Source organism: Bufo bufo, chromosome 1, assembly GCF_905171765.1.
Source record: "Bufo bufo chromosome 1, aBufBuf1.1, whole genome shotgun sequence".
In the NCBI taxonomy this organism is placed as follows: Eukaryota; Metazoa; Chordata; class Amphibia; order Anura; family Bufonidae; genus Bufo; species Bufo bufo.
In genome coordinates, this window is record NC_053389.1 from 711977805 (window position 1) to 712049893 (window position 72089).

General features: G+C 41.9%; 1 protein-coding gene across 1 annotated transcript; it reads left to right on the forward strand.

Moving 5' to 3' along the window:
- Positions 1-16608: 16608 nt before the first annotated feature.
- Positions 16609-55956, forward strand: ALDH1A3 (aldehyde dehydrogenase 1 family member A3). Its single transcript, XM_040414249.1, has 13 exons — positions 16609-16760; positions 25166-25270; positions 30506-30646; positions 37424-37553; positions 39374-39435; positions 39541-39669; positions 39899-40012; positions 41323-41425; positions 42358-42542; positions 44659-44823; positions 49291-49448; positions 52970-53044; positions 54419-55956. Exons 1-13 carry the CDS (start codon positions 16665-16667, stop codon positions 54489-54491), a joined length of 1536 nt encoding a protein of 511 aa, XP_040270183.1. The 5' UTR covers positions 16609-16664; the 3' UTR covers positions 54492-55956.
- The last annotated feature ends 16133 nt before the right edge of the window (positions 55957-72089 follow it).

A 72089-nucleotide genomic window follows, 5' to 3' on the forward strand; every position in this document is an offset into this window, starting at 1 on the left:
TGTTCAAAGGCCTTGGCCAGCTCTGGATGGCTTCCACTTTGTTTATTTGAGGTTTTATAACTCCTCGCCCAATCATGTACCCCAAGTACTTTGCCTCTTCTTGCCCAATGGCACATTTTTTTGGATTCGCTGTTAACCCTGCTTCCCTAATAGAATTCAGGACGGCTTCTACCCTGGGTAGATGACTTTCCCAATCCGTGCTATGGATTATCACATCATCTAAATAGGCAGCTGCGTATCTACGATGTGGTCTTAAAATTTTGTCCATCATCCTCTGAAATGTGGCCGGGGCCCCATGCAAACCAAAGGGAAGGACTACATACTGAAAATGGCCATCAGGGACACTAAAAGCAGTTTTTTCTTTGGCCCCCTCAGTCAACGGTACTTGCCAGTAACCTTTTGTAAGATCTAATGTGGTAAAGAACCTAGCATTACCAAGCCTATCAATCAGCTCATCCACTCGAGGCATTGGGTAAGCATCAAACTTTGAGACAGTGTTCAGTTTCCTGAAGTCATTACAGAAACGTATGGTGCCATCAGGTTTGGGAACCAAGACTATAGGACTAGACCAGTCACTATGGGACTCCTCTATAACCCCTAACTGAAGCATTGTTTGGACTTCTTGGGAGACAGCTTTACGTCTAGCCTCAGGTATTCTATAAGGCTTTTGGTTGACTCTGACCCCTGGTTCGGTTACAATATCATGTTCAATTATATCTGTTCGACCAGGTAGCTCAGAAAATACATCTTTATTTTTTATTACAAACTCCTTTGCCTCTTGGGTTTGAGATCCTGACAAAGTGTCTGCAATTTTTACCTCTGGTATCTCAAAGCTACATTCCTTTTTCCCACTGCTGTAAGCTGCTAACACCTCTCGGTCCTTCCAGGGTTTGATTAGGTTTACATGATAAATTTGGTAGGGCTTACGTCTACCTGGTTGGTGAACCCGGTAATTCACCTCTCCGACCTTCTCAACTATTTCATAAGGTCCTTGCCATTTGGCCAAAAATTTACTTTCTACTGTGGGGACAAGGATTAATACCCTATCCCCAGGGTTGAAGTTTCTTACTTTAGCCGACCTGTTGTAAACCCGGGACTGACTCTCCTGGGCCTGCAGCAAGTGTTCTTTTACAATGGGCATTACTTTTCCAATCCTTTCCTGCATTTGGGACAAGTGTTCAATCACACTTTTGTAGGGTGTAGCCTCACTCTCCCAGGTCTCTTTGGCAATATCCAAAAGACCCCGAGGGTGCCGACCATACACTAGCTCGAACGGAGAAAATCCGGTAGATGCTTGAGGCACCTCCCGTACAGAAAACATAAGATATGGTAAAAGACAATCCCAGTCTTTCCCATCCTGTGCCACCACTTTTCTGAGCATCCCTTTTAAGGTTTTGTTGAACCTTTCAACTAATCCATCCGTTTGGGGATGATAAACTGAGGTACGCAAGTGAGTTATTTTCAACAGTTTACACAACTCTTTTGTAACCTTTGACATAAAGGGCGTCCCCTGGTCAGTGAGTACTTCTTTAGGTATGCCCACTCTAGTAAACATCTGGAACAACTCCTTGGCTATCACTTTTGCAGAGGTTTTCCTTAGAGGTATTGCTTCAGGATAGCGGGTAGCATAATCAAGGACAACCAAAATGTATTGGTGACCTCTGGCAGACTTAACAAGAGGTCCCACCAAATCCATTGCAATCCTCTCAAAGGGAGTTTCAATAATCGGGAGTGGTACTAACGGACTCCTAAAGGTCGCTACCGGGTTGTGTAATTGACACTCTGGGCATGAATCACAGTATTCTTTTATCTCTTTATGTACCCCGGGCCAATAAAACCTCTGCAAAATCCGGTCTTTGGTTTTTTCATAGGCCAAGTGCCCTCCTAGCACATGTGAATGGGCTAGATCCATCACCTTTTGGCGATGCGATTTTGGGACCACAAGTTGCTCCACAACCTGCCCATTTTGCTCATCAACTCTATATAAGAGTTCATTCTCTATAGAAAAATGGGGAAATATTTTCTCTACCCCAGTATCTTGAGGTACCCCATTGACTACTTTCACACTTTGCCATGCGTGGGTTAATGTTGGGTCCCTGAGTTGAGCTGTCCCAAAGTTATCATTGGAGACTGGCAAGTCAGGGAGACCAATTTCCGGGACATCATCAGTATCACCTGCAAGCACTGCTAAGGGAAAATTCTCGGTTTCACTCTGGGTCACCCCTACTGCTTGCACATTTTCAGTCTCAGCCAGGGGAATGGGATCTACAGCAGACCCACTTAAACACTTATCAAGCATATTCCACATTTTCCAAAACAGAGGAAAATCACACCCCACAATGACAGTATGCAACAGACTGTTTACAACCCCCACTTCATGGGTTACTTTCCCGCACGGGGTTTCAAAAGAGACTATAGCAGTGGGGTACTCTTTTGTATCCCCATGTATGCAGATGACCCCCATCTGTCTCTTTTGCAGCTTCCTAGTGTCCACCAGGCTGCCATGCACAAGAGTCACTAGACTACCAGAGTCCAACAGAGCTTGAACTGAGTGTCCTTCAATCACCAAGCTGCAAGTTTGTCGCTCCATATCTGGGGTCGGCAAGGCAGAGTAGGCAGGTCCCGCAAACAATGACCTCCTCCGCCCACTGTCACACTCCATAGGCTCAGCCAAAGGACAGTTGGCAGCCACGTGGCCCAGTCCTTGACATCGCCAGCAAACAATGTTTTTGAACGCCCAAGGCTGTCTAGGGCTAACTGGCTTAAGAGGTCTGGCTAATAGGTCGGTCTCAGTTCCTACTTTACGGCCCTCCCTCGCCCCCTTTAGATTAGGAACAGTCTTACCGCGATCAGTAGACTTCTGGCTCCCTGGGGCCGGCCAAGTAGGAGAGAGGTCTTGGAGATACTCCTCGGTGTTCAGATACCGCTCCACTAGGGCGACGAGCTGATCCACATCCCTGGGGTCCGCTTGTCCCACACAGCGCTGTATCCGAACTGGTAGAGCACAAACAAACCGGTCCAGGACCACTCTTTCCACCACCTGAGTGGCTGTAGATACCTCTGGCTGTAGCCATTTTTTAGCCAGGTGAAAAAGATCATACATTTGCGACCTCGCTGGTTTATCCAATTGGAAAGTCCAGTTGTGCACTCGCTGGGCTCTGACCGCAGATGTTACACCCAAGCGAGCGAGAATTTCTGCTTTCAGTTTTGGGTACTGTCTGGCATCCTGCTCACTCAAATTATAGTAGGCTTTCTGTGGCTCCCCACTCAGGAAAGGAGCAAGGGTGTCTACCCACTGTTCGGCTGGGAGTTTCTCTCTTTCAGCGGCTCTTTCAAAAATGGTGAGGTAGGTCTCCACATCATCCCCTGCTACCATTTTTTGAAGGGAAGCTTTCACTCTCCTCCCCACAGAGATGGATTCCTCCTGGACATGGGGCCTTTCAGCCAGCACCGCTATCTGCTCCACCAGACTTTTATTAAGCGATTGCTGTTCTCTGAAACCAGCTTGCGTAGTCTCTATGAACAACCGATTGGTTTCCTGCTGGTTAGCATTCGCCTTTTGGAGCTGTATGTTAGCCTGGATCAGCTGTTTCAGCACTTCCTCCATATCTGCACTGTTTGTTTTTTTCAGAACAGCAGACTTAACCCAGGACATAAAACTTGCTGGATTTTTGTGCCCGCATCCTCCACCATATGTAGCGGGATTAGCTCACAGGACCGCCGTCTCCTGGGATAGACGGGCGCTATAGGCACATAAAACACAGTCCAGTCCAAGCAAGTATGGTGCAACTGGCCTCAGCCAGTTTTATTGATTTTTGCAGAAAAAGAATTAAACAAAACAGTTCAAAACAAATGAAATACCTGGCCGTCTGGCCACTACTTCTAAACAGGCAGTAGTCCCTAACTACATGAAACTGAGCCTTGTGCCCAGCTCCATCAACAAAACACACTGTTGTTTTTCACTCACCCAGCAGGGTTCTTCCCAGGAGCAGAGAGATCAGCTAGTGAGCTGTTTGCCCTTTTATAGCACACTCAGGTTCCAGGGTGATTAGCCACAGTTACACTGAATACCTGGAGTGGCTAATTGGAGCAGGGACCCACCCAACTCTCCCTGCTCCAAGCAGCCAGGCCCTTCTAACCAGGTTTTTAACAAAACCCTTGCAAAGAGAAAACCTAGTTTTCCTTGCTGTCAATTCCCTGGCTGCTTTTTAGAACGTATAGGACAGGAACCTAGGTGAAATGTAGACTCCTTCCACCACTTTCCCCCTGGTCCTGTCACAATATATATATATATATATATATATATATATATATATATATATATAAACAATATAGGCCAGCACGTCCTACAAAACGAAGTAAATACACCAAGGCTGTAATACAAAAGCAAATGCAACAAGACAAGACCCTGCAAACATTGAATATATGCATTTTAAATATCTTTACTGCTATATTAACTTTACACATGGAAGTGTATGAGCCCTTCTGGTCATCTGGGCTTCTAACTTAATCAGAAATAGGCAAGTTTGTCAGAAAGGTTTTCACACAGGAGCCTAAACAGAGAATATGGACTGAAGACCCTTGAGAGACCAGCAGCAGAGACCAGGACAAGGTAAAAGTCATAATTTTGGAGGCCACCATTTGCAAACCTCAGGGACAGGGAAGGCTGTTTCGGAGAGGGTGGAGCAGATGTACACAAATGTCCGCCCCCACAACCATGGTCCCAGGATTAATGCTGAAGGGTTTTTAACGGAGAGTATATAAATAAATTAAGACAAATGAAGAGCTCTATTATTTCAGCTTTGTTTATGCATTATCCCTGAGAACACTGTTAACTCTCCTGTTAACCATGTAAAAGTATCATGTGAACTGTTATATAAAAGCAGGCAATCTAGTTATTTAATCTGCTCTGCCAGGAGGTCACACAGATCTGACAGCACCAGATGCTACCTAATTCATGAAAGCAGCTGGAATTAGGAAGCAGGTGTATTTTGGAATGAAAATAAAGGAGAACAGTGACTTCCTTCCTAGCTAATTTTTATCTTGTTGATTTATACTCATGAGATCTGTTTTCTCACTTATGTCCAAAAAAATTTGGAGACAAGAAGCAGTTCCTCTGCCAATGCAGGGAGCTCTGCAGCATCACAGAGAGATGCACAAAATCTCAGACCGTTCATCTCAAGCACAATTTCATCAGTGCGATTCACACAAATGTGTGAGGGTTTTTAATCCTCAGCCTGTCAAACCTAATTCTGATACGTGTCAGCTCCAAATCTGTGTGTTGTTTTATTAAAAGGATGCCTATTTAAACATTTAGGCTGTGATTAGCCGACTGTAAAGCTTGGTTCTGCCCTCATTTGCTATATATTAATTGAAGGAATTCCCTAAACCGTGTCCCACTTCTCATTATGCACTGACATTGGCATATATCTACAAAAATGTGGCCATTATTTATTTGTTCCAATGTATCCATCTGGACATATATTTTTCTAGTAATGAATCTCCCATAGACACTAGTTTTAATGAACATCCTATAGACACTAGTTTTAATGAACATCTCTAATGCCCATACCACTTGAGGTCTCGTAGCACAAGAGCATCATGACTGCAGATGATTACATTGCCGCACAGCTCATATGTTTATACCACAACCTGCCCATAACCAGTCAGGAACAGATATACAAAGGCTTGGACTGGTCTAAAAGAGTACCAGAAGATCCCCCACTACATACAGTCAGGTCCATAAATATTGGGACATCGACACAATTCTAGCATTTTTGGCTCTATACACCACCACAATGGATTTGAAATGAAACAAACAAGATGTGCTTTAACTGTAGACTATCAGCTTTAATTTGAGGGTATTTACATCCAAATCAGGTGAGCGATGTAGGAATTACAACAGTTTGCATATGTGCCTCCCACTTGTTAAGGGACCAAAAGTAATGGGACAGAATAATAATCATAAATCAAACTTCCACTTTTTAATACTTGGTTGCAAATCCTTTGCAGTCAATTACAGCCTGAAGTCTGGAACGCATAGACATCACCAGACGCTGGGTTTCATCCCTGGTGATGCTCTGCCAGGCCTCTACTGCAACTGTCTTCAGTTCCTGCTTGTTCTTGGGGCATTTTCCCTTCAGTTTTGTCTTCAGCAAGTGAAATGCATGCTCAATCGGATTCAGGTCAGAGGATTGACTTGGCCATTGCATAACATTCCACTTCTTTCCCTTAAAAAACTCTTTGGTTGCTTTTGCAGTATGCTTTGCGTCATTGTTCATCTACACTGTGAAGCGACGTCCAATGAGTTCTGAAGCATTTGGCTGAATGTGAGCAGATAATATTGCCCGAAACACTTCAGAATTCATCCTGCTGCTTTTGTCAGCAGTCACATCATCAATAAATACAAGAGAACCAGTTCCATTGGCAGCCATACATGCCCACGCCATGACACTACCACCACCATGCTTCACTGATGAGGTGGTATGCTTAGGATCATGAGCAGTTCCTTTCCTTCTCCATACTCTTCTCTTCCCATCACTCTGGTACAAGTTGATCTTGGTCTCATCTGTCCATAGGATGTTGTTCCAGAACTGTGAAGGCTTTTTTAGATGTCGTTTGGCAAACTCTAACCTGGCCTTCTTGTTTTTGAGGCTCACCAATGGTTTACATCTTGTGGTGAACCCTCTGTATTCACTCTGGTGAAGTCTTCTCTTGATTGTTGACTTTGACACACATACACCTACCTCCTGGAGAGTGTTCTTGATCTGGCAAACTGTTGTGAAGGGTGTTTTCTTCACCAGGGAAAGAATTCTTCGGTCATCCACCACAGTTGTTTACCGTGGTCTTCCAGGTCTTTTGGTGATGCTGAGCTCACCTGTGCGTTCCTACTTTTTAAGAATGTTCCAAACAGTTGTTTTGGCCACGCCTAATGTTTTTGCTATCTCTCTGATGGGTTTGTTTTGTTTTTTCAGCCTAATGATGGCTTGCTTCACTGATAGTGACAGCTCTTTGGATCTCATCTTGAGAGTTGACAGCAACAGATTCCAAATGCAAATAGCACACTTGAAATTAACTCTGGACCTTTTATCTGCTCATTGTAATTGGGATACTGAGGGAATAACAGACACCTGGCCATGGAACAGCTGAGAAGCCAATTGTCCCATTACTTTTGGTCCCTTAACAAGTGGGAGGCACATATGCAAACTGTTGTAATTCCTACACCGTTCACCTGATTTGGATGTAAATACCCTCAAATTAAAGCTGACAGTCTGCAGTTAAAGCACATCTTGTTTGTTTCATTTCAAATTCATTGTGGTGGTCTATAGAGCTAAAATTGTTAGAATTGTGATGATGTCCCAATATTTATGGACCTGACTGTATATGCAATAAAGCCGGATTGGGGTTTGCACTCTGACGCCAATAATATGCAATGGCTGGGTCAGGTGTGAGTGATAGTCTATAGTTTTGTTTGTGACGCCAATTGCAGCGTGCGCAGGGTACTAACACAGGGCCCTTTAAGGTGTTGTAACTCACGTACCAGGTTTGGAATGCCAGAGTGGTGTAATGTCTCTGTGTGGTAATGGCAATAGTGTCAGCGGTGTCTCCTACCTGGGGACGGCTGGACTCCTGGATCCTGGCTCACTTGCAATAAAATGAGTGTGGTGCTAGTAGGACTAATAGAGGGATTTGCAGCAGTAATTGAGATCCAGACCTTATCTTCTGCACTATCTATCTTCTGCTGTCTTGGGGACTGACTTGCTGGGGAAGAATATGTCTTCTCCTGGGGTCTCTGGACGGTACTCACAGTTATTGTCTCAGGGTATGCTTCTTCCTGTAACTGGAGGTGGCTGCTTGCTTTCTTCCAGCTGAGGCTGCAAGGCTCAGGCTGGGGATGATGATCGATTGTCTCAGCCGAGACAAGATCCTGGCTTTGGATCCCTATATCTGGGAGCTCCTACAAGCACAGCTGGGGTGGCTGGCATACTAACTCAACTTCCTTCTATCCCCATGAGGCAGGACATGGGCCAGCCCATGTCTGCTCGTAGAGGGGGGAGCTGAACTAGAATGAACTATTCCAGTTCAGAAACACTAAACTGGCTAAGTTCTTGCTGAACACATTGCTGCCACCTGCTGGTGAACATAGAAATTACAGCAATATATATTTACAAGGCTTTGCACACTTGTAAGAATATTATGTGAAATTACACAAGATGACAAGGTAAATACACTTAGGGGTTGTAGCGGGGTAAAAGAGTTTCGTAACACAACTCTGGGATGTTACATATACAAAAAGGAGACCTAATGGTCCAGCAGAAGACATCCCCATTTGGAGCTGACTTAGAGTGGGCATAGACAGGTTCAGTATAGATGAAGGGTGGGCCTGAGAATAATTTCCTCTGGTGGGTATAAGGAAACTGAGAATAGATGTTTAACAAGTTGTTGTGTAGTCAAGGCCGTAAGTCAAAGTAGGGGGGACAACCATAGTGTTGCGTACAGCAACCTTGCTGATACTAGCTTACATTTGAGAATCTTTAGTTTTTTTTAACTCATCTATTTTATATGCCTTTTAACATGACCACAAAATGCTATACATTTGAAAATATATGGACATTGGTTGATAAGTTTTATAGCCATATTTAAGAAGGCTTCTGCCATCAGCCAGATAGACTTTACACACAATCACCTAAAATATATCCTTGAAATTTCCTGGAAATAAAATTTATTTTAATTTAGATTTTATGTAATAGAGCAGAATTGTGCAAAATTTCTTTTGTATATAATAAAAACTGAAAAGTTATAAGTAAATATGTATTTACTGCGGTTTCTATGAAACTCCCAAACATAGTCTAGTTCAACCAATTAACTTCTGAAGTCACATATCATAATTAGATGAATAAAGTCCTCCTATGTGCCATCAAAGTGTCACATGATGTGAGTATAAATCTATCTGTTCTGAAAGGCCCCTGAGTCTACAACATGACTAAGGCCTCGTTCACATCTCCATTTGGAGATCTGGCAGGCTTTTCCGGCACAGAGCAGCCTGCCAGATCCTCTACTTCACTGCGGATCCCCATTGACAGCAATGAGGTCTGGCAGAGATCCAGCCGATTTCTGCTGTATGGCTGGACAAAAACCATTGCAACGTTTTTTTGTCCGTCCAACAGCCAGCATTTGTGCCAGATCAGGCTGCTGGATCACCAAAACAGAGATGTGAACACAGCATAAACAAGCAACATGAAGACCAAGAAGCTCTCCAACAGGTGAGAGACTAAGTTGTGGACAAGTTCAGATCAGGGTTGGGTTATAAAATGTGAAAATGTGAACATCCCACGGTGCACTATTAAATCTATTACAACAAAAGGAAAGAATATGACAAAACTAGAAACCCAACAAGAGAAGGCAATCTACCAAAGCTCATACACCAGGCAAGGAGGGCAGTCATCAGAGATTCAGCAAAGACACCAATGATAAAACTGAAGGAGCTCCTATGATCCACAGTAGAGATGACCATAAAACTCCACAGAGTGGGACTTTATAGAAGAGTGGCCAGAAAAAAAACATTGTTTAACCCCTTAACACACAATGACATACATGTTTGTCATGAGTGCTCAGGGGATGTATGGAGCAAGCTCACACACTGAGCTTGCTCCATACATGGCAGGTGCCGGCTGTAAAATACAGCAGGCAACCGCCAGCAGTGACTAGGATCAACAGTCATTTAATCCCTCAGATGAGGCTGTCAATAGCAACCACAGCATCTGTGGAGTTAGGCACATCTGTGGCATTAGGGAGAGGGCTCTGATCAATTGCAATGACACCCTGGTACCTTCTGAAGGCCATACTGAGGTCATACTGAGCTGCCTTAAAAGCTGTGGCATGGCTTCAGAGGCAGGCAGTCAAACACCCATAAACTGCAATAGTGCTCTACTGCAGTCTATAGGACAAGTGATCAAAAGAGCACATGTTCAAGTCCCTTAGAGAAACTAAAAGTTACAGTAAAATACATTTTTTAAATAAAAAAATAAATAAAAATTAAAATCATCCCTCTTTCCCAATTTTACATACTTTAGGCTACTTTCACACTTGCGGTAGGACGGATCCGACAGGCTGTTCACCCTGTCGGATCCGTCCTTCCGCTATTCCGCCGTGCCGCCGCTCCGTCCCCATTGACTATAATAGGGACGGGGCGGAGCTCCGGCGCAGCACGGCAGTTCGCGGTGAGAGGCCGCCGGACTAAAAAGTCGGACAAGCAGGACTTTTAGTCCGGCGGCCTTTTGCCGTGCACTGCCGTGCTGCGCCGGAGCTCCGCCCCTGTCCCCATTATAGTCAATAGGGACGGAGCTGCGGTCTGGTGGCACCGCGAAATAGCGGAAGGACGGATCCGACAGGGTGAACAGCCTGTCGGATCCGTCCTGCTGCAAGTGTGAAAGTAGCCTTAGAAAAATAAACAATAAAACATAAATATAATAGGCATTGATGTGTCTGAATATGTCCAAATCATTAAAATATAAAAATATTTATTGTGTGCAGTGAGCGGTGTAACAGAAAAAAAAAAAAATTAGCTGATAATAAGCCATAATAGAAAGTATACAAATTTGGTATTGCCAAGATTGTACTGACCCTTAGAATATAGACATTATTTTATTTTTAGCCTTAGCACAGCAAATAACTTAAACACAAAACTCAAAATAAAAACATAGCAGAATTACTTTTTACATATATCTATATACAGCCCAGGAACTATTTTTCCCATTTTCCAATACAAAGTATGGTAAATTTAATGGTGCCATTAAAACATTCAACTTGTCCCACAAAAAATGTGGTTTTGTAAAAGGAGGGGGAAAAAAAGTTATGGCTCTTGGAAGGTAGGGAGCAAAAACTAAATTTGGCCATGTACTTAAAAGGTTAAACAAAAACATAGGAAAACATGTTTGGAGTTTGCCAATTAGCACGTGGCAGACTCCCTAAACACATAGATGCGGTTCTCTGGTCAGGTGAGGCTAAAATTTTGGCCACCATGGGAAACACTATGTGTGGTGCAAAGCCAACACTTATCCTCCTAAGAACACGATTGCCACAACTAAACATGTTGGTGGCAAGGACTGGTCAGGATAGAAGGAAAGATGGATGGCAGTAATTACAGGGCAATTCTTGAAGAAAACCTGTTTTAGTCCGCCATAGATTTGAGACTGGAATGAAAGTTCCCTTCCACCAAGACAATAACCCTAAACAAGCTATACTGGAGTGCTTTTAAAAGGGATTCTGTCACCAGATTTTACCCTATTAAGCTAGCTGACATTAGCGATGTGCTAATGTCAGCTAAACCTAACTAGCCTAATCCTACTTTTATTTATGCCCCCGTTACGCCAGAAATCTAACTTTTATAATATGCTAATTAGCCGCTAGGAGCAGGGGGGAAGGCGTTGTTACTGCTCTTAGAGGCTCCGTTCTCCCACCTTTGTAGCCTCCCTCCAAGTCCTGATTGGCAGGACCAGGCAGCGCTCGCATCTGTCTGCCAGCCCTGTGCTCTGGTGAAATCTCGCGCCGTTCAGTATTCGGCGCAGGAGTGGTGAGGAAGCTGGCAGGACTTAGAGGGAGGCGACAAAGTGTCTCAGATTTTATTACATCAGAGTGAGGGCTTGGTCCATATATAATCCTTGCATCTATTTTGTTAGTGCATTATTATCTTTTTTTCAGTGATTTTTTTTCCAGTCCAGCAGGGAAGCAGCAGAGACGGGAGCTTGAAACTGTACTTTCAACAGGTGCTTTTTCTTCGTTTTACGCTGTGCCTGGCCCAAGAGAAATTATTTTCCACCCCTTTAAGGAGGGGAACATTTAAATATCTTGGGATTACCTAGTGAATGCCAAGATCTTAATCTAATGGAGAATATGTTTCATGACTTGCAGACTACTGTATACGATCTAATTTGAATCAGTTAGAGTAGTTTTGTCTGGAAGAATTGGATAAAAAAATCCCAGTGACTAGATGTGGTAAGCAAATATACAATTAATTTGTAAAGTCTTCAGACCCTTTCACTTTTTTTTACATTTTGTTATTTTGAGGCCCTGTACTAAAAACAATCAAGTTTTCCCCATCAATCGCGCTCGATAGCCCATAATGAGAAAGTGAAAACAGAATGTTTAAAATCTTTTTCAGTTTATTCAAAAGGAAAAACTATAATCTTGCATTGATGTAAGTATTCTGACCCTTTCCTCAGGACTTAGTTGAAGCACCTTTGGCAGTGTTTACAGCCTCCAGTGTTTTTGGGTATGATGCCACAAGGTTTGCATACCTGGATTTGGGGATTTTGTGCCATTCTTCTCTGCAGATCCTCTCAAGCTCTGTCAGGTTGGATGGAGACCATAGGTGGACAGCCATTTTCAGGTCTCTGCAGAGATATTCAATTCCTTATGACAGCAGTGGAAAATTACTAGCTTCTCAGTGCACAGGCTGGAAATTCCCAAAGTCTCTTAGTGTGAACTGGCTGTGCATTAACTCTTTCCATAATTCAGTGAAAATACAGTGCAAAACAAACAGGATATATGATATAAAATACAAGTGCAAACAACTACTTAAATAAGTGAAAGTAAACTCTTCAAATTGTAGTAAAGTAAGTTGATGGCTTTGCATAGCAGCAACAGGGGCAAGTTATTATTATTTATTATTAAAGCGCCATTCATTCCATGGCGCTGTACATATGAGAAGAGGTATACATACATAATACAGACAATTGCACTAATGATAAACAAGACAAGTTACAAACTGGTACAGAAGGAGAGAGGACGCTGCCCATGAGGGCTTACAATCTACATGGTATAGGAGAAGGACACAGTAGGTGAGGGTGAAGTTGGTCATGGCGGTATAGAGGCAGCAGGGTCACTGGTTGTAGGCTTGTCTGAAGAGGTGGGTTTTCAGGTTTCTGTTGAAGGATTCCACTGTAGGTGAGAGTCTGATATGTTGAGGTAGCGAGTTCCAGAGTATGGGGGATGCACGGGAGAAATCTTGGAGTCTATTGTGGGAAGAGGCGATAAGAGGAGAGGAGAGAAGGAGGTCTTGTGAGGATCGGAGAGTGCGTGTGGGGATGTATTGGGAAAGTAGCTCAGAGATGTAGGGAGGGGACAGGTTGTGGACGGCCTTGTATGTATTTGTTAGTACTTTGAAGTGAATTCGCTTGGCAATGGGGAGCCAGTGAAGGGATTGGCAGAGGGGAGAGGCAGAGGAGTAATAGGGTGAGAGGTGGATTAGTCGGGCAGCAGAGTTGAGGATAGATTGGAGGGGTGCGAGAGTGCTAGATGGAAGGCCACAGAGGAGATTGTTGCAGTAGTCTGGGCGGGAGATGATGAGGGCATGTACAAGCATTTTCGCAGATCAAAGTTAAAGAAAATGTCCAGACTCCAAAGTACCTTTGCTCCAGGGCACTATAAACCTTCAACCTAATGGGTTTTCATTAAGAATATCTATGTACTTTGCTCCATTCAGTTTTCCCTAAACCCAGCTGATTAAAAAAAACATACCCACAACATGATGCCGCCACCATCATGCTTCACTATAAGGATGGTATTGGGCAGGTGATGAGCAGTGCCTGGTTTCCTTCACACATGACACTCAGAATTGATGACAAAAAGTTCAATCTTGCTTTTATAAAACCAGTGAATCTTGTTTCTTACTGTCTGAGAATCCTTTAGGTGCTTTTTTGGAAGCCAGGCAGGCTTTCATGTTTTTTTTTGTTGTTTTTTTTTTACTGAGGAGAGGCTTCTTTCTGGCCACTCTACCGTTAAGCAAATTCACAGATCAGATCAGTTACTGTCAGACAAGGAATTATATTCAGAGGGGAAAAATCTAAACTTCACAGAACAAAAATTCTCAACTCCCTTAAAACCTACCTTTTAATTTCAAGAAAATATCAAACCCTTTCCTAAAAAATCCCTACAATGTCCCTGCCTAGGAAGGGGAATAGCTGCCCTGAAAAGGGAGATTCCACTCAAAACTATCCCTGTACCGTCCTATGATATTAAAGGATTACATATAGTGAGTATAGGCATATCCCACCATAGCAAAAGGTGTCAATTAGGTTAGAAAACTCAACCTGGAGCGGGAAGTCTAAAATATATGTACCACACTGATAGAGTATACAAAACACTTGGCTGGCCAAATAGAGTACCACCAAAACAACACCTCTAGATAAGTCAGATATACACCTATTAGTAAATGCTAGCACTCAGTGTTACTGAAGCCTAATACTTTTCCCCTAATACATAAGAGAACGGGGTTCATCAGGGGCTAAGGTGATACTGACAGCGTTTGGTCATGGCTGGGCAGCATGATAGGAGTAAATGACACATAACTGTGGCATCTAGCTGCGACCAAGTGCTATACTGAGGATCTGCTTTTACCAGCATGTAAGAACATGAAAATGACAGCAATGTCAGCAAGCACAGCAGTTAGTCAGTATGTATGTGCCTCAGTTACCTAGAGCTGAGTTGCAGTACCAGGAACAGCCACACACACAGAACAGCACTATAGCTTCTCCCGTTTGTTCTGCTAAGAACAGACTTTAGCATTATTCTAAAAAATCCTATTTAATGGGAATTTCTCACCATAAAAAAACTCAATGCAAGTTGCAGGCAGCATGCTATAGAGCAGAAGGAGCTGAGCAGATTGATGTATAGTTTGTGGTGGAAAAGATGCAGTAAACTTGTAGTTTACTTATTTATATCCGTCCTCATTCTGGGCTCTGTATTCCAGGAGGCGGTCCTATCAGTGACTGACAGCCTTCCCTCTATGACTGTGTATACAGAGAGAGCTGTCAGTCATTGATAGGACCACCTCCTGGACTTCAAAGCTCTGAATGAGAATGGATATAAATGTATTCATTACATGTTGTACTGAATCTTTCCCCATAAAACTATATATCAGCCTGCTCAGCTTCTCCTGCTCTATAACATTCTGACTGTAGCTAAGACACCATGTTCAATGTGACTGGTTCCCTTTAAGTATTGTAGGAAGGTGCAAGGGTCTGTCGTTGACGGAAGTTTTGTGTCACCGAGGTTCCTGGCCTCGTGGGAGTAAGAGACAGTTTTCATGTGTCAGCAGCAGATGCTGTTTGACACCTAGCTATTTAGTATAGCTGTATAGCTGATCCGGTATGGCTCTTACTGGGAGTAGTCAAAGTGCTGGGTGGGTGTAACGGTCGCGTACACACACACACAGGGGGAAGGGAAGTGACCACTGCGCTCCACCCTTACCCCTGGCCCTGCCTACTTGCCTCGCGAGTCCTAATGACAGGGGAGAACTGGACGGCAATCCCTAACTTGGAGTAAGTGCAGGGATGACAGACAGACAAACAACAGGACGTGAACGGACCGAGTCAATACCAGGAAAGCTGCAAAGTACAAATGGAGCAAGCAGAGAATTGTCAGGAGAAGCCGGGGTCATAAATACCAGGAGAGCAGAGAAGTACAAGAGGAGTCCTAAGAGAGTAGTCAGGTGGGAGCCGAGGTCACAATACCAGGACGGATGCGCAGTACAGGAGGAGCAGGCAAAAGGATGGTCAAGGAACAGGATCAGGTAAGTATTCAGCAGTCCAACAAATACCAGGAACCTAGAAATTAACAGGCAACCTGTAGCCAGCAGGCTGCCTGTATTTATAGTGGGGAGTGAGGGTCATGTGACGTGGCCAGCGTCACATGACCGACAGACCAACCAGTCGAGCACCGAGTGATCAGCTCGGCGCTCAAGGCAGACTAGGAGCAGGGAGCCACCCAGCTAGTAAAGCCGCCCTGGGAATGAGGTCAAACACAGAACCTCATTCCAAAAGCTAAGCAACAGTTCTGCAGGCAATGGGGGACCGAGTGCACCTTCGAAACCCCGTGACAGTGGGTGATTACTCCCCACGTTCTAGGCCGAGTCTTGGCAGGCTTATAAAAAACAGCCAGCACTGTCAGGTGGTGCGGATTGCCTCCCTCTGACAGTGGAGCTCTGGAGATCTGAACTGACACCCAGTATACCAGGTGAACTTTATTTTGTTTTTCTGTGTGTGAACAAGCACTAAGCCTGAAAAGTGACTGTTTGGTTATGTTATGAGTGTGAATAAACACTCAAGAGTGATTTACAACCTGGTCCTCTGCCTCTATACTGCGTCCGCTAACCTGCCTACCAGAGCAAATCCCCACAGTTATGCAGTATTAAAGGACAATATGGGCTGGAGTACTGCATGTAAAAAGCACAGACTGCGATTGTGGAAATGCTGCTGTTACAACAAGTAAATACATACATAGCTAAGTCAGTCTGTCTGGTTAGTTTTACAGGAGATCCATGAAGTCCTATATATCTGCACATAGGAGCAGTGTCAGGGCTGCTGGTAGTTCTCAGACTGGCACAGACACAGGCTCCCAGTGATCACATCAGAGCAGCACATGGTGCAATCAGGAAGCCCAGAGCCAGTGTATGAAGGCAGGTCCCTGTGTGGGATCTCAATGACTATGATATTAGGAAGTTGTGAGGGGGTGTGCAGGGGCAGCCCTCCACCCAATCACAGCACTGTCCTCCTCCTATCTGGATGCCTCTGAACTGGGGATATTAAAGGGAGCGCAGCTCTGCTACAGTCCACACAGGAGGATACAAGCAGCAGGGACATAAGGACACCTACCTATCCTGCATTATGACAACCAATGGAACCATAGAGAATGGACTGTCCGACAAGAAGATCCCTGTCCTTCCTCGACCCATCCCCAACCTGGAGATCCTGCACACTCAGGTAACACCTGCACCCTGCATGAGTATCATTACTCCTACTGATAATAGTAATACCTGTGTGATATCATAGATATTACAGGGCAGATCCTGCCTATAGTGATGATAACTATAGTAATCCTGCTTAATATCACAAATATTATAGGGCAGATCCTGTCTGTACTGATAGTGATGATCACTATAGTAATACCCCTGTGATACCACAAATATTATAGGGCAGATCCTGTCTATACTGATGACTATATAATAGCTGTGTGATATCATAAATATTACAGGACAGATCCTGCCCCTAGTGTTAGTGATGATAACTATAGTGATTCCTGTGTGATATCATAGATATTGTAGGGCAGATCCTTCCTATACTGATAGTGATGATAACTAAAGTAATACCCCCATGATATCATAGATATTATAGGGCAGATACTGTCTATACTGATGACTATAATAATAGCTGTGTGATATCATAGATATTATGGGGCAGATCCTGCCTATACTGATAGTGATGATAACTATATTAATCCTGGGTAATATAATAAATATTACAGGATATATAATGGCCATTTTGATAGTGGTCATAACTATAGAAATATTTGTGTGATATAAATATTACAGGACAGATCCTGCCAGTACTGATAGTGGTGATAGATTTAGTAATAACTATGATGTATTAGAGGACAGATCCTGCCTATACTGATAGTAATGAAAACTATAGTAATATCTGTGTGATATATATATATATATATATATATATATATATTACAGGACAGATCCTCCCATACTGATAGTGATGAAAACTATAGTAATACCCATGTTATATAAATATTACAGGACAGATCCTGTCCACACTGATGGCGATGATAACTATAGTAATACCTGTGTGATAGATATTACAAGACATAACGTTCCTAGTGATCATAAACTATAGCAATTCCTGTGTAATATCATATATAGTACAGGACAGATTCTGCCAATACTAGTGATAGTGATGATAGCTATATTATTATCTGTGATATAAATATTACAGCACAGATCCTCTGTATACTAATAGTGGTAACAACCATAGTAATATCTGTGTGACATCATAAAAATAACAGGACATATCCTACCCATACTGATAGGAGTGATAACTATAGTAATTTCTGTGTGATATTATAAATATTACAGGACAAAACCTGCCATACATTAATCAATGCTCCTGATATAATCATGAGTTATATTGTATATACTGTAGTAACAGTGATATAACCTGATGTGCTGAAAGATGCTCCTCGTGAATATTGAATAGGTAATATGTCTATTATGCATATCTTATATACACTATATATAATAATGGCAATGGATGTATTTACATCAATATCACACATAAATATACTATGCAGATGAGATAGATACATTTCTCCCAGGTATGATAAATAATCTTACATTTTTTCATCCATACAAGATTGATTTAAATCCACCAGTCGGACTCTGCATTCTACACTCAGATCCAGTTTTCATTTTGAAGTTTCTTGGCTATTGGGTATATATTTAAACTTAGTGCAGTTTCTTGTGTGTCTGTTTCTGTCTGTTTACGCAGCACTGTGCAAATGTTTTAGGCAGGTGTGGAAAAATATTGCAAAGTAAGAATGCTTTCAAAAATGTTAATAGTTTATTTTTATAAATTACAAAATGCAAAGTGAATGAACAACAGACAAATGTACGGTAAATCAAATCAATACAAACCATCTTTGATAACTAACCACAGATCTTCTGTAGATGTAGGATCACTCAAATCCTTCTGCCTCTTTATGTCATCCCAGACAGACTGGATGATGTTGAGATCAGGGCTCTGTGTGGCCAGACCATCACTTCCAGGAACCTTGTTCTTCTTTACACTGAAGATAGTTCTTAATGACATTGGTTTTATGTTTGGGGTCATCCTGCTGCAGAGTAAGGGTACTTTCACACTAGCGTCGCTGGATTTGGGCAGGCAGTTCCGTCGCCGGAACTGCCTGCCGGATCCAGCAATCTGTATGCAAACGGATACCATTTGTAGATGGATCTGGATGCGGATCCGTCTCACAAATGTATTGCAATACCGGATCCCTCTCTCCGGTTGTCATCCGGAAAAACGGATCCGGATGACCGCAAAACCAGATGCTGTGGTATTTTCTCCTTCCAAAAATCGTACAGTGACTGAACTGATGCATCCTGAACGGATTGCTCTCCATTCAGAATGCATTAGGATAAAACAGATACGTTTTTTCCCGGTATAGAGCCCCTAGGATGGAACTCAATCCCGGAAAAGAATAACGCTAGTGTGACAGTACCCTAAATTTGGACCCAATCAGACACCTCACTGATGGTATTGCATGATGGATAGTTATCAGTCTGTATTTCTCAGCATTGAGGACACCATTAATCCTGACCTAATCACCAACTCCATTTGCCATCTCCAGCCCTTCTGCGAACAAACTGCTTTCTGTTACAGCCAATTTCTTACTTCCCTTCGACATCGGAAGATGTCCAGCAGTACCGTAAGTTCAGAACTGGCAGAAACCAGTGGGACCAAGGTACAACCATCTACTGTTCAGAGAAGTCTGGCTAGAGGTGGTCTTCATGGAAGAATCACAGCCAGAAGCCATACCTTTGATGTGGAAACAAGGCCAGGTGACTCAACTATAGAGGAAAACATAAATACTGGGTGCAGAAAAAATGGCCTCAGGTGATCTGGACTGATGAGTCTAAATGTGACAGAAGGTAGTTTGTTTGCTGGAGGACTAGAGAGCGGTACAATAATGAGTGTCTGCAGGCCACAGTAAAGCATGATGGAGATTCCTTGCAAGGCTAAGGCCCCTTTCACACGAGCGAGTATTCCGCGCAGATGCGATGCGGGAGGTGAACGCATTGCACCCGCACTGAATACCGACCCATTCATTTCTATGGGGCTGTGCACACGAGCAGTGATTTTCACGCATCACTTTTGCGTTGCGTGAAAATCGCAGCATGCTCCTCTTTGTGCGTTTTTCACGTAACGCAGGCCCCATAGAAATGAATGGGGTTGCGTGAAAATCGCAAGCATCCGCAAGCAAGTGCGGATGCGGTGCGATTTTCACGCACGGTTGCTAGGAGACGATCGGGATGGAGACCCGAACCTTATTATTTTCCCTTATAACATGGTTATAAGGGAAAATAATAGCATTCTGAATACAGAATGCATAGTAAAACAGCGCTGGAGGGGTTAAAAAATAAATAAAAAATAATTTAACTCACCTTAATCCACTTGCTCGCGATGCCCGGCATCTCCGTCTGACTCTTTTACTGTATAGGACCTGTGGAGAGCATTAACTATAGTTTAAGGACCTGGGATGACGTCACTCCGGTCATCACATGGTACGTCACATGATCTTTTACCATGGTGAATCACCATGGTAAAAGATCATGTGACGTACCATGTGATGACCAGAGTGACGTCATCCCAGGTCCTTAAACTATAGTTAATGCTCTCCACAGGTCCTATACAGTAAGAGTCAGACGGAGATGCCGGGCATCGCGAGCAAGTGGATTAAGGTGAGTTAAATGATTTTTTATTTTTTTTTAACCCCTCCAGCGCTGTTTTACTATGCATTCTGTATTCAGAATGCTATTATTTTCCCTTATAACCATGTTATAAGGGAAAATAATACTATTTACAGAACACCGATCCCAAGCCCGAACTTCTGTGAAGTGTCTGTTAGCTAATGTGTAACTACAGTGTATGGTCACAATGTACCAGGTTAGTGTTTTATATGGGCTGCATACTGAGAGGTAGAAGTATGGCTAAGTTACAGCATATTCTTATATTTGGAGTTGCATATGATATCAGTTCAGACAGGTTATTATTTGTAGATTCTTCATAATATACAGTGTTTAGCATTGCAGAACGGTGTTACGGCAGACAGTTTACAGGTGGCGATGTGACTATACCTGGATTGTAGAAGTATATAGCTGTTACACATTGCTTGTTAGTGTGTTGTGACTGTATATAATAATACTATAAAGCACAGAGGCGATGGAGCCGACGATTGTCAGGAAGGAAGCGTTCCTTCCCGACAATCACCTGCCTGTCCGTGTGGGGGAGCGCTGCTATTACATTACATGCAATGATCTCTTCCGCAGTAAGGGGAGGAGCGATCACTAATGCCATCACTCTTCCCCATACAGAATCATTGTTTCCCGACAGCAGATCGCTGCTTAGACGGCACAATCTGCTGCTGGCAAACAATGGCTTAAGTGACCGCACCAACGATCTATTATTATCCGATAAATGTGCGCTTCGCTCTTTCATTGGGTAATCAGCGGCAACGCTTGTTAGCGATAATCTGCCCGAATTATCGGGTAGTGTAAAAGGGCCTTAAAGGGGTTGTCTCACTTCAGTAGATGGCATTATCATGTAGAGAAAGTTAATACAAGGCACTTACTAATGTATTGTGATTGTCCATATTGTCTCCTTTGCTGGCTGGATTCATTTTTCCATCACATTATACACTGCTCATATCCAGGGGTTATGACCACCCTGCAATCCATCAGCGGTGGCCGTGCTTGCACACTATAGGAAAAAGCACCAGTCTATGTGCGCTCCCGCGGCCTTGGCCAGCAGAGAGGCCGCCACTTTTTTCTGTAGTCTGCAAGCATGTCCACCACAGATGGATTGCAGGGTGGTCATAAAAATGAGCAGTGTATATTGTGATGGAAAAATTAATCCAGCCAGCAAAGGAGGCAATATGGACAGTCACAGTACATTGGTAAGTGCCATGTATTAACTTTCTCTTTACGCAATAAATGCTATTTTCTGAAGTGAGACAACCCCTTGAAGTATTTGTGATTATCTGTGTAAGGCCTCAAGCCTCATGCACACGACCGTTCCGTTTTTTGCGGTCCGCAAACTGCGGATCCCCAAAAAAACGGAAGCCGCCCGTGTGCCTTCCGCAATTTGCAGAATGGAATGGGCGGCCCATTGTACAAATGCCTATTCTTGTCCGCAAAACGGACAAGAATAGGACATGCTATATTTTTTTTGCGGGGTCACGGAATGGAGCAAAGGATGCGGACAGTACACGGAGTGCTGTCCACATCTTTTGCGGCCCCATTGAAGTGAATGGGTCCGCACCCGAGCCGCAAAAACGGTCGTGTGCATGAGGCCTAATCAGCAGGGATGAGCACATAGCAGATTGCATGTTCTTCCTACATCTCCACTGTATCCTATATATTACACTATTTTACAACCTCTTTTGTGTCAGTACAGGTCAGCATGACTGACACATTTCAGTGATTGGTATCTGAGAAGAATAAATGTGAGAGTTGCTATTTCTTTAGACGGTATTCCCCAATGTGTATCAAAGCCTGTAAATGATGGGTTCACTAGTGTAGGACGTGTACAACATAAACAGCAAATCTCTGGACGAGCGATTACTTTGTCCAGTGATCTAGTAACTAGAAGGGTGCCTGCACAAGAAATATGCACAAAAACACACACATAAATCTGCACTATTTACCATGGTTTTTCCCTCATTTTTTGTGCATTTTTATGCAGTTTTTAGTGAAGATTTCCCAGACCTCACCCTTCCGCTGAAAAGGGAAAAATCCGCACAACAACTGCAGCAAGAATTGACATGCTGCAGATTCAAAATCCACACGGCAGGTCTATTTCCACACCTAAGAAGAAAGCGAAGTGTACCAGAGATTTGTCAAATCCCGCACACTTTGTTAGTACTGTATTAGGGCTCGTTCACACGAACGTTTTTTGCGTTCCGTATACGGAACCATTCATTTCTATGGGTCCACAATAAAAATCGGAATGTACTCTGTGAGCATTCTGTTTCCGTATGTCCGCATTTCCATTCCGCTACATTTTGAGTCTTGTCCTATTATTGTCCGCAAATCACGTTCCGTGGCTCCATTCAAGTCAATGGGTCCGCAAAAAAAAAACGGAACACATACGGAATGTACTCCGTATTTCTTCCGTATCCGTTCCGTTTTTGTGGAACCATCTAATGAAAATTTTAGGCCCAGCCCAATTTTTTCGATGTAATTACTGTATACTGTATATGCCATACGGAAAAACGGAACGGAAAAACGGAATGGAACCGGAAACTGTTAAAAACGGCTCGCAAAACACGGAAAAAGCCATACGGTCGTGTGAACAAGCCCTTATGCTGCGGTTTTTCCACATGGAATCTGTGTGGGAAAAAAATGTGTAATCTGCACAGTGGGCAGACAGCCTATGGGTAAGAGAAGGGATGGGCGACGGTCAAGACGCTGCTGTTTTCTAATAGATTGTTAATCCCTTATTAATGGTGCATAGTTTTATATGTTACATGTGGACATTAATAATTAAAAAAGCCCTTGATTTTTTTAGCAATCTAATACAACAGCCATGCGGCCACGTAGTTTTTAGCTGCACCACAGCCTCTGATGGAAACAAACCAGTGGAAGGAGCTGTAGCAGAATAAGATACCCCATCATGGACACTACACGGTGGACAAAGCCTTCTGCCCCCAGTACTGTCCGCTGATCATGGGGGTGTAATGTGTCGGACCCCCACTGATCTGATATTGATGATCTATTCTGAGAAAAGGTCATCAATATCTACAGACTGGAAAACCCTGTTAATAGATTCATGTGGGAAGACCAGCAGTGACCCTGTATACTGTAATATATACAAGGAGCGAATGTCCCCCAGATGCTAGATGGTATTGAGATCTGGGAAAATTGAACTCTTTGTTATGTTCCTTAAACCAAACCTTTGCCAAATGGCAGGTCATATTATCCTACTGAAAGAGGTCACTGCTCCTAGGGAGTACTGGTGCCACGAAGGGGGTGTACATACTGTATGTAGTCTGTGCAATGTTTAGGTAGATGGCACCCCCAACAATCAGCTGAAAGGATCGTTTCCATCATTTTTTTAAATCACATATTAACAATATGAATATTTTATACATTTTTAATTAAAAAAAAGGTGAATATTTTTTGGGGATATAAGTTTTTGTAGTCACTTCATGTTATCTACTTCCTTTCCTGGCTCTTTAGTTCCATTTACAATGGTGAATAGCCTCACTTCGCGACACCATCACCCATTGAATGGCACTTTTTACACAGTCAGATTATCGGGAATAAACTTTTATACAAATACCCATACCCCATAATTTGCCTGATAATTGTTCCGTGTAAAACGACCTTAAGGATAGGCCATCAGTTTCAAAGTCCCAGAAAACCCCTTTAAGGCTACTTTCACACTAGTGTTAACATTTTCCGGTATGGAGATCCGTTATAGGGTCTCAATACCGGGGAAAAAACACTTCCATTTTGTCCCCATTCATTGTCAATGTGGACAAAACGTAACTGAACAGAACGGAAGGCTCCAGAATGATTCCATTCCGTTCTCATACCGGAGAGCAAACCGCACCATGCTGCGGTTTGCTTTACGTCCTGGAAGGCAGAGCAAAACACAATAGAAAACTAAACCGTCTGCCATTGACTTTCAATGAAGTTCATGATGGATCCGTCTTGGTTATGTTACAGATAATACAACCGGATCCGTTCATAATAGATGCAGATGGTTGTATTATAAGTAACGGAAGCGTTTTTATTGAACCCTGCTGGATCCAGTAAAAACGCTGCTGTGAAAGTAGCCTTACATGCCAAAATAACTAATAATTAAATCTAAAAATAACAAAATAAAAAAAATAAAAAAAGAATCCAACCAATAACTTGTTGTCACTTTTATCTAATGGAGATTCCCAAGTTTTTGGTTGTTTTCAAGTGACACATGACTACCAATGTGGTTACTTCTTAATTCAGAAGAAAAGTGTTATATGCAGGTTACATTTTCTGGGTCTCATGTACAAAAGGCACAGAAGTTGGTTAATTAAGGTATGTGGTTGCAGACAGACCGAGCATGCATTGTGCTAGGAGTGATATATGACATGACGCTGGGGGACCTTTATAAAGACTGGCCAGTTAGATCTCCTTGTGCAGGAGTAAGATGCGCCTAATTTCTTAAAAGACAAATGCCTCTTTCTAAATGATTCGCATCTCTAGCACTTGCACCCGAAACTGAAGTCTACACCAGCCAGGAGCTGGCATAGACTGGAGCTATATTTTATGCCAGTTTTTAGCACAAGTTCTAGTAAATCGCCCCAGCTCTTTTCTAGCCACTTCAGAAAAGTGGCGAGAAGCTGGAAAAGTCGTTAATTATGGCGTAAAAGCTTTAATAAATGTCCCCCGTTGTGTTGTATTACTGCTAATGTAATATTATCATTCATTAGTGTAAGCAGTGCTGCCTTATGATTGTTTGTAGTCTATGACATATATCTGATTATCACACATCTTTGTATGCTATATATTGATATACAGTATTTAAAGGGCTGTTATGTCTGTTTATTCATCCAGATATTCCTTAACAATGAGTGGCATCAATCAGTGAGCGGAAAAACCTTCCCTGTGTATAACCCAGCTTCCGGCAAGAAGATCTGCGATGTGCAGGAGGCAGACAAGGTGAGAGAGAGAAGACTCTCAAAAACCCCAGTATGACATCATGTTTGCTAAGTCCTTTTCATGAGCTGCAGTCCTTCCTCTAGTCACCCTGAAGGGAACCTCTGGTTTCAGATCTGCAGTCATCATGGTATAGAGCAGAATTATATATAGTTATGTGAGACTTGTATTTTATTCATTTAAGTCACTGCTCTTACTATACTTAAGAGTCAAGTGGGCGGTTCTACATAATAATTGACAGCTTCCTATGTATGCAATTAAACTGTTACAGGCAGTCGTATCCTCTAGTGCTTAACTCATAAGGGGCAGTAGAATTCATAAAACGTAACTTTTACTATAAATCCAATAAAAATGGGAGAAGTAATGGTACATTCCCCTCTTCGCACCGGCCCCACACAAACAGACGCCTATTATTCTAAACCCCAGTCAGATATCAATATCTCTTACCAGTGAAGAAACAGCAAAGTGTAGACATGACTTGTAGTGGGAGGAGGCAATCAAAAAGATGTTTCTACGATCTTGATTCTGGCAGGTTCTCTCTCACCCCCCAGTATAAAAAGATGGGGTACTGGAGTAGCTCACCTGTCGCGGTAACACACGTTGCCCTAATCGTAGAGTCAGTGTGTAGGGACACATACATCCTTTTTTAAGCACATCTTTATAGTTTTCTGTGCACTCTTTACTATCTCTAGTGGTTGGGTTCTAGTACCCCTTGTTCTTTTATCTGTATCTCTACAACAAAATACACACTGACTCTATGATTAGGGCAACGTGTGTTACCCCGACAGGTGAGCTACTCCAGTACCCCATCTTTTTTCGTAGAAACGTCTTTTTGATTGACTCCTCCCACTACAAGTCATGTCTACACTTTGCTGTTTCTTCACTGGTAAGAGATATTGATACCTGACTGGGGTTTAGAATAATAGGCGTCTGTTTGTGTGGGGCCGGTACGAAGAGGGGAATGTACCATTACTTCTCCCATTTTTATTGGATTTATAGTAAAAGTTACGTTTTATGAATACTACTGCCCCTTATGAGTTAAGTTGTGGATATAGCGGTAGTCTGTACTAGGGCTGAAACGATTACTCGATTGAATCGAGTAATTCGACACAAAAAAATCATCGATGCAAATTTCTTGCATCGAGGATTCGTTTGGGTCATGTGACCACGGAGTGCTATTACTTACCGCTCCGTGGTCACCCACCGGCCCGTATCGCGCTGCACTGGATCCTGACACATCGTCAGGTCATAGTGCACGTAAGCGCTCACTATGACCCGACGCTGTGAGAGTTGAAGGCACTGGGGAACGGAGCTGATGGCACTGGGGTGGGGGGAGCTGATGGCACTGGGGGATAGTGGAGCTGATGGCACTGGGGGAACTGATGCACTTGGACTGATCGCACAGGGGGGAACGAAGAGTGTTAGGGACTGATGGCAGGGGGTCTTATGAGTTTTTATAAAGGAAAACTGTCTATTAATAAATTTTTTCTTATTAGAGTACTCGATTAATCGTAAAAAATAATCAATAAAATACTTGATTACTAAAATAATCGTTTACTGCAGCCCTAGTCTGTACAGACTATATCTGGTCTCGCAGATGGGACAAATTTCTGTATTTTCGGATCCTCTAGTGCACAGAAGCTGTTGGCCAGAGGAGGCTAAAAATCTATGGTTTTATAGGAAAAGATTTGGTATAAGGGCTCATCCACACAAACGTATTTTCTTTCCGTGTCCGTTTCAGTTTTTTTGGGGACCGTATGCGGAACCATTCATTTCAATGGGTCCACAAAAAAATGGTTACTCCGTATGCATTCCATTTTTAGGGGCCAGCTGTTCCGTTCCGCAAAATACAGAATGCACACAGACGTCATCCATATTTTTTGTGGATCTGTTTTGCGGACTGCAAAATACATACGGCCGTGTGCATGAGCCCTAACTTGGATTTTGTTTGTTAAAGTCCCTGCTTTTTCTAAGCTTAGGAGTCCAGTGGGTGGTCCTAATCAGTGACTGACCGCTATCTCTGTATCAGTGTGCATACATAGATATCGAAGACACATGTTATTTCATTGCTTGATAAAATTTTGATCCTTCATTGTTAAGCCATTAAAACATAATACGATGTCTTTACATCTACGTGTTTCTTCAAACTCTTCTGGGTTGTTCACAGCATGTAAAACAAATTGTGCATCAGAATTTTAAAACCACAATGGATCTATCATTATGCTCTTCAAAGAACAGAGGGTTGCAAACAAAAACTCCAGCTTCCTCTCCAGGTTTCTGCTTGCACCCCTGTGCTCTTTGAAGAGCATAACAATAGATCCATTGTGGTTTTGAAATTATGATGCACAATTTGTTTTACATGATGTAAACAAGAACCCAGAAGAGTGTGAAACGCGTAGACGTAATGGACTACATTGTATTACGTTTTTAATGGCTTTACAATAGAGCATCAAAATTTTATCGAGCAATGAAATGAACTGTGTCTTCGATATCTATGTATGCACACTGATACAGAGATAGCGGTCAGTTACCGATTAGGACCACCCACTGGACTCCTAAGCTCAGAAACAACAGGGACTATAACAAAAGTAAAATCCAAGTTATGCTGAATCATTTTCAACAAAAGCATTGATTTTTACCCAATGTTGGCCAACAGCTCCCGTGCACTAGAGGATATAAGCTGCCAGCTAAAAGTGGTGAGTATCTACAACAGTCTAACTACATACAAAGATAGCTTAAAAGTTTGATGCACAATGTTTTATATGCTATAAAATAAACACTAGAAAACACTGATTCACATGCTGCCTGCTTGTAAACAAAGAACAGGGGTCCTCTGGAGCGCCTGCGCAGGATTGATAGGGAGTTAAAGAGGCGACTATTGTTTTTTTATATCATTACTAAAAGAGCGTTTGCTGCTGTTTTCATTTTCAGATGTTGGACAACCCCTGTATGGTTTACCAGCAGAATTCTCAGGATCTCTTCCCACCTGCTTCCAGACTGTTAGGCTCTGCTCAGAGCGGTTTCATCTGTATAAATAAATCCCCCCGCTGCCGGATCTTGTAATATCTAGCAAAGGGAGTGTTAACTTTCACAGATGACAAGGCAGTTTATGAGACCACTCTATGCAGGTGTTGTGACATGGAAGAGCTTGTGGGAAGAAAGTTTGAGATCTCTGCCTTTACGGAAGCTCAGGTGAATAAAGTTTTGGAGTAGGAAGAAATAAATTTATGATCTTGACCAAGGATTTAATCTAAATTGAATTTATTTTTGGTACACACGCCATCTTAATCCACGTAGACCCTATTACTGTTCTGACATATACTGTAGTTTGTTGAGAATGATGAGAGGGCATCTACTAAGTTGAAGAGCACTAACATAATTCTTTGAACATGGTCATCCCTTGACTAATTTTCAAGGAGATTAATAAAGGAAATATAACGAGTAGGAGCCAGATCATAATGTGGCGGTGAGCCTTCATTCTCGCTTAATGTGCTTGTATGTTTTTTAATAACACAAAGGTACTTTTACCTCTCAGAGAAACAGCCATGCTCTCCAGGGACAGATCAGCTCTCAGTTTTCAATTGCACATGTCAACTGTATTCAGTTCTCTCCTTTTATCCATGATACAAATCAGCACTTGGATAGAGAATCAGCTTAGAGTGGAATACAGACGTCTGGTAACGTAGAACAGTTTAGCTTTGTTCATGTTTGCTCATTGCCAAAACACTCTTGAAGAACCGAGATGGAGTACCTCTGAGAGCAAGAGATACAGCAGCCTATCCTATAGATTGTGTGGCAAGGACAAAAACCACAAGGGACATGTGCCAAGGGGCCGCCACCACCTTTGGTGCCTGTTTTGATGCAGTTTTTTAATGCAGTTTTTGAAACCCAAACTAGGAATGGATACAAAAAAAAGAAAAGTAGAATCTTTCTAAAGTACTTCCTCTTGGTTTTAAAATCTGCAACAAAAAACTGCCTCAAAACTGCAGGTGAGAATGCAGCAATCACGTTCTACCTATCAGTCTACAAATGTTATTTTTCTATATCAGTTATATTCAGTGAACCTTTAGGTAGAGGGTGTTCCAGGATTTTGATATTGAGTCGGTGCCAGAGCTACTCTATAATAGCTGATCAGGTGTTAGACCACCACTGATCAGATATTGATGGACTATTCTGAGGATTGACCATCAATATTAAAATCCTAGAATACCCCGTTATGGCCTAAACTGAGAAGGAAAGGCAATATTTGACAGTTTGCTCTTGGGCTTAGTATTTTCTAGTTATACCTGTGGCAGTGCATATTTCTATTGCTACTGTATGCACTGACCATCTCTTTGACTTTCTTGGAAATGTGGACTCTCTGATGGCCATTTGGTGATCCTATTCAGCCATGGATAAGCATGCCTGTGGCTTGACTATCTCAATAATTCCAACAGACTTAAAGGATTTGTCTGAGAAAAATTAGGGATGGTAGGGCACAGTATTTTTGAGTAAAAAAATAAATAAAAACATTAGTCCCTGTGCTCACACACATTTCCTACAGTCAATCTTGTAGGAAGCTAATTAACAAGTTACTGTTCCAGGTATTTATATTATGCCATCGACTTCTGCAACTTGTTTTATGCCACCAACAGGTGAGTCTTAAAGGTGTAGTTTGGTTTCAGCAAATACATTTTATTTTTTTATATCATGAAATGCAAAAAATTGTACATTGAATGGTAAAGATCTTGATCATCTTGAAGAATTGATACAGAAAGATTTCATTATTTATTTACTAAAACCAGAATACCCCTTTATAGGCATGAACCAAGTTTGCCTATAAATACAAGCATACTCACAGACAAATGTTAAAGGCTGAGGGTCCTGTTACACAGCTGATTCTGGGACAATAACTAGCATTGATCGATGATATACAAGGCATTTGTTTAACGGTTTCTTGCACATGGTCCGATGCAAAGTGAAAAGGGCAGAAAGATTATTGTTATGATCGCCCGTCCACCACTTACTTTGCATAATACTAGCAGCACATCCTCTGTTTACACAGTGTGGTGTACTGCAGACAAGCAAGGATTGTTGGTGCTGCATAAAAATGAGCATTTGTGGCATCTTTACAAGGGCCAATCATCAGGAATTAACGTTTTTACAAATGTTCGCTCCAAATAATTGGCCCTTAGGCTCTTAATGTTTTGTGAGCAACTAGTACGGCAGCATTTTGATGTTCCGTGGTATCTTCAACAGGCAGATGTGGACAAAGCTGTTGAAGCAGCAAAAACAGCGTTTCACAAGGGATCCCCATGGAGGAGACTGGATGCCAGTGGCAGGGGGAAGCTTCTTCACAAGCTGGCGGACCTTCTGGAGCGAGACAGAGTTATTCTGGCTGTAAGAGCATTCTTTACATACTAGTTTTTAGTTATAGAATGTTATTATATTGAGTTTTGGTTATAAAATATTGCAAGGGATATTCTATAGCAATAGGATTTAGCTGAAACTTATGTATACTTTGCTCTTTCTAAAAAAAACAACAACAACCCTTTTCTCCTCCACAGCTATGATTTTCAGTGTTGCTTTCTCATTCACATTGAATCTGTCAGAAAGCTGCTCTGATGGCTCGATCTGTAGTTCTTATGCTCATTATGGCTAAATCATTATTACGGAGAGAGGGAGGGAGAAAAAGTACTCCACTGGAAAAGACATACAAGTCAGTTCTCCTTCCAGAAATACAAGAAAACTGAGAATCTCAAGAAAAAATTGACCTTGTTAACTGAGTGGCCTTTGTAGGGGTCCTGGGGATGCTCTTTCTCATTAGGTAGACCACCTAGCATGCATGAGGAATATTGTAATGTAGCCAATGCTGCTCTGCGTTTCTGGGAAAAATATATGCAAAATTAGCATACTTCTTAGCTTACTGTCATCAGATAGGTGTAGGCCAGTTTCGGACAAGCGAGTATACTGTGAAAAGTATGCTCCGTGCGGGAGCATGATTTCCCATCCTACACTCCGCTCTTGTAAAGGGACCTCATGGTATTATAATGATTAAAAATGCGCCTCCCCAACATCAGCTGTAATGAATTGTACTCATAATGCCGTACAAATTATTACAGCTGATGTGCAGGGACATACAGCATTATAGACCATTATAATGCCATGAGGTCCCATTACAAGAGCAGAGTCCCACACAGAGCGTGTTTCTCGCAGTGAACTTGCTCATCTGAAACTGGCTTTAGTTTTTGGAAGAAAAGATAATTTGAATATCTTTTCCAAAAACACATATTTTATGAAAAATCACTGATTAAACTGTTTCAGACTACCACCAGGGGTAATATGAAAAAGCACTAATTGAATAGTTTGAGGCTACCATCAGGGTAAAATCTGTTGAATCAGTGCTTTTTCATAATAAGATTTTTCCTTAGTGGTAGCCTTGAAATGTTCAATTAGTGCTCTTTCATAAAGGAAAACCAATTTTCATTCCTTTGGGTTTCTGGGAAAGATATTCAAATTAGCTTTTCTTCCTAAAAGTAAAGAACTCTATGCTTCTGATGCCAGTAGAAGTAAGATATGCTAATTTGCATATATTTTTACCAGATATTCAGAGCAGCGTTGGCTAGATTACAATACTCCTCATGCATACTAGGTGGTCTCCTAGTAATTTTGTCCTTTTGCAAGGGGAACTGACTTCCGTGTCTTTTTTCCAGTGGAGTATTCTCCCTCTCTCAAAATTTGGAACAAATTCCAAATTGATAGAATGGATTCAGTCATCTCTACGGTAGAGGAAAGTAGAGCTGTTGAAATTTTTAGCCTGAAATTAGTAGAGTGCAATAATTAGAAAAGTGTCCCCAAATGTGTTCATAGGCTTTAAAGGGGTTATCTTACTTCAGCATTTGGTATTTATCATGCAGACAAAGTTAATACAAGGCACTTACTAATGTATTGTGATTGCCCCCTTTGCTGGCTGGATTCATTTTTCCATCACATTATACATTGCTCATATCCAGGGGTTACGACCACCCTGCAATCTAGCAGCGGTGGCCGTGCTTGCACACTAAAGGAAAAAGAGCCAGCTTCTCTGGTAGACTAGACCGTGGGAGTGCGCATAGGCCGACTCTTTTTCGTATAGTGTGCAAGCATGGCCACCACTGCCGGATTGCAGGATGGTCGTAACCCCTGGATATGATCAGTGTATAATGTGATGAAAAAAAAGAATCAAGCCAGCAAAGGAGGCAATATGGACAATCACAATACATTAGTAAGTGCAGTGTATTAACTTCGTCTACATGACAAATGCAGTTTGCTGAAGTGAGACAGCCCCTTTAAGCCCTGAAAAGGCTACATGTAAAAATCAGAATAGGCATCACAGAATTACAGACTAATGTACAACTGAAATACTTGGGGTGAGGGTCCTGCTCGCAAAAGCGTACAATCTAAGAGAATATAGGGGTGACACAAAAGGTAAAATTTATTGTTTTCTAAAGTGGTCCAGCCATCTTTGTACTAAATAGAGTATTGAGTGTGGGGATTCATTTTGGATGATGCTGTTCAGTTCTGAAGAATGAGGGGCAGAGAGTAAATGGGGAAGAGTTAGTTTAGGGAACATGATAAGCCTGCCTGAAAATATGTTTTTAAGGCACGTTTAATGCTAAGGAAGTTGGGCATTAACCTGATTGCCCAGAGCAGTGCGTTCCAGAGGGCAGGTGCAACTCAAGAGAAGTCTTAAAGACAGGAGTGAGAAGTTAGAATTATGGGGGGTGTTAATCTTAGACCATTGGCAGACCAGTGAGCACAAGTAGGGTGGTAATAGGAAATGAGGGAGGAGATGTATGGAGATGCAGCACTGTGGAGAGCTTTGTGGATGATGGTGAGAAGTTTGAACCTTATTCTGTGGTGGATGGGCAACCAGTGAAGTGACTGGCACAGGCTAGAGGCATCGGTGTAGAGGCTGGACAAAAAGATGAGTCTGGCTGCTGCAGGACAGACTGAAGGGGAAAGAGTTTAGTGAGGGGAATACCGATTAGTAATGAGTTACAGTAGTCAAGACGAGAATGAATCAAAGCAACAACAAGAGTTTTGGATGTTTTCACGATAAGTAAAGGGGGAGTTCTTGAGATGTTCTTGATGTGAAGACATGGGGAAGAAAGGAAATAGCTGAGTCAAACATAACCCCAAGACAGCAAGCATGCTGCCCAGAAGTTATGATAGTACCACAGACCGAAATTGAAATATCAGGTTTAGATAGGTTAGTAGATGGGGGAAAGATACGTTTTTGAGAGATTCAGTTTCAGGTAGAGAGAAGACATGATGTTAGACACAGTCACTGGTGTTTTGTAGTAGTGCTGGAGTATATCATGGCAAGAGATATATAGCTGGGTTCAGGGTTATACATAGAAATCGAGGGGCCCCATAGCGAATCTAGGAACCGGGCCCCCCACCCAAATATAAAGTACAATTAATGTACTAGTGTATGCGCATTTATATATATATATATATAGGCATGGGGGAGGAGGTTTGCTGTATGGCTCTAATAGCAGCAAGCCTCCTACAGACACAGAATGTCCCCCATAGACAAATGTGTGTATGTGTGTGTGTGTGTGTATATATATATATATATATATATATATACAGTACAGACCAAAAGTTTGGACACACCTTCTCTTTCAAAGAGATTTCTTTATTTTCATGTCTATGAAGGCATCAAAACTATGAATTAACACATGTGGAATTATATACATAACAAACAAGTGTGAAACTACTGAAAATATGTCATATTCTAGGTTCTTCAAAGTAGCCACCTTTTGCTTTGATTACTGCTTTGCACACTCTTGGCATTCTCTCGATGAGCTTCAAGAGGTAGTCCCCTGAAATGGTTTTCACTTCACAGGTGTGCCCTGTCAGGTTTAATAAGTGGGATTTCTTGCCTGATAAATGGGGTTGGGACCATCAGTTGCGTTGAGGAGAAGTCAGGTGGATACACAGCTGATAGTCCTACTGAATAGACTGTTAGAATTTGTATTATGGCAAGAAAAAAGCAGCTAAGTAAAGAAAAACGAGTGGTCATCATTACTTTAAGAAATGAAGGTCAGTCAGTCAGCCGAAAAATTGGGAAAACTTTGAAAGTAAGGGCTATTTGACCATGAAGGAGAGTGATGGGGTGCTGCGCCAGATGACCTGGCCTCCACACTCACCGGACCTGAACCCAATCGAGATGGTTTGGGGTGAGCTGGACCGCAGAGTGAAGGCAAAAGGGCCAACAAGTGCTAAGCATCTCTGGGAACTCCTTCAAGACTGTTGGAAGACCATTTCAGGGGACTACCTCTTGAAGCTCATCAAGAGAATGCCAAGAGTGTGCAAAGCAGTAATCAAAGCAAAAGGTGGCTACTTTGAAGAACCTAGAATATGACATATTTTCAGTTGTTTCACACTTGTTTGTTATGTATATAATGTGTTAATTCATAGTATTGATGCCTTCATAGTCATGAAAATAAAGAAAACTCTTTGAATGAGAAGGTGTGTCCAAACTTTTGGTCTGTACTGTATATATATATATATATATATATATATATAATAAAATAAAAAAAAATATATATACACACACTGTATATAAGTATACTGTATATATGTGTATATATACCGTATGTGTATATATATATATATATATATATATACATATATACAACAGACAGAGGGCATGGTTCACAGCTCCCTCCCCTAAGGCATTGCGGCACAGTGTGTGTAAATGACTGAGTGATAAGAGTCAGTCACACACAGAATGTGATCAAAATTGCTGCAGTAGACCTCCAGCCTTTGCTACTCACTGAGTTCTATTATTTTAAAATAAAATACATAGCGCTAGAAATAACGGATGAAAAATATAAAACTGAATCAAGTAGGAACTTGGCCGCCCTTTTAAGGATCTGTGCCCAGTGGTTAGGCTGCTCTTATTCTTAGTGGTTAGGGCTTGCCTGGTATCCACAGTATAGGGCGACAAGATGGATATATTGCACCCGTCCCCGTTATTTTTTGCAGCATCTTGGACATCATTTGGGAAGAATCACTTCGTTCCTCAGGACAACGACTGCACCTTGGAACCAATCAACAATGTGGTAGGACTAATGATGTTTTGAGTGCCGCTGTGCACTATAGTTCCTACTAATTTTCTTAAAGTTCCTTGTATTATTTGTATCATATGACAAGAAAAACGGTAGAACTAAAGATGTTTTGAGTGCCGCCCGTGCACTCTAGTTCCTACTTGATTCAGTTTTATATTTTCATCCGTTATTTCTAGGGCTATTTATTTTATTGTAACGTAATAAAAGTTATGTTTTATAAATACAAATGGATTACCCCTTTTGTGTAACAATATGCATATTCTGGTGATCTATTAGTTGGCATCTCATTATCTTTAAGTATTTTGTTTTATCTTTACTCCCTGATTCCGTCAACGTGGTGGTCACATAGGCAGACATGTATATATAGAAACTTCTCTTGGCACCTGCTTCACATTCCTGCAGTGGCGCTGGCAACCAGGAACGGGTCTTTTCTTTGGCACCCCTCGTTGTACAAACTTCACAGTAGTTTTGTACAGATGTGTGCCCCCTCACAGTAGTTATGCCCAAGTTGTCCCCTCTTAAAAGTAGTTATGCCCACATTGTGCCCCCCTCACAGTTGTTATGCCCTCTCTGTGCCCCTTTCACAGTTGCAATGCCCTCTTTGTGCCCCCTTCACAGTAATAATCCCCATTGTGCCCCCTTATCAGCAATAATCCCCATTGTGCCCCCTTCATAGTAATAATCCCCATTGTGCCTCCTCCATAGTAATAATCCACATTGTAACCCCTCCATAGTAGAAATCCCCATTGTGCCCCCTTCACAGTAATAATGCCCACTATGCCCCCTTCACAGTAATAATGCCCTCTGTGTCCCCTTCATTGTAGTAATGCCCTCTAGCTCTGTGCCCCCTCCATAGTAATAAAGTCCTCTGTGCCCCCTCCATAGTAATAAAAAACAAACACAGTAACTACTCACCTTGTCCCGTTCCTGAAGCTCACAGTCCTCTCTTCCCTGCAGGCACAGATCGCTCTGCAGCACTGTGTGGGCAGAGCTTATGCAGATTTCCGGGCTGCAGGCCCCGCCCACACAGGCCGGCAGCGCGATCTGTGCCTGCAGGCTGAATGGTGGAGCGGGGAGAAGTCTTACTGCTTCACCATTCTGTGCGCCGCCGGCCTGAAGGAGGCGAGGAGCACGGGGAGCTGAGCGGTGAGTGACAGGACCGCAGCTCCCAGCGCTCCAGCAATGAGCGCTTCCATCTGTATTGATGGAAGCTCTCATTACTTCTGGCACCCCCCTGAGAGCCGGCACCCGGGGCGGACCGACCCCCCCCCCACTTAGTACGCCACTGATGCTCCCTTTCTCTGCTGCTGTGTAAATCGGCTTGTAAGCCGTAAGACTAGAACATGAGGGGGTGGGGCCATATAGCCCTGTCGGGCCCCCCAACCTTACGAGCCCCATAGCGATTGCGTGGTCTGCCGTCATTGGCGGTATGCCAGTGGCTGGGCGTCATCCCCATGGAGATCGTACTGAAAACCAAATCTACTGATGGTCTGTCCGATAGGGGCTGTGTAAGGCTTCTTTCACACTAGCGTTCGGAGCTGGTCCGTCAGAACGGATCCGTCTGCATTATAACTTAGAAAAATTTCTAAGTGTGAAAGTAGCCTGAGCGGATCCATCCAGACTTTACATTGAAAGTCAATGGGGGACGGATCCGCTTGAAGATTGAGCCATACTGTGTCATCTTCAAGCGGATCCGTCCCCATTGACTTCCATTATAAGTCTGGACAGATCCGCTCGCCTCCGCACGGCCAGGCGGACACCCGAACGCTGCAAGCAGCGTTCAGGTGTCTGCTCACTGAGCGGAGCGGAGGCTGAACGCTGGCAGACGGATGCATTCTGAGCGGATCCGCCTCCACTGAGAATGCATTAGGGCCGGACGGCTGCGTTCGGTGCCGCTTGTGAGCCCCTTCAAACGGAGCTCACGAGCGGACACCTGAACGCAGGTGTGAAAGTAGCCTAAAGAGAAAAGAGGAGAAGACAAGCCCTATAAGCTGTTTATTTCCTTTCTTATGACATTTCTATAGTCTTACTTATAGTCAGAACTATTATTTTATAGACTTTAGAAACAATGGACACCGGAAAACCATTCCTCCATGCCTTCCTCATAGACCTTGAGGGTTGTATCCGGACCCTACGCTACTTTGCTGGATGGGCTGACAAAATACAGGGAAGGACAATCCCGGTGGGTAAGTTCTTGTTTTTGATTTATGACTTCTATATGCTGAGGCATTGCTATAATGCATATACGACAAGGGCTGTCCTAATATTCAGTGTATTTGTGTGATATACAATTAACATTTTATTATAATCCCTGCTGACACCACTCCTGACGCCTGATGCACTCACCCTTATTTTCTTGGAAAACCTGGATTTTTGGGAGCCAGAATTTTATAAATTACAGTCAGTCTTGTTTCTACACCAAGGAACTTATGGACGTTATCAGAGGGGGTAACTCCCTTGGGTCTCCCCCTATGAGCAAATGTGCATAGGCCAAAAGAATGCCTCTTTCTGTGGCCATTTATAGCCACCACATAATCCTACATTTTTTGGAGTTTCTGAAGCCACGTCCACTGTTTCTGTTTAACAAAGTGTAGGCAACCGCTTTAATAATGGACAGGACCTTATTTATTTATTATACTCACTTATATAGCACTACTATATTCTGCAGCACTTTACAGACATTACCATCACTCGCTGTCCCCAATGGGGCTCACAATGTAAGGTCCCTATCAGTATGTCTTTGGAGTGCGGGAGGAAACCAGAGTACCTGGAAGTAACGCACACAAACACAGGGAGAACATACAAACTCCATGCAGATGTTGTCCTTGGTCAGAGTCGAACCTAGGACCCCAGCGCTGCAAGGCACCAGTGCTAACCACTGCACCACTATGCTGCCCATCACCTCTATGGATTTCCAGTAAATCTTACCGTTATAGTGTCCAAGTGCAATACACACACATGTCTACATCCAACATGGTATCACTGAAACAGGGAGGCCGACTGTAATGTATACTTGATTACTTTAGGTCAGTTTTGAGATACCTGCAAAGAACGTATGCCTTGTGCAGTTCCTTATTCAAAGTCTTTCCAGTGCAGGGTTAGTGAGAGTGGTTGATAATATATTTGAATATTATCCCAACAAGTGGAAAAACATTTCCAGTATTACTGGTTCTTTTAATATCTTTGCTATACTTGTCAGTGGAGAACTGATAATATAATGATACACCGTAAATGGTTTATAATTATGCATGAGCGAATCAACTTCGTATGAAACATCCTAAGTCGATTCGCATAAAACTTCGTTAGAATACTGTATGGAGCGGGCGCTCTGTACAGTATTAGAATGCATTGGCTCCTATGGAACTGAACTGAACCAGAGTTCGGGAAATTAATTTCTGAAGTTATTACCCGAAGTCTCTCGAGAATTCGCAAAGTAATAACTTCGGCTTATAGGAGCCAATACATTCTTATACTGTACGGGGCACTCGCTTCGTAGAGTATTCTAACAAAGTTGTATGCAAATCGACTTCGGATGTTTCATCTGAAGTCGATTCGCTCATCCCTATTTACAATCATTCTTCTCACCATATTATCATTGCAGAATGTATCCATATTATCGTTGGAGATGATTATCATCACATAAAAACACTGTTGTCACTTGTTACATAGTAACAGTATATTCAGGTCCTTCTTCCTACGGCTCCCGTGATGGTAGGAACACTCCATCTAGCTGTAGAAAACTGAACTACAGGCCGTGTAAAAAAAAAAAGTGCACTTCATGAACATACAGATGCAGCCGAACTTAACTTGATAATTAACGCGTTAAGTAAAAAAAGGCACAAAAAGGTTAACTAACTCTTTCAATGTATTTCAATGGCTTTTGTCACAAGATGGCACCAGATAACACTGTGCCATGTGTTATCAGAGTCAATTTTAGCTTGGCTACATCTGTAAGCATTCCCAAGCTGACTTTAATAGCTCATAAAATATCATTATGTTCTTCTAGATGAAAGTTACCTCTGCTTTACCGTCCATGAGCCTATTGGTGTTTGTGGAGCCATCACACCGGTGAGTATCCACTGCATAATGCCTAAATCGTTTCTGGAAACATAGGCTCTCATAGTAAGAAATCAGGCCATTGTATCCATATTTCAACGCATATAATCCTTACAGTGGAACTTTCCCCTGCTGATGCTGATTTGGAAGATGGCCCCAGCTCTGTGCTGTGGAAACACTTTGGTGGCCAAGCCAGCTGAACAGACGCCACTCACATCCCTCTTTGTGGGGTCGCTAATTAAAGAGGTAGGCCAATATGTCTGTATTTGTCAATGTAAGCTCTGTACAAGACGACATTACATCCCTGCAGCATGACAGTGGCAGAATACGTTAGCATAGCCCCTTTCACTACCTGTGTACACCTGTGTACATAGAACAGTTTCATCTGAATGTAAATGTTATGGTTGGCCAACTTTCTGCGATATGTTTTGGCAATGCAGTTAGATGTAAATGGAATTTACACCTTTTTTTGCAGGCTGGGTTTCCTCCTGGTGTAGTTAATATTGTGCCCGGTTATGGCCCCACGGCTGGGTCTGCCATATCTCACCACCCTGACATTGACAAAGTTGCGTTCACTGGCTCTACAGAAGTAAGTTGTGGGAATTATAAAGCTACGACTGAACTAATGTGTACAATGTACTATGAATCAACATGTTCTAACCTAATGAAAAGTACAAATGTAGGGCAAAAGTCAACATATTTCAGTTTTACTTTATTTGAGTCAGAGGGTTTTTTCAGGTGAATTAAAAAAAAGAAAAGAAAGAAAAAGACTAGAAAATGTTAAAAATAAAATAGAAGTATTACTCCTCCTCTATCCTGCCTTTGCCATCCTATTACTGCTCCAGTCCCTCTCTTCTTAAAGGGTTTTTCCGGGATTTATAAAGGCTGTGTACACCTTTGGCAGCAAAAAAAATTTATGATTGCATTTTACTAATGTTGGGCTAAAAATATTTTTTTCCAATTGGTCTTTATTAAAAAATATTGAGCTACTCTGTCACAAAGGGTAAAAGTGGTTATCCAAAGTCTAAAACATGCCCCCCAGTGCCCGGGCCCCTCATACAGATTATACTTACCCCACCCCCTAGCATTGCGGGTGACGCTAGGGAGGATAGTTCCCGTTGCGGCCTACTTTTGGCTGCAACCAAACACACACAACCCCGCCACCAGATGTTTTGATCCACGTGATGGGAAGAAACAGCGGCGGCCGTGCAGGGATCCAGAGCCACGCAGGTGCCGGGGAGCAGGTAAGTATAATGTATACAAGTGGCCCAGGCATTGGGGGGGATCTTTTACACTTCGGATAATGCCTTTAACCACCTGACTGTTATCCCTGAGTCCAGACCAAAATGACAGCATTATGCTGATAGGTCCTCTTTAAAAGTTTTTTGGTATTGATGGCCTGTCCTCAGGATAGGTCATCAATATCAGATTGGCGGGGGTCTGACTGCTGGCACCTCCTGTTTGAAGAGGCGCTGCAGAGAGTGCTGTTGCCTCTTCCTAGGCCGGTGACGTCACGTTCATCAGTCACATGGGCTAGGTGCAGCTCAGGCCCATTTAAGTGAATAAGCCTGAGCTGCAATACCAGGCACAGCCATTATCCAATGGATGGTGCTGTGCTTGGTAAGCTGTGAAGAGGCCATGGTGCTCAGAGGAGCACTGCAGCCTCCTCCAACAGCTGATTGGCCGGGGTGCTGGGTGTAGGACCCTCGCTAATCTGATATTGATGACCTGTCCTTTGGGTGGAAAACGGTCAGTTCATAGTCCTGGATAATAAAAATGATGGCTGTCTTTTGCAATGCTACAGCACCATCTAGGGCTTGAAACAGAATAGTAAATGTAATAAATAAAAGTGGTATTGACTACTAAACTGTGTCCTTATTTGTGGTCGTCTGTATCCAGGTTGGAAAACTGATCAAAGAAGCAGCGTCTGCAAGTAATCTGAAGCGTGTAACTCTAGAACTCGGGGGGAAAAACCCCTGCATTGTCTTTGCTGATGCTGATTGTGAGTTGTAATGAATTGTGAATCTATTTTATGTCTTGCTTTTTCCATTTTATAACCCCATATCCTCTTGTAACGATTTCACTCTCTCATTGGTTTTACAGGGATGTTCAACCTGCCTCTCTCCAGCTGTTGTAAAACTACAACTCCCACCATGCCCTGCTGTAGGTTGATAGCTGTAGGCTGTCCGGGAATTCTGGGAGTTGTAGTTTTGCAATAGCTGGAGGGCTGCAGGTTGGGCATCCCTGATTTAACAGAACATATGTATCTTCAGTGCTGGAAATGAACACAAAATTATGAAATTGCTTAATTATTCTCACTGTGTACCCCATTTCCCTAAAGCTGCACAGTCCTATGATCTGAAATGAATCTTCACTCTTAATATATATATTTTGCTACATCTAATAGAGAAATCAACTCGCTGTGAGTTGACTGAAATTTCTAAATGCACTAATAAGGGTCGTGCATATACCTTTTTGCCGCACATCATATTTCTTAAACCCTAAGGCATCTGCTTCTCTAATTTACTTACACACTAATGAACTTATACAATTTTATACACTGTGGCACATTTACTAATACTGTCTGAATTTTGGACAGTGTAGTCTTGAACTAGAGTTTAAAAATGTGCTTATGCTGGATGATAAATGTTGTCAATCTTTACACTATTTAGTCTAAAATTGATATCACCTATTAGTTCACGGCAGAATTTTGGCGCACATTGTTGCCCCTTTTCCAGATAAGCTACACCTCCAAACAAAAGTGTCTAAAACCCTTAATAAACATTGTTCAAGGCACGTACCTCAGTTTTTTTAGTGCAAATGATGCCAGAATTCTGAGTCATTCTAATTACTAAATCCCCAGATACTAAATTTCTCCGATTTTTTATAAAGATAATGCAACTGTGTTAAAAATCCCAATTTTCTTTTTGGCAGTGGAACTGGCTGTAGAATGTGCTCATCAAGGTGCCTTCTTTAATCAAGGCCAGTGTTGCACAGCAGCCTCCCGAGTCTTTGTAGAGGAATCTGTGTATCCAGAATTTGTCAGGAGGAGTGTGGATTATGCAAAGAGACGGCTTCTTGGGGATCCTCTTGACCCTAAAACGGAACAGGGTCCACAGGTACAAGCATGAAGCAATGGTCTACCTAATTAGTAGTTTGTGTCCTGATACAGATTATTGACAATTTTACTGTTGGCTTTGTGCCATAATGGATCTAGATGTGAGTTTAAAAATGTGCAATACATTATATTGGAACTGATAGTGTCCAAAATATAGATAGTTTTAGACAGAGATGGATTGATAAATAGCGATAGCTAGATAGATAGATAAGGTTAGATAGATAGATAGATAGATAAGGTTAGATAGATAGATAGATAAGGTTAGATAGATAGATAGATAAGGTTAGATAGATAGATAAGGTTAGATAGATAGATAAGGTTAGATAGATAGATAAGGTTAGATAGATAGATAAGGTTAGATAGATAGATAGATAAGGTTAGTTAGATAGATAGATAAGGTTAGATAGATAGATAAGGTTAGATAGATAGATAAGGTTAGATAGATAGATAAGGTTAGATAGATAGATAAGGTTGGTTAGATAGATAAGGTTAGATAGATAGATAAGGTTAGATAGATAGATAAGGTTAGATAGATAGATAAGGTTAGATAGATAGATAAGGATAGATAGATAAGGTTAGATAGATAGATAAGGTTAGATAGATAGATAAGGTTAGATAGATAGATAAGGTTAGATAGATAGATAAGGTTAGATAGATAGATAAGGTTAGATAGATAGATAAGGTTAGATAGATAGATAAGGTTAGATAGATAGATAAGGTTAGATAGATAGATAAGGTTAGATAGATAGATAAGGTTAGATAGATAGATAAGGTTAGATAGATAGATAAGGTTAGATAGATAAGGATAGATAAGGATAGATAGATAAGGATAGATAAGGATAGATAGATAAGGATAGATAAGGATAGATAGATAAGGATAGATAAGGATAGATAGATAGAGTACAGACCAAAAGTTTGGACACACCTTGTCAAAGAGTTTTCTTTATTTTCATGACTATGAAAATTGTAGATTCACACTGAAGGCATCAAAACTATGAATTAACACATGTGGAATTGTATACATAACAAACAAGTGTGAAACAACTGAAAATATGTCATATTCTAGGTTCTTCAAAGTAGCCACCTTTTGCTTTGATTACTGCTTTGCACACTCTTGGCATTCTCTTGATGAGCTTCAAGAGGTAGTCCCCTGAAATGGTTTTCACTTCACAGGTGTGCCCTGTCAGGTTTAATAAGTGGGATTTCTTGCCTTATAAATGGGGTTGGGACCATCAGTTGCGTTGAGGAGAAGTCAGGTGGATACACAGCTGATAGTCCTTCTGAATAGACTGTTAGAATTTGTATTATGGCAAGAAAAAAGCAGCTAAGTAAAGAAAAACGAGTGGCCATCATTACTTTAAGAAATGAAGTTCAGTCAGTCAGCCGAAAAATTGGGAAAACTTTGAAAGTAAGGGCTATTTGACCATGAAGGAGAGTGATGGGGTGCTGCGCCAGATGACCTGGCCTCCACAGTCACCGGACCTGAACCCGGTTTGGGGTGAGCTGGACCGCAGAGTGAAGGCAAAAGGGCTAACAAGTGCTAAGCATCTCTGGGAACTCCTTCAAGACTGTTGGAAGACCATTTCAGGGGACTACCTCTTGAAGCTCATCAAGAGAATGCCAAGAGTGTGCAAAGCAATAATCAAAGCAAAAGGTGGCTACTTTGAAGAACCTAGAATATGACATATTTTCAGTTGTTTCACACTTGTTTGTGATGTATAAAATTCCACATGTGTTAATTCATAGTTTTGATGCCTTCATAGTCATGAAAATAAAGAAAACTCTTTGAATGACAAGGTGTGTCCAAACTTTTGGTCTGTACTGTAGATAGATAGATTAAAGGACCCTTTACATGTGGGATGGATGGATAGATAGATAGAGCGATAGATAGATAGATAGATAACATAGATAGATAAATAGATAGATAAATAATGATGAGCAGGCGATTGCCAGGAAGAAAGGCTTCCTTCCCAACAATCGCCTGCTGTGTCGTCTCGTGTACAGGGACTTTAGGATAGATAGATAAAGATACATTAGGTTAATAGATAGATAGATAGATAGATAGATAGATAGATAGATAGATATAGATTGACCACATCTGTCTCTATAATTCTCAGGTTGATGAAGAGCAGTTCAACAAGGTGTTGGAATATATACAGAGTGGAAAGGATCAAGGTGCAAAATTAGAGTGTGGTGGCTCTGCGGTTGGAGAACGAGGATTTTTTATTAAGCCCACTGTGTTCTCTGAAGTAACCGATGACATGAGGATAGCAAAAGAAGAGGTAATTTAGTCTAATGGTTATCTGAGATAATGAAGATGGCCATAGTTGGTGGTCAAACAATTGATGAGATGCATGCACAAATTATTCCAAAAATAGGAGGCTGGCTGACCCGTCTACCACTCTGCTTCTTATTTCCAGAGAACCAGGGTATGGCCACAAGTAGCAGGTCCACCGCTGATTTTTTGCAGTGGAAAATCCACAGTGGATCTGATGGAGATCTGAGGCAGGAAAGTCCACACCAAATGCTGCGGTTTGCAATAGATTTCACTCTCTGTAAGGCCTCATGCACACGACCGTTCCATTTTTTGTGGTCCGCAAATTGCAGATACGCAAAACACGAAAGCCGCCCATGTGCTTCCCGCAATGTAGAAATGCCTATTCTTGTCTGCAAAATGGACAAGAATAGGACATGTTATATTTTTTTTGCGGGGCCACGGAACGGAGCAACGGATGCGGACAGCACACGGAGTGCGGTCGCATCTTTTGCGGCCCCATTGAAGTGAATGGGTCCGCACCAGAGACGCAAAAACTGTGGCTCGGATGCGGACCAGAACAACGGTTGTGTGCATGAGGCCTAATGCAAATGTTGAAATCCTCAACAGATACCTGAACCATAGATTGACATGCTGTACATTTAAAATACACAATGCACATCAAGTTATGTGTGGATACTGCTGTGAGGCAGAATTTTCTCCATGTAATTCTGCAGCAGAAACTCTGCAGATCTGTCCAAACTAGTGTGCACCAAATAGTGCGGATTTTAATGTGGAAACAGTGAAGATCTGACGCAGGTTTCACCTTCTGCATTGCAAAGGATGAAATGTGCAGCATATATCCGCGACATGAAACTGACATGCTGCGGACTTAAATTCTGTACCGCATATCAGATCACACTCTACGCAGCATGTGGATGAGACTTTCTAAAATCTCATTTACTTCGCTGCAACTGTGCATCACAAGCATATCCACAGCGGCAAGTCTGCAGCATTTATGCCACGTGGGACCATGCCCATAAGGTGTTTTATTCCTACAGTAGAAAGCTATAAATTACAGGTTATTGCTAGGATATGCAAATCACCCTATTTATTAATAGCAAAGTTAGAACTCTTGGCCATCTGGGGAAGTCAAATAAACTCGGAGCAAAATGCCCCTACCCCATCCCCAAATGTATTCTTTAGAACATTTGGTTGCTAAGAATACAATGCCCAGCAACTAGAGTCATTAAGTAGGATTATTAGAAAACACATCTATAGTATGTAGTCATTCTCAGTTCAAGGCAGATATGCCACTAAAATGGAAGTAAAAGATATGCAAGGAGAGTTTGGCAAGAATTAAAGGGGATGTCAAGGAGGAGTTCAATATTGATGGCCTAGCCTCAGGATAGTTTCGGTCTCAGATGGACCTTTCTCAACGGTCAAATTTGTATCTGTAAGGCATGTGGAGTGATCGGCAGGGTGCTGAGGAAGGTCCATCTGAGACCGAAACGTCTGGTCATCTTTCTTTATTTAGATTTTGGTGAAAATTGGGCAACTGGATTATGAAAATAATATATAAATAATAAATCTCCTCTTAAATGCAAAACCAAATGATCTGAGTGCCTCATTCTCTACTACATGTAACGTGGCTAATTTAGCCTTTTGTTGGCACCAGAACTCTCAGAGTGCGGTTCTCCATTTCTCTTAAACTATCCTCAGGATAGGTCATCAATATCGGATTGGTGTAGGTCGGCACCACCGCCGTTCAGTTGTTTGAAGGGACTCCTAACAGTATAATGACTGTGCTTGATATTGCAGCCCAGGCCCATCCACTTGACTGATGAATGTGACGTCACTGGCCTAGGAAGAGGCTGTGGAGCTCATTGATTGTGGCAGCCTTGTCAAACAACTGATCAGTGAGGGTGTCAGGAATCAGACTCCAACTGATCAGATTCCTGAGGATAAGTCATCAGTATTGAGCTCCCAGAAAACCCCTTTGAACCATGCCTTCCTTTAACACTTATTGCCATACTTAAAGGGTCACAAACTTTTCCAAAAACTTTTGATATGTCATAGAGACATATCAAAAGTTTAAATTAGTGGGGGTCTGATTGCTATGACCCCAATGAAGGAGGAGAGAGAAGTGTGTGCATAAAGTGCTCTCTCTCTACTGAGGACAGACTTCTATGGATACCGTCTCGTGCAGCAAGGAGAAAGACAGAGTGAGCCCGAGAGACCTCTCCCTCATTCTAGGGATAGGTGGAGGTCTCAGTGCTGTGACCTCCACTGATCTAAACTTTTGATAAGATATATGACATATCAAAAGTTTTTGGAAAAGTTAGTGACCCTTTAATGTATAAATGAAACTGGAGAATACTCCAATGAATTATCATACTTCCTGGAATAAAGAATAGCTAGAGGTCACAAAATCCCAAATGAATTGCATCATTTATTGACCCTACAAATCAAAGTAAATGATTAGCAGATCATAAATACAAGTAGTAATAGCAGGTCACCTGTCTGATTATGGAACCTGCAGCCACTTCCACACTGTCAGCATTTTGCTTCAGTACTTGCAAACCACAACCACCAGGAGAGGCCCAGATCTTTCCATTACATGTTCTCTGTAGTTTCCACTCCTGGTTTTGGCTTACAAATACTGATGTAAAACACTGATCGGATACTGACCGCGTAAAAGTGGCCTTGGAGGACAGTCAGCCCAAGGGCCGTATTACACCAACACATTATCTGTCAGATTTTCTGACCAATAATTGGTCAGATGGCCGTTTACACATACAGATCTTTTGTTATACCCACCAAAGTCTGATTGGGCAGATATTGGGCAGATAATCTGTTGGTGTAATACACTGCGTGCAGAATTATTAGGCAAATGAGTATTTTGACCACATCATCCTCTTTATGCATGTTGTCTTACTCCAAGCTGTATAGGCTCGAAAGCCTACTACCAATTAAGCATATTAGGTGATGTGCATCTCTGTAATGAGAAGGGGTGTGGTCTAATGACATCAACACCCTATATTAGGTGTGCATAATTATTAGGCAACTTCCTTTCCTTTGGCAAAATGGGTCAAAAGAAGGACTTGACAGGCTCAGAAAAGTCAAAAATAGTGAGATATCTTGCAGAGGGATGCAGCACTCTTAAAATTGCAAAGCTTCTGAAGCGTGATCATCGAACAATCAAGCGTTTCATTCAAAATAGTCAACAGGGTCGCAAGAAGCGTGTGGAAAAACCAAGGCGCAAAATAACTGCCCATGAACTGAGAAAAGTCAAGCGTGCAGCTGCCAAGATGCCACTTGCCACCAGTTTGGCCATATTTCAGAGCTGCAACATCACTGGAGTGCCCAAAAGCACAAGGTGTGCAATACTCAGAGACATGGCCAAGGTAAGAAAGGCTGAAAGACGACCACCACTGAACAAGACACACAAGCTGAAACGTCAAGACTGGGCCAAGAAATTTCTCAAGACTGATTTTTCTAAGGTTTTATGGACTGATGAAATGAGAGTGAGTCTTGATGGGCCAGATGGATGGGCCCGTGGCTGGATTGGTAAAGGGCAGAGAGCTCCAGTCCGACTCAGACGCCAGCAAGGTGGAGGTGGAGTACTGGTTTGGGCTGGTATCATCAAAGATGAGCTTGTGGGGCCTTTTCAGGTTGAGGATGGAGTCAAGCTCAACTCCCAGTCCTACTGCCAGTTTCTGGAAGACACCTTCTTCAAGCAGTGATACAGGAAGAAGTCTGCATCCTTCAAGAAAAACATGATTTTCATGCAGGACAATGCTCCATCACACGCGTCCAAGTACTCCACAGCGTGGCTGGCAAGAAAGGGTATAAAAGAAGAAAATCTAATGACATGGCCTCCTTGTTCACCTGATCTGAACCCCATTGAGAACCTGTGGTCCATCATCAAATGTGAGATTTACAAGGAGGGAAAACAGTACACCTCTCTGAACAGTGTCTGGGAGGCTGTGGTTGCTGCTGCACGCAATGTTGATGGTGAACAGATCAAAACACTGACAGAATCCATGGATGGCAGGCTTTTGAGTGTCCTTGCAAAGAAAGGTGGCTATATTGGTCACTGATTTGTTTTTGTTTTGTTTTTGAATGTCAAAAATGTATATTTGTGAATGTTGAGAAGTTATATTGGTTTCACTGGTAAAAATAAATAATTGAAATGGGTATATATTTGTTTTTTGTTAAGTTGCCTAATAATTATGCACAGTAATAGTCACCTGTACACACAGATATCCCCCTAAAATAGCTAAAACTAAAAACAAACTAAAAACTACTTCCAAAAATATTCAGCTTTGATATTAATGAGTTTTTTGGGTTCATTGAGAACATGGTTGTTGTTCAATAATAAAATTAATCCTCAAAAATACAACTTGCCTAATAATTCTGCACTCCCTGTACAGCCACAACTCTCTACATTGTGACTTAAAGCCATCTGATAGATTATGTCTGTTTACTGCAGATTTTTGGACCTGTTCTATCCATTCTTAAATTCAAGAGCATAGAGGAAGTGATAAAGAGAGCAAACAGCACAGACTATGGACTGACCGCTGCAGTGTTCACAGAAAGCCTGGACAAGGCGCTCAGCATCTCCTCCGCCCTGCAGTCTGGAACAGTATGGTGTGTATTTGCAAATTTGGAGCATAGCATATTTGGGAATATATATATAAATATATGTACAGTCAGGTCCATAAATATTGGGACTTCGACACAATTCTAACATTTTTGGCTCTATACACCACCACAATGGATTTGAAATGAAACGAACAAGATGTGCTTTAACTGCAGACTGTCAGCTTTAATTTGAGGGTATTTACATCCAAATCAGGTGAACGGTGTAGGAATTACAACAGTTTGCATATGTGCCTCCCACTTGTTAAGGGACCCAAAGTAATGGGACAATTGGCTTCTCAGATGTTCCATGGCCAGGTGTGTGTTATTCCCTCATTATCCCAATTACAATGAGCAGATAAAAGGTCCAGAGTTCATTTCAAGTGTACTATTTGAATTTGGAATCTGTTGCTGTCAACTCTCAAGATGAGATCCAAAGAGCTGTCACTATCAGTGAAACAAGCCATCATTAGGCTGAAAAAAAACAAAACAAACCCATCAGAGAAATACCAAAAACATTAGGCGTGGCCAAAACAACTGTTTGGAACATTCTTAAAAAGAAGGAACGCACCAGTGAGCTCAGCAACACCAAAAGACCCAGAAGACCACGGAAAACAACTGGGGTGGATGACCAAATAATTCTTTCCCTGGTGAAGAAAACACCCTTCACAACAGTTGGCCAGATCAAGAACACTCTCCAGGAGGTAGGTGTATGTGTGTCAAAGTCAACAATCAAGAGAAGACTTCACCAGAGTGAATACAGAGGGTTCACCACAAGATGTAAATCATTGGTGAGCCTCAAAAACAGGAAGGCCAGATTAGAGTTTGCCAAACAACATGGAATAACATCCTATGGACAGATGAGACCAAGATCAACTTGTACCAGAGTGATGGGAAGAGAAGAGTATGGAGAAGGAAAGGAACTGCTCATGATCCTAACCATACCACCTCATCAGTGAAGCATGGTGGTGGTAGTGTCATGGCGTGGGCATGTATAGCTGCCAATGGAACTGGTTCTCTTGTATTTATTGATGATGTGACTGCTGACAAAAGCAGCAGGATGAATTCTGGAGTGTTTCGGGCAATATTATCTGCTCATATTCAGCCAAATGCTTCAGAACTCATTGGAGGGCTCTTCACACTGCAGAAGGACAGTGACCCAAAGCATACTGCAAAAGCAACCAAAGAGTTTTTTAAGGGAAAGAAGTGGAATGTCATGCAATGGCCAAGTCAATCACCTGACCTGAATCCGATTGAGCATGCATTTCACTTGCTGAAGACAAAACTGAAGGGAAAATGCCCCAAGAACAAGCAGGAACTGAAGACAGTTGCAGTAGAGACCTGGCAGAACATCACCAGGGATAAAACCCAGCGTCTGGTGATGTCTATGCGTTCCAGACTTCAGGCTGTAATTGACTGCAAAGGATTTGCAACCAAGTATTAAAAAGTGAAAGTTTGATTTATGATTATTATTCTGTCCCATTACTTTTGGTCCCTTAACAAGTGGGAGGCACATATGCAAACTGTTGTAATTCCTACACCGTTCACCTGATTTGGATGTAAATACCCTCAAATTAAAGCTGACAGTCTGCAGTTAAAGCACATCTTGTTCGTTTCATTTCAAATGCATTGTGGAGGTGTATAGAGCCAAAAATGTTAGAATTGTGTTGATGTTCCAATATTTATGACCCTGACTGTATATCATGATCCCTCAAGATACAATGGCCTCAGGATAAAATATTTTCAACATACAATGGCTTTTTCTGGGCAATTGTAATCTGAAACTAGACTCAACATACAATGCCTCAGACTCAGATCCAACCAATTATTGGTTGTCTAGTAGCTCCTCTGCGGCACTAAATGTCCTGTACTGCCCCTTTTCTGTGCCAGGATTAGCTGCTCCTTTGGACACCAGTTGATCAGTGACACCATTTTATTTTTTGGGTACATCCATGTACTATGCAAGACCCTGAAGAAGCTGCTTCCCTCACCACAGAAGTCATTTACAGCTTTCAGGATCTATTCCTGTCTGTTTTACTAAAGGACTTGGTTTATGTGTCTTGTTTATCTGCTTATTTTACTTCATTTTTCCTTATTCTGGGATGTCATTTTTTAGCATTGGAACCAATTACTGGTTTTCCAGAGAGTTATGGACTCAGGTTACAATGGTCGTCCCAGAACCAATTACCATTGTAACTTCAGAGATCCCTGTATATGGCTCCTTTTGTAAACACTTTTACAATAATTACAATATTGGTGAGGGAGCTCACCGGAATATAGCTTAGCCTGCTATACCACCTAGCTGTTGTATTGTAATGTTTAATAAATGGCCGGCTTTATATCAAAAGTATTTCTCCATTTATTTTTCTAATTCCTTTAAAAATTATATATAATGTACATGAAATAATATACCATACATAAACCGCACAAATCCCTATGTATTTAATAAAAAACCTTAAGACAATAAAAAATAGCCTTAGAATAATAAAAAAAATGTACATATAATCACTAACGTAACATAATATATAGTCACGGAGCTCACGCACTATTTTGAAATATTTGTGTTCCACAGCATTATTAGGAGAGTCAGCAAGTTATCCTGTTGTTATTAACTTGCTGAAATGTAGCGTTATTAATTATTTTAGCACAGTCTTGTTATAGCTGCATTATATATTGTCCAGTTGTAATTATGTAATCTTGTGGTTGCTATTTAGTAGCTTAGTTCTATATATATATCATGCAGTTATAATTGTGTAGTCTTATAGTTGCTACTTAGTAGCTCAGTTCCATAGATAACGTAATTGCATTCATATCGAGTGAGATACGATGTTGTCTGCTTACCCGAGTTCTGATGTGTTAGCTGATATGTCTAATAGCGGTTAATACATACGTGTTTTTTCTCATATGTATCCATCTACTTCTCAGACCGCTTGTTCCCACGCTCTGTACGCGCGCTGGTGCCAGCACCTATTTCCTAGCGCATGCGCGTTAGAGGCTTTGAGACGCTGACTGTGCTCCGTAGCTGCATGAATTGCTTCTTAATACAAGTTCTTGCGCTCTGTGCATATTGCTGTGTTTCTCTATTCTCCAAACGTGTTTTGAAACCTACAGGGTTTCTTCTTCAGTGGTCAAGAGTACTCCTTGACTTTCAATGTATTTAGTGTCGGATCCATTTTTCTCTGTTTTGATTTCACAAAACTGCATCCTAACAGAAGGGATGCATCCTGATGTGCAAAATCAAAACAGATCCGTTTAATCCGGGTACTGTATTGAGATCCTCTGCCGGATCTCAATACCGGAATTAACAACGCAAGTGTGAAAGTAGCCTTAGGGGTTAAGTAGTAGATTTAGATAAGTGTACTTTTACATACTAAGATATCTTTATGAAAAATCTTACTGGTGGGTATATCCTCACATAGGGTAATGTGAATGTGGTCTAAATAAACCATTATAGTCTTTAAAGCTGCCATGGTTAGCTGGGTGAATGAACCATTATACAGTGTAAACTTACCTTACAACTTGTTTTTCAGGATTAATTGTTACAATGCTCTTCATGCACAGACCCCATTTGGAGGCTTCAAGATGTCAGGAAACGGCAGAGAACTGTAAGTTAAGAAATATAATTGCCATTAAGTAGAAGACAAGCAGAAATTGGTAGTGAACGTGTCATATGATAAAGCCATTCTGTGTCGTTACGGGGAGGTTAAACCATGGCAGAAAGCGGGGCAAATATCAAAGTCATTAAGAGTAAAACACTTAAAGAAGGACTTTGCTCTTCTATGAACATTTGGCTGGCAATGCCTTCGCCTCACCCATCCATGTCTTATATAAATGCACTGTAACTATACCTGCATTTCAGACTAGGGGCTACAACAAATGAATGTCCCAATTTTGGATATATTTAATCTAATCTCTGTAATCATCTACATTTTACAAAGTATATGACACTTGTGGATCTGCCGTGTTCATATAAACATCATATATGGGTTATAATAAAATAAAAAAATATATTTTGAGTGTTCTAATTTAACATCTTTATTTTTCTTTAAAGGGAACCTGTCACCGGGATTTTGTGTATAGAGCTGAGGACATGGGTTGCTAGATGGCCGCTAGCACATCCGCAATACTCAGTCCCCATAGCTCTGTGTGCTTTTATTGTGTAAAAAAAAGATTTGATCCATATGCAATTTACCCTGAGATGAGTCCTGTCCCTGAGATGAGTCCAGCACCGCCCCGCATCCTCAGAATCTCCTCCTTGCTCCCCGACGTCAGAAAGCTAGAGCGAGCTAGCGCATGCGCAGTGTCATCATAGTGTTCCTTCCCTGTGCTGGCATCAGCCTCAGGGAAGGAACTGCGCATGCGCTAGCTCGTGCATTGCGAGATTACGGCGCTCTAGCTTTCTGACGTCGGGGAGCAAGGAGGAGATTCTGAGGATGCAGGGCGGTGCTGGACTCCTTCACGCTGGACTCATCTCCGGGACAGGACACATTTCAGGTTAATTTGCATATGTATCAAATCGTTCTTTTTACACAATAAAAGCACACAGAGCTATGGGGACTGGGAATTGCGGATGTGCTAGCGGCCATCTAGCAACCCATGTCCTCAGCTCTATACACAAAATCCCGGTGACAGGTTCCCTTTAAGTCCATCATTTGGTACATGCAGACCAGTCATCGATGGTTAGGAAGATGCTAAGGTTGCAGTAACATATTGACCTAATGGGGCTCTAAGGTTTCTCTGAAAGATATGAGGGGTCTGCAGGACCATGATGGTTTAGCTGACCTTGATACAGATTTCATATCACAACCCAGGAGATGCAAGCTACACATCATTAAGCTCATATTTGGAGTTTCTGGCAATGTTGTAAAGTCAGCAATACTGAAGTGTTGGTTCATGATTGATGACTTGTTCTTTCTTGTGGATGCCCATGTAGATATCAATAGTTCTGCTACCCTTCCTAACAATTATTTTCCTTGTAGTGGTGAATATGCTCTGGCGGAGTACACAGAAGTTAAAACTGTGACAATCAAATTATCATCAAAGTCACTGTGAAGAAAGCAGGTTAAAAGTGATGTTGAGATGGTACATTATTCTGCTGCAGAAGGACACACAAATATAAAGGAATTCACTGAAAAGGAGGAATATTTTATCATGAAACATTCCAGAAATGTCTTCACCAATCTGACTCCTGGCTACGGACATATATTAATCCTTGTGATTCAGCAGAGGATACAGCCGTGTCTCATACACCCTGCTTCTTCTATATTGCATTTTTTAAAATATGCGGTCAGAACCCATGACATCTGAGTATGTCACCAGGACATGGACAACCCAGCTTTAGGAAAATATGGAGTGGAGTTCATTTAACTTCAAGCCCAACTTACCTGTTACTTCCTTACTAAACTCATGCCATACCTTAACAGTGATTTGGATAAAATATTTGAAATTTGGCAGATCTAGATGTTTTTGGCAAAGAAATTTAGAAAAGGAAGCAAGCAGATATTGTATTTGTGTTAAATAGCCTCTCACTAGAAGTTTCCATAACTCCCAATCACTTCACAGGAGAGTGACCACTTCTGTTTGATGGCTATGACTTTTGTTTTGGAATCAGTGGTGGTCCCATAACCAAGCAGATCCCCCATGAATGCCCCCTGGAAATTCCCTTTCTTCCTGAAAAATATCTGTCACCAGTTTTATGCTTCTCTGAGGGCAGTATACAGTAAACTAGTAATATATCTTATTGAAAGACTGGGTCACTTGTTCTGCCCCAGTTGCTTTCCATGTTGAGCAGCACCAGAGCGAGCCGAGCACTAGAATCCACTCAATGTAGTGTACTAGCTCAAGAGTCCTGATATTCATGAGCTGCTAGCTCTCATCTGCTGATTGACAGCTTTCTCCCCATACATAGTGTAGGAGGAAAGCTGTCAACCAGTTGCGGAAGGGCAGGGACAGCCACAGCTCATGAACATCGGGACTCCATCACTCAGGTCACATTCGAACTTCTTACCAAGGATTTTAAGAAAATGACTGGGTCAAAAAAAGTTACAGAATGGCATACAAGATTATCCCTTTCACCAGAATGAAATGGCCAGCTTAGAGGGTTTACAGACACATCTTATTGGGCTAGTAGACATCATTTTACAATTAGCTTTATTATGGCTTAAAGAGGACCTTTCACTTTTTTTTGAGATGGCTGCATTTCTCAGTGGGCATCTCCTTCTCCCTGGCTGCGGAGTGGTCCAATGGCAGCGGACCGCATCACAGCCAGGGAGAAGGCGAACAGTTTTTTTCTCAATGGGTGTGACGCTGTCCGCTCGATTGGACTGCGCCACAGCCATGGAGAAGGAGACGCCACCTGAGAAACGCAGCTATCTCTTCCTCCCTGTACAGATGCTCGGCATTAACATATTAGGCGCCAAAACTTCGGGGATCACAGTGGGGCAGATGAGGGGTCTTTCAAAAAAAGAAAAATTTCAGCAGCATCAGCGGAGGGTACTCTCCATGTAAAGGTGCTCAGTTAAAAAAAAAAAAGAAACTGTGAAAGGTCCTCTTTAAAGCAACAAAGTGGCAGTGGAACGGCGAGGAGTGTGAAAAACATAGGTCGCAGAGGTGGCATCTGCTTTTGTACAGTCTGTATATAATTCCGGGTTTCCATACTTATGTTGTTTCATTGTTTTTATTTATGTGGCTATTTACAATTTATATAGCTCTGACAGAAGACTTGGTGGTGGTTTTAAACAAAGATATTCATAAAGAAAACGAATGTATAGTGTGGGGATTCGCTCTGGTAGTTGGGATAAGCAGGTGCAGTACAGACGCAAAGTACAAGTTCGTAATTCAAATGTCCATGTTTATTCACACATAAGGTCAAACAAAAAACACTTTTTGCAGGGTTGGTGTTTGTTCACACCGAGTAGAAAGTTCATGCATAACAAAAAACATCACCTTGTCGGCGGTTCTGCCTCCAGCAGTCTAAATGCAGGCTTTAGGTGGCCTGCTCTCAAAACACACAGGGCGTTCTCTGCTGCTGAGCCCAGCTGCCTTTTTAAGGATAGCCAGGTGCTGTCAAAACCCGGCCTGGAACGTGGGGAGTAGTCACCCACCCAGCACTTTGACTACTCCCAATAAGAGCCGTCCCGGATCAGCTTTGTACAGCCATACTAAATAGCAAAAGTGTCAATCAGCATTAGCTGCCGCTGACACATGAAAATACCAGCTCTTACTTCACCGAGGCCAGGAACCTCGGTGACACATACCTACCATCAATGATGACCCCTTGTACCTTGCTACAATAGTAAAAGAAACATATATGTCAATATAAAGATAGATCAGAATCAGGTCCTATCAGGAAATGTATAGAAAGGGGCATATTATGACCTAAATATATGTAGATGCTATACAGTTATGGGAAATGTGCTATGTATAATTCCAGCCTTACGGTTCTGCTACCACCATTACTTTATAATATATTAATATAATACAAATACCCCACAGTGACTGCGCTGCTGATTTCATGTGCAGGTGAATTCTATATCAATCATGCTTTTGAGAGTTGCATTTTGAGAAATGTAGATAGGATGACCTTTTGCCAACCTGCTTTTTAACATACTCTACACCACCTACCACAGTATTTACACCTTGGTCTTTTGGCCAACAGCTATTCCTCCCAACATCACCCACCCCTACCCCTGCCCCTGGCTATGCACAAGCAAGTTTAGCTCACCAAAGCGTACATGTGTTCTCAATGGGGAGAGAGGAATAAGCCATTGCTAGTCGCTTCTGGGACCAGATTACCTCCTCTGAGAATAAATCATACACACATTAGATGGACATCCGGTACTGCTGAAATCGTCAGGTTTGGCCGACATTCATCTAATGTGTATAATCGCTGCTAGTCATACCCTCCAGATCATACTTGCAATAGTAATAGTAGTTCCCATAGTTCCAGTCCCCCGCAATACCTATGATGCTGGCATCATATTAGTGTCTATAGTGCCAGCCTCATAGTTAAGCACAACACACTTAGGCTAGGTTCACATCTGCATCTGAGGCTCTGTTAGGAGCCTTCATTGCAATTGCCAGAAAAATATCACAGCATGTTGGACTATTAGTTAAGGGTAAAATTACGGATACTATCATCGAACCCAACAGATCACACTATAGTCAGTGGGGTCTGTTGGTTGACACTGGTATCCGTAATTATTTTAGTTTTTCTATTCCTATAATGCAGGGATGGCCAACCTGAGGCTCTCCAGATGTTGCAAAACTACAACTCCCAGTATTCCCAGACCGCCTACAGCTATCAGCCTACAGCAGGGCATGATGGGAATTGTAGTTTTACAACAGCTGGAGAGCCACAGGTTGGCCAGCCCTGCTATAATGGAACAGGAAGACTGAAACTAAAGCACAGATGTGACCCTAGCCTTGCCTGTTCCACATTTTCAAACTGTTGCCAATGCGATCAGCCAAGACATTGCATATGGCCAGAATTTTTAGCAGCTGTTGCATGTAACGTCCTGTTCTGCAGTTGTAGGAGATAAGCAGAGGAGAAGGATGTTGTGCAGCAGGAAAGTTCACTATTAGTGGTGAAGTGCAGGGCCAAGCTTAGGGATGGCCAACTTACCTCTATTAATTATATGCTGAATCACATTCATAATTACAAATGCTATTTTTTAGGGAATATTGGGAACGTATAAAGAAGAGCAAATAAGCTTAAAGGGGTTGTCCAGCCACTACATGTTGATGACCTATCCTCAGTATAAGTCATCAATATCTGATCAGTGGGGTTCGACTCCCGGGACCCCCGCAGATCAGCTGTTTGAAGAGGAGGTGACACTTCTCTTTAGGAATACACTGCGCGTTGCTTCAGTGGCACAGTGTGATCAAAAGTGCTTGATGGAACAAGCTGTTGTAATTACACTGCGCCACTGCTGCAAGTGAGACGACGCGCAGTGTAATGTTCAAGAGGAAGCAGCGCTCATACCAGCTGATCAGTGGAGGTCCCAGGAGTCGGACTCCCACAAGTCAGATATTGATGACCTATCCTGAGAATAGCTCATCAGTATGTGGAGGCTGCACAACCCCTTTAAGCTTTGGCTTTGTTCCTTGTTTTTCTTACAACCTGACAGTATGACTCCAGCCTAAGAGCGCACCATATGGCCAGCAGATATGTATATAATCCATCAGCAATATTGTTAAGTAGCTACAAATGTTGCTGTTAATGTGTACATTCTGGGTACAGAATATTTTATATTGTGATAAGATAGGCTGTATTCTGCTTTTTTTCTATGAGCTAGTAAAATATAAAGATGATATATTTATGGAATAGAATTCAACTAATCAACTATGTTTTTGTATTTTCTTAGTGCAAAATAAATACTTTACAAGTTTTCATCTATTGCGTTTGATGTTTTCATTGCATCATCACTGGAATCAAGGCTCAAATTAGAGATAAAGCGTTTGGCGGAATGGCGGGTATACAGTATGTACAGATGCAGCCAAGCTAAACTTGATGGTTAACGCATTAGGTAAAGAATGGCAAGAAAAAGATAACTAACTTTTGAATGGATTTCAATGGCTTTTGTCACAAGATAACACTGTGCCATGTGTTATGAGAGTCAAGTTTAGCTTGGCTACATCTGTAGGTACGGAGTATAGTATATACAGTATACCGTGCATTCGGAAAGTCTTCAGAGTCAGACCTTTTTACTTTTTTACCATTTTGTTATGTTGCAGCCTTGTGCTAAAATAAAAAATAAATTCAAGTTTTTCCCCATCAATCTGCACTCAACACCCTATAATGGAAAAGGGAAAACTTAATGTTAAAAATCTTTGCTAATTTATTGAAAAGGAAAAACTAAAATCTGGACGCACGCATAAACATTGACATAAGTATTCAGACCCCTTACCCAGTACTTATTTGAAGCACCTTTGGCAGTGATTACAGCCTCCAGTCTTCTTGGGTATGATGTTACAAGGTTTGTACATCTGGATTTGGGAATCTTCTGCCATTCTTTTCTGCAGATCCTCTCAAACTCTATCAGTTTGGATGGGGACCGTCGGTGGACAGCCGTTTTCAGGTCTCTTCATAGATGTTCGATTGGGTTCAAGTCAGGGCTCTGTCTGGGCCACTCAAGGACATTCACAGAGTTGTACCTAAGCCTCTCCTGTGCTGTCTTGGCTGTGTGATTAGTGTCACGGTCTTGTTGGAAGTTGAACCTTCAGCCCAATCTGAGGTCCAGGGAACTTTGGATCAGGTTTTTATTCTGAATATTTCTCTACTTTGCCCCATTCAGCTTCCTATGAACACTGACCAGTCCACCTGTTCTAGACACTGAAAAAGTGATTATTGGGTTTTTGGTCATCTATCTTACCAAGCTCCTTCTGCCCAGGTCATTTTGGTGGGTCGACTTTTTCAATTTAAGAACTATGGAGGTCACTGTGATCTTGGGAACTTTAAGTGCAGCAGAACTTTTCTGTACCCTTCTCCAGTTCTGTGCCTCCACAAAATCCTTTCTCTGAGCTCTACAAGCACTTCTTTCCTCCTCATGGCTTGGTTTTTGCTCTGATATGCATTGTCAGCTGTGAGACCTTCTAGACAGGGGTGTTTCTCTCCAATCAAGGTGCAGACACATCTCACAGATGATCGAATGAAATGGGAGTCCCCCAGAGCTAAATTTCAAGTGTCATAGCAAAGAGTCTGAATACTTATGTCCATGCAAAATGTTAGTTTTCCTTGTTAATAAATTTGATAAAATTTCAAAAATCTTATTTTTACTTTGTCATTATGGGGTTCGGAGTGAAGATTAATGAGGGAAACTTGTTTTTAATTTTTTATTTTAGCACAAGGTCGCAACATAACAAAATATAAAAAAAAGTGAAAGGGTCTGAATAATTTCCAAATACACTGTATGTCTTGTTCCAATGGTATGTGTATGTAACTTTATAGAGGCATACAGCTGGACATGTCTAAGGCATACAGGCAATGGCAATTAGCAAATATGCCTAACAAATGTAATAGCCTTACCTATATGTGTCTTATAACTATAGCCTCACCGACAGGGTGTTTTCGGACTGTAAAGTCAAAGAACTTTTCAGTATACTTTAGGGGGAATTTACAGTATTAAGTCTGCCATTTCATACACCATTCTTAAAGTACAATGCATAGGAGTAACAAAGATTGTAAAGACATCTGTCCATCCAGTTCAGCCTAATTTCCTGCAAAGTTAATCCAGGGGAAGGCAGAAAAAAATCCCCTCATTTTAGGGAGAAAAATCACAACCGACCCCAATCAGGCAATCAGAATATCTCCCTGGATCAACGACCGCTCTCTAGTAGCTATAGCCTGTAATATTACACTCCAGAAATACATCCAGGCCCCTCTTGAATTCCTTTATTGTACTCACCATCACCACCTCCTCAGGCAGAGAGTTCCATAGTCTCACTGCTCTTACCGTAAAGAATCCTCTTCTATGTTTGTGTACAAACCTTCTTTCCTCCAGACGCAGAGGATGTCCCCTCGTCACAGTTATAGTCCTAGGGATCAGGGCAGTTTCTAGGGAACTTTACCAACAGGGCGAACATTCAAAAAGCGCCACCCCCAAACATCAAATAACACTGACTTAAACAATGTTGCATAGCATACACAGCACAGAAAAGGTTTTGTCTGTCCATGGGCTGTGCCTGGTATTGCAGCTTAGCTCACTTCTGCTGAATGGAACTGAGTTACAATCACATTCATATCTCATCATAGGTAAGGCTGGTGGAGTTTCTAATCATGGTCAACCATTTTATGTATTTCTTTAAAAAGTGTCTGTAGCAACACTTATGCAATAGATTATTTTCTTACTGTGCAGTTATAGTCCAGTTGATGTCGTTCAGATGGTGCAATCCAGTTGATGTTCTTCCGATAGTGCAGTCCAGTTGGTGTAGTTCAGATGATGCAGTCCAGTTGTTGTACTTCAGATGGTGCTGTCCAGTTGGTGTAGTTAAGTTGCTGCAGATCTGTGTTTCCACTTCTGATGCAGAACAAGCAAGAACCTGTAAATATAGGACAGAAGCCACCATGTAAAAATGCTTCCCATAGACTGAGTTTCAGCTAACATCAACTCTGCTTTCCAGAAAAGATTTTGTCTGTCCACGGGCTGTGCCTGGTATTTCAGCTTAGCTCACTTATGTTGAATGTAAGTCTGATACAATCACATCCAAATCTCATTATAGGTAAGGGTGGTCGTGTTGTTTCTAATCGTGGACAACCATTTTAGGTATTTTGGTCTTTATCTAAAAAGTGCCTGGGGCAAAACTTATTCAAAAGACATTTTCTTACTGTGCAATTGTAGTCCAGTTTGTGTAGTTCAGATGGTGCAGGGCAGTTGATGAAGTTCAGATGGTGCAGGGCAGTTGATGTAGTTCAGATGGTGCAGGCCAGTTGATGTAGTTCAGATGGTGCAGGCCAGTTGGTGTAGTTCAGATGGTGCAGGCCAGTTGGTGTAGTTCAGATGGTGCAGGCTAGTTGGTGTAGTTCAGATGGTGCAGGCCAGTTGGTGTAGTTCAGATGGTGCAGGCCATTTGGTGTAGTTCAGATGGTGCAGGCCAGTTGGTGTAGTTCAGATGGTGTAGGCCAGTTGGTGTAGTTCAGATGGTGCAGGCCAGTTGGTGTAGTTCAGATGGTGCAGGCCAGTTGGTGTAGTTCAGATGGTGCAGGCCAGTTGGTGTAGTTCAGATGGTGCAGGCCAGTTGGTGTAGTTCAGATGGTGCAGGCCAGTTGGTGTAGTTCAGATGGTGCAGGCCAGTTGGTGTAGTTCAGATGGTGCAGGCCAGTTTTTGTAGTTCAGATGGTGCAGGCCAGTTGGTGTAGTTCAGATGGTGCAGGCCAGTTGGTGTAGTTCAGATGGTGCAGGCCAGTTTTTGTAGTTCAGATGGTGTAGGCCAGTTGGTGTAGTTCAGATGGTGCAGGCCAGTTAGTGTAGTTCAGATGGTGCAGGCCAGTTGATGTAGTTCAGATGGTGCAAGCCAGTTGATGAAGTTCAGATGGTGCAGGGCAGTTTAATGGTCTAGGTTATCTACTCCTTATGCAGAACAAGCAAGAACCTGTGAATAAAGGAAAGATGACACCATGTAAAAATGCTTCCTGTAGACTGAACTTCAGCAAAGACCAATGCAAATGATATGTCTCTTACCGTTATCTTCATTATGTTGATCTTCAAGATATCTAGTTTTCAACAAAGTTCATTTTTCTTGACTTAGCTGCTACAAAGGCATCTATTGCTGCAGAATAATCAGTATTTTCTGCCATCTGACTTTCAATAGATAGGATTGCTAGAGCAGATAGCCTGTCTTCAGACATAGTAGAACGCAAGTATGTTTTTATTAGCTTTAATTTGCTAAAGCTCCTTTCACAGCTTGCAACTGTCACTGAAATAGTTAATAAAATTCTCATTGCGATCCATATATTTGGGAATAGGTCATGGCATTGGGTATCTTGTATGTGTTACAAAACTTCAAGTGGTCTAATAGAATCTTTGCTTATAGTTAGCTGGATATGCTGTAGCTCCTCACACAGCTGGATGCCATTTATATCATGTTGCAGTCTACCATCTTCAGCAGTGTGGCTTAATATTTGCTCCAAGTCCTTACATAGACCTAGAAGTTTGTATTTTACTGGCAAATATATAATATTATACAGGGTGGGCCATTTATATGGATACATCTTAATAAAATGGGAATGGTTGGTGATATTAACTTCCTGTTTGTGGCACATTAGTATATATGAGGGGGGAAACTTTTCAAGATGGGTGGTGACCATGGTGGCCATTTTAAAGTCGGCCATTTTGAATCCAACTTTTGTTTTTTCAATAGGAAGAGGGTCATGTGACACATCAAACTTATTGGGAATTTCACAAGAAAAACAATGGTGTGCTTGGTTTTAACGTAACTTTATTCTTTCATGAGTTATTTACAAGTTTCTGACCACTTACAAAATGTGTTCAATGTGCTGCCCATTGTGTTGGATTGTCAATGCAACCCTCTTCTCCCACTCTTCACACACTGATAGCAACACCGCAGGAGAAATGCTAGCACAGGCTTCCAGTATCCGAAGTTTCAGGTGCTGCACATCTCGTATCTTCACAGCATAGACAATTGCCTTCAGATGAACCCAAAGATAAAAGTCTAAGGGGGTCACTGGATATGTGAAATTGCTACATGATGATGTGTTTCCCTCTTTATGCACTGAAGCTGGCACGTTCCCTGGTATTGCAGCTTAGCTCACTTCAGTAGAATAGAACGGAGCTGTGTGAGGGCTTGATTTCAGGGTGGTCGTAACCATGGAAACAAGCAGTGTATAATGTGATAGAAAAATGAATCCAGCCAGCAAAGAAGGCAATATGGACGATCACAATATATTAGTAAGTGCCTTGTATTAGCTTTCTCTACATGATAAATATAATTTGCTGAAGTGAGACTACTGCTTTAATATATTGCACAACGTATCTGAACCCTGATTCATTAATGATTGCGGCACACACTATAAATCTGGGTTCAGATTCGTTATGTAATACATTAATGCGTGCGCCACTATTCACAGTAACGGCACATGCACGAGACTAATAAAGTCTCCTGTTAACAGCGGCCATATTGAAAGAGCCTCATCAGAGGCAATACATTCTAATGCTCGTACGGAGATAAGGATCGCATTGAAAATTGAGTTAGGCCTCATGCACACGACCGTTATTGTGTTCCGTGTCCGTTGTTCCGTTTTTCGTGATTTTCTGCGGACCCATTGACTTTCAATGGGTCCGTTGAAAACTCGGCTAATGCACCATTCACTTTCTGCCTGGAAAACAGCAGCGGCTGCAACAATACCTAATTTTTCAGGCATGTGTACATGCCTAATTTTTCTGGCCTCTGGTGCTGCACTGTGGCTGCAAAAACAAAACAAAAAAAAGGCACATACATGTGTCAATTCCCCTTCGTGATCGTTACCTTGTTGTGGTGAAGGGGCTTGCGTATCACAATGAAGCGATCACCTCTATGAGTGTGTTGGCAATGGCAATGTTGGCACAACCCAGATGATAAGGTCGTTGCTTCATTGAGAACAGACCAAAAGCGATCGGCTGGATAATTTTTCATAGAAAAAACATTAATTTTCTTTGTGATCATCTAAGGTGATCATTAAAGCCTACTAGGTCAACAATGGGCCCACACTGCAGAATCATTGTTTTCTGGGTCACTTAACTGTCACTGAACTACCTCAGCACGACCATAAGCTTTGAAAAACCGCCATCGCCTGCAATCTCCCGAACGTGCGCACGAGCACAGTCATCACTACACCAAGATTGACGCATAGAGGAATAAAATTTATGTCATGAGTGTGTCAACTATTGACAACTCTTTGCGGTTGGTTGCAGTGCGTTAAACGGGGAGTTTGGTCTGTCAGAGTTGGGTCTGTCAATGTCTGTGAAGCGGGCTAACCCTTACACTACCTGATCGATACAACATCATACCTGATGTTTTAAAGCACGTTATTCCAAACAATTTAGGAATGTTAGGTGATTTATGCCCTTTATGGATTAAAACCCGACTCTGCGTCAACTACGTAATTTTCCATGGGAGTTTTGCCATGGATCCCCCTCTGGCATGCCACAGTCCAGGTGTTAGTCCCCTTGAAACAACTTTTCCATCACAATTGTGGCCAGAAAGAGTCCCTGTGGGTTTTAAAATTCGCCTGCCTATTGAAGTTTATGGCGGTTCGCCCGTTCGCGAACATTTGCGTAAATTCGCGTTCGCCGTTCGCGAACGGAAAATTTAATGTTCGCAACATCTCTATGGCTAAAATCTGTTTATACACTGCTTACACAGTGCTTACACTCCAGGTGTCACTGACTTCATAATTAGCACAGTCCAGTACACTACTCTCTAGGTTTCTCCCTCCCGTACGCTGGCTGGTCTGTTGAAGGGGTTTTGCAATTTAAACCCCTTCCCGACCTTTGACGTACTGTTACGTCATGGGAACCACTGAGTTCCTGCAATCTGGCGTAATAGTACGTCATAGTGATCGGGCGGGCATCGGAGCGTGCGCGCGATCACTGCAGGGGCCCGGGCAGTCCGTGGTAGCCGGGCTCTGCTGTATTTGCCGGCATCGCTGTAAAAGCCGATGCCGGCGGATTAACCCCTTCTATGCCGCGGTCCGCGCTGACCGCGACTTAGAAGAGGTTTGTGTCGGGTGAGGGAGAGCATCGAGTCCCCGCGCTGCTGTGGCGTGGACCCGATGCGACACAAGGCAGCCCGATGCCGTGCAGAGGCTGCCCAATGCCTTGCACGGCATCGGGAACTGCCTTCTACGGGAGCCGAGCAGATCCAGACTCAGTGTCATACACTAACAGGCAATGCATTACAATACAGATGTATTGTAATGCATTGCAGAGGGGATCAGACCCCCAAAAGTGAATGTCATAAATAAAGTAATGTAAAAAAAGTTTAAAAAAAGTGTTTTTAATAAAATTATTAAATTAATAAAATTAATAAAGTAAAAAAGAAAAAAAACGCCCCTTTCCCCTTATTTTATAATAAAAAACAGAAAGAAAACCCACACATATTAGGTATTGCCGAGTCCGTAATGACCGGCTCTATAAATATATCACATGATCCACCCTGTCCGATAAACACCATAAAAAAAAAATATATAAACAGTGTAAAAAAAAGCCATTTTTGTCACTTTACATCACAAAAAGTGCAACACCAAGCGATCAAAGAGGCGTATGCCCCCCCAAAATGGTATCAATAAAACCGTCACCTCACCCGGCAAAAAATGAGCGCCTACCTAAGACAATCGCCCAAAAAATAAAAAAACTATAGCTCTCATAACATGGAGACACTAAAACATATTTTTTTTTGTTTCAAAACTGCTATTATTGTGCTAAAGTGAAATACATAAAAAAATATACATCTTAGGTATCGCCACGTACGTAACAAACAGCTCTATAAAAATATCACATGACCTAACCACTCAGGTGAACACCGTAAAAAAAAAAAATGTGTAAAAAGAAGCCATTTTTGTCACATTTCATCACAGCAACAGCAAGTGATAAAAAAAGCGTATGCCCCCAACATAGTACCAATCAGACAGTCATCTCATCCCGCAAAAAATTAGACCCTACTTGAGAGAATCGGTCAAAAAATAAAAAAGGTATGGTTCTCAGACTATGAGACACTGAAATATGATTATTTTCTGCTTCCAAACTGCTATTATTGTGTAAAACTTTTATAAATAAGAAAAAGTAGACATATTAGGTATTGCCACGTGCATAACGATCTGCTCTATAAAAAAGTCACATGACCTAATCCCTCAGTTAAACGCTGTAAAAAAAAAAAAACTGTGCCAAACCATTAATTTCTTTGTTACCTTGCCTCACAAAAAACGTAATATAGAGCAATAAAAAAATGATATGTACCCTAAAATAGTACCAATAAAACTGGCACCTTATCCTGTAGTTTCCAAAATGTGGTCACTTTTTTTAGTTTCTACTGTAGGGGTGCATCAGGGGTCTTCAAATGGGACATGGCATCTAAAAACCAGTTCAGCTAAATTTGCCTTCCAAAAACCATATGGCGTTCCTTTCCTTCTGCGCCCTGCCGTGTGCCCGTACAGCAGTTTACGATCACATGTGGGGTGTTTCTGTAAACCGCAGAATCAGGGTAATAAATATTAAGTTTTATTTGGCTGTTAACCCTTGCTTTGCTACTGGAAAAAATTTATTAAAATGTAAAATCTGCCAAAAAAGTGAAATTCTGAAATTTCATCTCCATTTTCCATCAATTCTCGTGGAACACCTAAAGGGTTAAGAAAGTTTGTAAAAATCAGTTTTGTATACCTTGAGAGGTGTAGTTTCTAAAATGGGGTCATTTTTGGGTGGTTTCTATTATGTAAGCCTCACAAAGTGACTTTAGACCTGAACTGGTCCTTAAAAAGTGGGTTTTGGAAATTTTCCAAAAGATTTCAAGATTTGCTTCCATACTTCTAAGCCTTCTAACGTCCCCAAAAAATTTAATTTCATTTTCAAAATGATCTAAACATGAAGTAGACATATGGGGAATGTAAAGTAATTACTATTTTTTGAAGGTATTACTATCTATTATAGAAGTGGAGAAATTGAAATTTGAAAATTTGAAACTTTTTCCAAATTTTTGGTAAATTTGGTATTTTTTTATGAATAAAAATGTTTTTTTTAACTTATTTTTACCACTGTCATGAAGTACAATAAGTGACGAGAAAACAATCTCAGAATGGCCTGTATAAGTAAAAGCGTTTTAAAGTTATCACCACATAAAGTGGCACATGTTAGATTTGCAAAAAATGGCCTGGGCAGGAAGGTGAAAACAGGCCTTGAAGGGGTTAAACTTTTTCTAGACAGACCTCACAGAGTGGCCAGACCCACGGTGGTGATCATACCTACTTGTTCACCCCGCTGGGTTCTGGCTCCATCGCTCCACGGCCGCCTCTGCAGGTCCCGGGTCTCCCTGGAATCAACATCCTGTTGATGGAGCTTACGTGACCACTGCAGTCAATCAATGGCTGCAGCAGTGACCTGTCACCCATGAGGGATGTGACCCAGTGACGTACTGTATGGTTGACACACCACCCCTGCGGCCAGTGATTAACTGCGGTCTGGCCCAGGGTTACCAACCGTTCAGAAATTTCTGGACAGTCTGTAAAAACAGGCAACTTTTGTCTTGCATCCGTGAGAGAAAAACAAGCGTGTCAGTGATTATTTTGAGGCTGGTGGTACTTCAGTAGATCATTTTGGTGGCAATTATCATCATTTTACAGCTCACAGTAAAATGCTGGTGATGAGTTCTAATCAGTATAGTGAGCTATAGACATGGATTACTTATCTTCTTTAACATTCATTATAGTTTTCCAATTTGCCCATAAAAAAATGTCGGCTGTCTGTGATTTGGGGATAAATTGCCCAGAAAAAAAAGAAAAGTTCTGGTTGGCAACCCTGGTCTGGCCACTCTGCGAGATCTGTTAAAATATTTTTTTAAAGTTGCACAACTCCTTTAAGGTCCTTGTAAGCAGATTGATCATTGGGTCAAATATCTGGGATGAACATTCCTAGGAACACTCCATGACCACCCACTGAATAAGCCAACGCTTGTTTGTGAGGTGATCATATCTTTCAACCAGCACCCAAAATAATTGTTTCTGGGCAGTAATCGTCCTGTTTAACTCCTTCTACTCCTGGTGATTTTCCGTTTTTGAGTGTCTGCCTGGATCCATAATGTTGTTATTTTTTCGTTCACATAGCTTGTTTTTTGAGGGACAAGTTGCACTTTCTAATGGCATCATTTTATATGACAGAAAATGCAGTGGAAAACTGGAAAAAATCCAATTAGGGTGGAATTAAAAAAAATATGCAATTCCGCCACAGCTTTATGGGTTTTGTTATTATGGTGTTCACTATGAGGTAAAACTGACCTGTACCCTTCCTTCTAAAGGTCAGTACAATAGCAACAATACCACATATGTATAGTTTATCTTGTGTTTTAACACTGAAAAAAAAAAAAAAAACTTTGAAAACAAATATTTTTTTCTTTTTATTGGCATATTCTGACCTTCATAAAATTTTTTTATTTTAAGGCCCCTTTCACACGGGCGAGTATTCCGTGCGGGTGCAATGCGTAAGTTGAACTCATTGCACTCGCACTGAATCCGGACCCATCATTTCTATGGGGCTGTGCACACGAGCAGTGATTTTCACGCATCACTTGTGCGTTGCGTGAAAATCGCAGCATGCTCCTCTTTGTGCGTTTTCCACGCAACGAAGTGAATAGGTCTGCGTGAAAATCGCAAGCATCCGCAAGCAAGTGCGGATGCGGTGCGATTTTCACGCACGGTTGCTAGGAGACGATCGGGATGGAGACCCGATCATTATTATTTTCCCTTATAACATGGTTATAAGGGAAAATAATAGCATTCTAAATACAGAATGCAAAGTAAAATAGGGCTGGAGGGGTTAAAAAAAATTAAAAATAATTTAACTCACCTTAATCCACTTGTTCGCGCAGCCGGCATCTCTTCTGTCTTTATCTGTGAGCAATAGGACCTTTGATGATGGATCATGTGATGAACGTAGTGATGTCATCAAAGGTCCTATTCCTCACAGAACAAGACAGAAGAGATGCCAGCTGCGCGAACAAGTGGATTAAGGTGTTGTTAAATTATTATTTTTTTAATTTAACCCCTCCAGCCCTATTGTACTATGCATTCTGTATTCAGAATGCTATTATTTTCCCTTATAACCATGTCATGAGGGAAAATAATACAATCTACACAACCTTGAACCCAAACCTGAACTTCTGTGAAGAAGTTCGGGTCTGGGTACCACATTCAGTTTTTTATCACGCGCGTGCAAAACGCATTGCACCCGCGCGATAAAAACTGAACAACGGAACGCAATCGCAGTCAAAACTGACTGCAATTACGTACCTACTCGCGCAGGTTTGCCGCAATGCATCCGGACCTTATCCGGACACGCTCGTGTGAAAGAGGCCTAATAGTACAGTGTTTTGGATGTAGCAATGCCTATGATGTTTATTTTGGGTAAAGGGGGGTGATTTGAACTTTTATATACAGTACAGACCAAAAGTTTGGACACACCTTGTCATTCAAAGAGTTTTCTTTATTTTCATGACTATGAAGGCATCAAAACTATGAATTAACACATGTGGAATTATATACATAACAAACAAGTGTGAAACAACTGAAAATATGTCATATTCTAGGTTCTTCAAAGTAGCCACCTTTTGCTTTGATTACTGCTTTGCACACTCTTGGCATTCTCTTGATGAGGTTCAAGAGGTAGTCCCCTGAAATGGTCTTCCAACAGTCTTGAAGGAGTTCCCAGAGATGCTTAGAACTTGTTGGCCCTTTTGCCTTCACTCTGCGGTCCAGCTCACCCCAAACCATCTCGATTAGGTTCAGGTCCGGTGACTGTGGAGGCCAGGTCATCTGGCGCAGCACCCCATCACTCTCCTTCATGGTCAAATAGCCCTTACTTTCAAAGTTTTCCCAATTTTTCGGCTGAATGACTGACCTTAATTTCTTAAAGTAACGATGGCCACTCGTTTTTCTTTACTTAGCTGCTTTTTTCTTGCCATAATACAAATTCTAACAGTCTATTCAGTAGGACTATCAGCTGTGTATCCACCTGACTTCTCCTCAACGCAACTGATGGTCCCAACCGCATTTATAAGGCAAGAAATCCCACTTATTAAACCTGACAGGCACACCTGTGAAGTGAAAACCATTTCAGGGGACTACCTCTTGAAGCCAAGAGTGTGCAAAGCAGTAATCAAAGCAAAAGGTGGCTACTTTGAAGAACCTAGAATATGACATATTGTCAGTTGTTTCACACTTGTTTGTTATGTAAATAATTCCACATGTGTTAATTCATAGTTTTGATGCCTTCAGTGTGAATCTACAATTTTCATAGTCATGAAAATAAAGAAAACTCTTTGAATGAGAAGGTGTGTCCAAACTTTTGGTCTGTACTGTATATATATATATATATATATATATTTTATTTTTTTACTTTTTTCACCCTTTCATCTAGTCACCCTGGGTGACTAAAACATGCAATCATTGGATTGCAATTTGTATAAGGTAATAGAATTTTATCTATATACAAAGATCAGTATATTCCAATGCAGTGCTGCCACCTGCAGGCCTACATTGGAATATACCTGTAAAAGACATCTGAGCCTCAGCAGGCCCTGGCCTTTCACAGACAATGAACAGAAGTCGTTCCAGGACTGGAAGCTCAGTGCTTCTGGCTTTTGTGCTCTCAGATGCCGTGATCACATTTGACCATGCCATGTGAAGGGTAAGATATTAGCCCCAGGGTGTCTGCGATGTGAAAAAGCAGACACCAGGCTGCTATGGCGCTCACTCCACTCCGGAGTGCGGCCATCTTACACACCCAACATGTGATGTACTATTACGTCACATGTCGGGAACAGGTTAAGTAGGATCTGCTGCCCAGAAACAACGATTCTTTAGGGGCATGAGCGATTGTCCCCAAACAGCAGAGATGATCGCTGCATCATTCAAGTATTGGGAATGTTTATTTGTTCCCGATAATTGCCTGTTAAATCAGTTCAGGTAAGAGGACCTTTACTCCTGACCTATCACGGGTCCTCTGAAAACTTGCAGGTGAAGGGGCTAGGAAGTGCTATGGTCTGCTAGCCCTGTTCAACTTCCCACTCTGCTGTGGCTGTCATTTCAAGAACCTATATCTAGATCCCTAGGGTAGTGCCCCAATTTTTGAGCCTCAATCACCCCCACTTGCTAGCTAATTACCCCATAATGTGGCTGGCCCTTCTCTTTATCAGCAGGATATCAGAATAGATCATCAATATCAGATCGGCGGGGGTCCAACACCCGACACCCCCATCGATCAGCTGTATGAAGGGAAGGCGTGCGCAGTGCGGTCTCTCTTCCTGCTCACTGCTGCTATGTCTGTGGTAAGCAGGAAGAGAGATGGGAGACAGCATGCGTGCACTGCACACGCCTTCCCTTCATACAGCTGATCAGCGGGGGTGTCGGACTCCCTGCCCATCTGATAAGCCCGAAGAATCCCTTTAAAGACA

Bases quoted from the DNA above. Each gene is read 5' to 3' on its own strand.
- ALDH1A3 (XM_040414249.1), top strand. From the start codon at position 16,665: ATGACAACCAATGGAACCATAGAGAATGGACTGTCCGACAAGAAGATC. The intron at 39,436-39,540 runs GTGAGTATCCAC...TAATCCTTACAG, and splicing joins TTTGTGGAGCCATCACACCG to TGGAACTTTCCCCTGCTGAT. The intron at 53,045-54,418 runs GTAAGTTAAGAA...TTTTCCTTGTAG, and splicing joins TCAGGAAACGGCAGAGAACT to TGGTGAATATGCTCTGGCGG.